We start from the raw sequence: 72,089 nt of genomic DNA on the forward strand, positions 1-72,089 counted from the left end.
TGTTTGATATTGTATTGATGTGGATTTTAAGGCACTCTGCTCCATTATATGAAAACATGATGGTAACCAGGGTAACCAAATGTCATGGGCTTGTTGTATTAAACATTGCTTCTACTTTATACCAAGACTACCAGTATCATTCACCACCAAATCTGTGAGCCTAGGTAAGTTACTTTAGTTTATTGAATTTGATTTTTTCACCAGTAATGGATTGATGTATCTCTTGTCATGTTGCGAGGCTTAGAGATAGCATACAAAGCAGTTGGAAACAGAACAGGACCAAGAGGGCAAATGTGCAATAAAGGATTGGCTGCTGTTGCTCTGTTTTTCAGATGGGGAAGTTTGTCTGAGTGCAAGTTGACCTTCTCTCCTAGGATTGATTCTCCTCTTCTTCCTTAGCCTGTAGCCATCCAGATAACTCCACATTCCCAGGTTCCCCTGCAGCTGGATGTGGCCTCGTGACTGGGTTCTTGTCGATGAAACATAGCATGAGAGTTGTGGGCAACTTTCAACTGACTTAATCAAAATAAAATTACCTGCCCAGGTCAATCTCTAGTCTTTATGCAGGTTTGAAAATGGATCAGGAGAGAACCTAACTCTGATCATGAAAAATAAGCCCATTGTTCTATAGGAGGATGGGGCAACATGAAGGCAGAAAGATTAAGGTCCTGGGTGACATTAGGGAGCAAGCCTTCTCCATCTGCGTAACCGAGGAGGTAAAAAATTAATGATTCTCAATCCACTCACTTCATGTTTTTGTGAAATTATAATTATTTTCTCATCAAAATTTGTAAAAATTACTTTAAAAATAATTTCTTGAAAGTTTATAAACATTAGTGATGATCTTTCTGTACTTTATTCCTTTTATTCCTTTTTTTGGACAATAATAATACAACAGTGACAAACATAGTAGATGTAATTTCTGAATATTTATTATATGTGAGAAACTGTACGTGTTACATGTGTTAACTTGTTTAATCTTCATAATAACATTGTGTGGTAGATACTGTTAATCATCCTCATTTTACATATGAGGAAATTAAGTCACAGAGAGTTTGAATCAATTTCCTGTGGTCATTCAGCTTTGAAAAGAATGGAGTTAGGAATCAGAGTGCCTAGGTTCGAAATCTTAGCTCTTCTGTTTTTAAACTCCTTTATTTAGAAGCTGAGTCATCGGGAATTTGCTCAACCTCTCTGTCAAAGAAGCCATTTCAATTTAAATGACTCTGGTATGAAACCATTTTATGCATTGGGTTTACATGATCTGAAGACAAGACAAAACACCTATATGGCATCAAGACATATAAATATTAATCCTGATATGAAGGTATAATTTCTCTGCGTTACTCCAGAGACCAGAGTAGACTACATAGTTAACTGAGAGGAAAGGGGGTTAATGATGAGACACTCTGATGAATCGTGTTCCCAGAAATGACATGCCTTGTCACAAAGCTGTGAGTTACTCTTCACTGTATTTATTTTAAAATAATATGAATATCCTGATTTCATAAACATTAATTTTTAATTGTTGTCTGATCTAACATGCATGGAGCAGGTGTTATTAGTTCGTAAATGTACATCATTCCCAGTTCTATACTAGATGGAAGGAACTCCATCTTTGCTGGTTCAGTTGTATTTTTCTTCCCTGAACTAAAAGAATATATAGTTAAATATTTAGAATACACTATAGTTTTTTCCTGAAAGATGGATTTAGTTATGGTTTCATCTTTGCTTTTATTATTACTATCTGTTTTCTATTTAAAGATATATTTGTTTAATCATATACTATGTATATATGTGTGTGTGATACTAATGTATAATTCTGTAATTATATATATATTATTCAATTAGATCATTCAGAATTTCTTAATTAAAACACTAATAGGCCAGATTTCTGTCTATCCTTGAATTTTTATTTATTTGAAAAACTATATGTTTGTTTGCAGTATTACCCAATTCATCACACTACATATTAATTCAGAGGCATTCTTCTAGCTTTTCATGTGCCTTGAATATGGTAGATATCAAAAGAACTTAAATTTATGATAGATATCAGAAGAGCTGGCACATGCAATAAAATAATTTTTCACAGTCTCGGCCTAAAACCCAAGGTTTATTTTTGTTTATTTCTTTTACTGATAAATATATAACATGTTGCATGTACCATATCCATGTCCCCAAATCAGATTGCTCTCAGCTCTACATAAATATGGTATAATGGAAGAATAAGTGTTGAAAACATACACACTTGCTATTGCTATCATTTGGTAATATATGACAATTGTTTTGTTTTGTCTCTGAATAATACGTAGTCACAAAGCACACAAAATGACATTTAAGGACTTTATAATATTTTTAAACCCACAGAAAGTCAGTCACACAAGAAGATAACTTTCATTATCTTATTGAAAATTTAATATCTGCTGAAATTTTATAAATTTATTTATAAATGAGCATTTCTGTCATAGTCAAAAGATAAACTGGAGACAATAACATAATTCACACATCTGTTTTCCAAAGAGTCCCCCTTCCTGTTTGAAAAACGTACTAACTTCCCATGAGAAATCTTGTTAAATTATAACCAAAAAGTATAAAGAAACAACAATAAATCAGTCAGGTCATCTGAACTTTGCCCTGATCTCCACATATGTTATTGACCACTCAAACCACAGAAGTCTATTTTCCAATTAAGATCTGAAAGCAAATGAGGAAAGGGTAAGGATCAAAGGGTACTGAAGATGAATTCCACATTTCTCTAGATCTCTGGAAATGTAATTGTGCTCAAAATTTAAAAGTTAGATGGATAGGAACACTTGCTACAAGGGCAGCATCTACATCAGCAACAGTAGCACATTATTATAACTGATTTTTTTTTTCCTCCAAGAAAAGAACTGAGTTTGTTACTCTTCTCTCCACCCACCTTTCTCCAGCCATACAGGATTATTTTAGCAAAGTAAATGAGCTTAATTTCATTATTGAAAAAGATATACAGCAGATGTCTATGTTTTCTTATATTTTGAGTAGCCATACTCCTTTACCTAAAGTACTTGTTCATACACACAAAAAAGTCATTTATTTTATTCTAATGTCTTTTGTCAGGTTGAATTGGATCAATTAAAAATTAATGGCCAAAAAATTCAATCTGCATTTAGGATTTTGAAATATAAATGCCTGTGAGTCATAACTACATAGCTGTTCATTGTATAGCTTTATGAACTTAGAATTTCTTCACTAATTTTGATATAATTATGTCATGGCATTATTTTGCCATCATAAATAAATGATGTAGTTTAAATATAAATTATGGTCTTTTAATAAAAAGAGAACTGATAACTTTTGGGTAATAATTTTTCCTTTAAAAATTTTAAAATGTATGTTTAAATTTTTAATAAATGGCTCTGGCTGTTTATTCGTGTTTCCTGCCTCAGCATCTGTCAAAATCCTTTCATTGAAACTTAATAAATTTGTTATAAGTCTTATTGAGTGAGATTTTAGCTCTGTTCATCACACTAAGTCAGAGGGAAGTAAAAAATGAATTTTTTGGTGAGAAGTTTTATTTTCAGAGAGATAATCCATAAATTGATTCAAAATACTCGATTTTGTATATAAACTATTCATGTCAATGGTGATGTGCAAAATATTTGTCTACTTACAATCTGTTTCTATTTAATATTTTGTATTTTCAGATCAATGGAATAGGTTCCCCACATAGAGCATTGCTTTGGAAAAACATCCCTAAGATACATATCAATCAAATGAGTCCTAAAGTTTAATGACATTCAAAAGCCAAGAGACACTTCTCAGTCTGGCCACGATAAGGCAATCTTTGGTTTCTCGTTAGTCAGTAAGAAGTAGCTTGCAAAAGGGATGAATTCCCCATTCCTATTTAGCGGTCCTGGAAATTGTCCCTGATGGCTGTTCAACAAAACCAGAGCAGGGAATCTTTCTATCTCAATTCTGCAGAATATAATATATGCTATTAAAACCATTCTATTAAACAGGTAAAACTCTTGGGGGTATTTATAAGCATGTATACTTTGATTTCCTTATCATTCTTTAAAATTGATTTAGTGGGGTTGGCTCTTTCGTTGACCCTACATATGAACTCAGAAAATTTCACCTGATTTTTTGGCCGTATTTATGCAAAATCATATCTCAGACCAGTAGTAACCAAATTAAGCTCCACAAAGTCGTCAAATCTCTGATCTTTCCATTCTTCCTTGACTCAGGCTTAATGCAGATGTGAAGCCTGCCTTGCTCACTGCAGTCTATGACTCATCAAGGTGTGGAGGAAGGGGGTGGGTGTTGCTAGGGCCTGAATATTTATGTCCTCCCCGCCCCAAATTCATATGTAGAAATGCTGATGCCCAGTGTGATAGTATTAGGAGGTGGAGACTTCGGAGATGATTTGGTCATGAAGGTAGAGCCCTCAGGAATGGGATTAACGTTCTTAGAAAAGCGACCCCCCAATGCTCCGCAGCCTCTTTCATCATATGGGAACACGACCAGAAGTCTCTGGCTATGAGCCCAGCAGAGGGTCCTTAAGAGAAGATGACCCTGCTGTCCCTTGATCTCCAGAGCTGCGAGGAATAAGTTTCTGTTTTTTATAAGCTACCTAGTCTGTGGTATTTTGTTATGACATTTCAAACAGACTAATACAGGATGGGTAAGGGAGACAAAAGCTATCGATACCACCGTTCTCCGTGAAAAGCTAGCATCACCACGCTGCTCTTGCGATATTTAAAAATGACTTTCCCTTGTGAAGCCTTTCATGGCTTTTTTGGAGACTCCCTCAAGGTTTGGGATCTCTAAACTTGCAAATGCGTAGGTTAAATGAATCTCTATCTCAGCTCATCCCAAGGATTCCCTTTGATACCTGCTTAGTTTTATTTGCCAATCCAGAGTCCTTCTTGGAGAAGACCTAAGGTGGTTCTAAAGGAGTCCTGTCTCTCATGAGGGCACGTTTTTTTAAGCATGAGAAACACTGCTGCATCCTCTTCTCCAACAAGTTACTCAGTGAAGCAGCCATCTTCCCTTTGTTTCACCAGCGGAGTAACTGGCCCATCAGTTGCTTGCCCTTTGATTGCTCATATGTTTAGATTTCAGTTGAGTATGTCGCACAGCTCCTGGGGTAGTCTCTGTGAGGACCACCTTACAAAGCTTGAGGTTATCGAGAAAGATGGGGACTCCATGTGGTGATAAGACTAAACTGTCTCCAAAGATGGAAGACTTTCTGTTCAAAAGCCTCTAAATCAGGAGGTTTAAAGTCTTATAATAAGTTTTAAAAAATTTTTTTAACTGTCTTTTCCAATGCTTATGTGATCTAGCATCCATATTTGAATGTGAGATCTCCTGTTTGTGATCCTTTAGTAAATGCTTCCTTTTGCTCAGAATGCTATGCACAGATGGTGGAGGTGATGATAAAATTCTTTCACTTGCTCCTTGTTGTACGCTGACTTGTGTTCACCTGTAGATATGTTGAAGTCTTAACCCTGGTACCTATAACGTGTTCTTATTTGGAAATAGCGTCATTGCAGATGTAATTGAGTTAAGATAACGTCATACTAGAATAGGTGGGACCTTAATCCAATATGACCTTGTTCCTTACAGGAGTAGAGACACGGAGACAGAGGCACAGAGAGCGGAGATCACCGTGTGAAGACACAGGTACACAGAGAGGCAGAGATTGGAGTTACGCAGCTACAAGCCAAGGAATGGTGAGGACTGTCAGTAGCAACAAGCACTAGGAGAGAGAGCATGGCTGTGCTGGCCTTTTCATTTCAGACTTCTAACCTCAAGATCTGTGAGTATTGTGAGACCCCAGTTTGTGGTAGTATGCCACAAGAGTAATAGGACACTACATTTCCCCGTGACTAAATATTTCATGTATACAAGAGTAATAGGACACTACATTTCCTCTTGACTGAATATTTCATGTATACATACACGTATGATCCCACCACCTCAGTCTCAGCTATATGCCCGGTTACATTAAATGTGTGTCATTTTTTATATATCATTTATACCTTGATAAAGGTATTGAAAAAAACACATTTAATATATGTTATCCTAGTGCTTTTAGAGTAGCCATGTATTGGCCAGTCATGAGGAATGAGACTTGACAGAAAAACATGTCCATCACCTTGATCTCTAGCTCTAAACCTAGATGTTCTAGTTCGTTGAGAATTTAGATAACCCTTTGGATAGGAAGTGAATTATTTTATTTTTCTCTTTGGTGTGAGATGTGTACATGGTATATATATATACATGGCATCATTTCTGAGAAGTAAATGGGAAAATGGGCTCACGTAAATGTGTTTCTGTTAGGGAATGGAATGTGAAGTCGTCAGCTATTTTTGCCCACCCAAGACTTCTTCTCCTTTCTTTTGTGTAAAAACATTCTAATTTTGCTTTAGAGAACTACTTTGTCATTTTTTCACTATTTATATGTTGTTTGTTGGGCTCACTCTATTTTGAATTTTGAGGATAGGCAAATTTTGAGGATTAGGCCTGGCTAATCAGAAAACCATATCTCTGCACCATAGAAATGGGTTAATATACATACATATACATATATATATACATATATATATATATATATATATGTATGTATGTGTGTGTGTGTGTGTGTGTGTATATACACACACACATATGGCAGCTTGGATACCCTAAGACAGTATTGCTGGTATTAACTGGAAGTGGTATTCTCTCAGTGCTTGGGTTGCTGAGCTGTTAGCATGCATATGATGCATACAATGGTGACAAGCTTTGCATAACCACAAAGGGGAGTCAGTGTAGAAAAAGGTAGCACTGAGATAGAGACAATGTCTTTCTAACAGTGTTCAAACCTGATTCAATAATGCTTGGAACCTCACTTTTCTGCGTTATAGAGCCAAAACCCTTGTGTTTTGTTTTGCCTTTCCTTCTGTAACTGTGGGTGAACTTATCTTCTTATCTGTGTAGACCACCACATGTTTACCCATCATGTGAGGGAAACAGTGTCTTGATCGTTGCTTGATAGACACTCCTGAGTTAAACTCTATGAATGTATTGACTTTCAATTCCAGTGTCCTGAAAATTATAGTTTGTTATCAAGTAATTTCTTGAGATTAACCAAAAAAACCTCTATAAATTTTATGTATATTAGAATTCAAGGTTTTTAATATTAAATTTTAGTAGAATTGCGTTCTAAGTGAAGTCACAAATACAATGTTCATGATGTTCTCATATATATTCCTTAATAATCTTGAAACTTCGAAACATCTGAAATGTCACCTCCATATATTTAAAGTATATTTCACATAATCCTTCTAACAGTTTGAATTTGTTTTATACAATGTACTAATTTCATTTTGTTCATCTACTGAGATATTGTCAGATTATCTTGAAACATGAATTTATTGTAACAAATCAAAGACATCCCATATTTATTTATTTTAATGAAGAATGACCAAAACAATTTTATTTTATATTTACAGATATTTTAACTGTTTTTAGTATACATGACAATATTCATTTAAACGAATAATTATTCAAAGAATAAGTTTGAAATAAACTATTAACCTCAAAAACAATGGACTGGTTTATAAATAAACCAGATGTCAGAAAAATCATTCTTTATCTAGAACCACAGTTGCAAACACATGCACACTCATTTATTTGAAGACAAATACATGGGATATTTCTTCTCTCTTTATCACTTGGAATTTTTTTTTTTAAATCTTAAGCAAATTAAGTTTTGTGTTTCACTTAAAAAAAGGACATAGGTCTTCCCTGGTGGCGCAGTGGTTGAGAGTACGCCTGTCGATGCAGGGGACACGGGTTCGTGCCCCGGTCCGGGAGGATCCCACATGCCGCGGAGCGGCTGGGCCCGTGAGCCATGGCCGCTGCGCCTGCGAGCCTGTGCTCCGCAACGGGAGAGGCCACAACAGTGAGAGGCCCGCATACCAGAAAAAAAAAAAAAAAAGACATAAAGTTAATTATACATATTATAATCAAAGAACATATAACTTTATACACTAAAAATATAGACTTTTTTACATAGTGTATTTGGTCTTTGAAAATGTTGCCTACTACAGAGTGAAAACATATTGACAATAGAAGCACAGTATTATGAGTATTTGAATTGCAGATGTATACAATTTATTTAGAACTTTTAATTTTATCCTTTTAGTTTTTCTCACTCTCACTGAAAACATTAGGTAGGACCTACCTGCACATCTTCTAATTGTTTTTTAAGGCATATTTATGTCTGTTTAATTGTACACACCAAAGTCTAATTTATTTTCGGCCTTAGATATCTGTTAGCAAAAAGTCAATAAAATTTGTACAGTCAAATAATAATGGTTATCGTCTAGAATGAAAAAGTTAGCCATAATAAAAATTATACCATAGTTTTGTTTTTTAAGATATAGATTCTTCTAATGCTTCTAAGATATTTAGAGAATATTCTTGCAAAATGAAATAAGCATAGCAGATCAATATTTAAGGTAAATAGGCTTAAATCACTTGGTGTAATTGGGTTTTAAGAACAGTAAAAATAATCAGATTTAGAATGCTTAGGTGCTTGGCTATTTAAAAGTCTGACCCTAGTACAGCTAAGCATTTTACTTTAAAACCAATAAATAGGAAGAATTGTAATTCATTGCTTTTATGTGGCTTGGTACACTTTATTCAAATAATTGATTTCAGTAAATGAAAGAAAAATTGGCTCAATTAATTCATGAAATTAGGACTAGTTTGGGGCATTTGAACCAAGAAGAGTTTAAGAAACTAACAGGGCTTCCCTGGTGGCGCAGTGGTTGAGAGTCTGCCTGCCGGCGCAGGGGACACGGGTTCGCGCCCCGGTCCGGGAAGATCCCACGTGCCGCGGAGCGGCTGGGCCCGTGAGCCGTGGCCGCTGAGCCTGCGCGTCTGGAGCCTGTGCTCCGCAACGGGAGAAGCCACAACAGTGAGAGAGGCCCGCGTACCGCAAAAAAAAAAAAAAAAAAAAAAAAAAAAAAGAAGAAGAAAGAAAATGGAATGGAAGAAAAGCCAGAGAGACGGAAGCAGCTGTAACAATGGCCCATTAGGTATCAAGAAGTATCTATGGTGAAACTCTTCAGCCTGATGCATGATTCTAGCTGTCATACTACAGATTACTATAAGAAAAAAATAGTCATCCTGAAGAATCTGAATGCTGCTTTTCAACTGAAAACGCCTTTAAAGTTGACATTGAGAACTTTTTTAAGCATAATTTTTCATCAGCAAAGCACCATGCTTTAATTTTGTAGTCATCTTATGCACAGATAAAATAAAGAATTCCATGCTCAATTACTCATTTTCATAGCCAAATGCCCAATTTTGCAAGAAATAGCCTCTAGCAGGTGAAAAGAATATTTTTACAAGAAAAGAATTTATGAGAAGTCTAAGTTCTTTAGGAATATATGTTAGAGATACATAGACAATGGCCATTTGAATATAAGCTAGATGATTAATGCCAAGTCGTTGTCATCAAATAATTTCTATCCCTCAACAGAAAGTTCAGGAAGTGACATTTTATACTATCATGTGGAAATGTCACAGAAATTCCAGCATATGTCAGAAGGTAAATTTGAAGACCTCAGTTTCAGCTGTCACATGAAGGACAGTGCTATCAGCTGAATGTTCATGGTCCCCCAAATTCTTATGTTGAAATCCTAACCCCCAGTGTTATGGTATTGGGAGGTGGGAACTTTTTTATCTGATTAAGTCACAAATGGGACTAGTGTCCTTTTTTAACAGACCCCAGAGAACCCCCTTTCCTCCACATGAAACACTATGAGAAGATGGCCTCTGTGAACTAAGGAGCAGGATCTCACCAGACACCACATTTGCTGGCTCCTTGATCTTGGACTTCCCAGTCTCCAGAACTGTGAGAAATTAATTTTTGTTGTTTATAAACCACCCAATCGATGGTGGTCTGTTATAGCAGCCCTCATGGACTAAGACAGACAGTGACCTCAGTCTATGGCTTTCCACCGATAAGCCCTAAATCCCTTAGATGACTTGAATGTTATGAATAGTATTCACAAATCTATATGGCCTGTAAGAGTTATCAAGTTTCATATTAAAATTTAAATTATATAAATAATGCATAGTTTTGTAACAAAAAATGAACATATGTATGCAGGGCTGGTATGTGATAATTCAATTTTCTCAGTCTTATTTAGTGTTTAGAATAACATGCTAGACTGTTTTCAGGTCTTCTAGAGCAATGAAAAGATAAACTCCCCCTCAAAAAAATTCAAAAGATCCCCACAAAGCACACAGGGTTATGCTTTTTATAGCATCAAGATGGTCTTTGTAAGCCTCAGTGTCCTTAGTATAAGCAATGAAAAACTTAAGTGTGTGGGCAAAATTTTGTAGGACCAGGCTGTAAATCATGGTATATACATCGGGACAGTAGCTACCAGAGGAGACTCCATTTTGTTAGCCAGATGCTTCTTCCCAGGTATATATCTTAATTTATTCACCATGTATCACACTTTATCACATTCAGCATTACAATATTCAGTTCATTTTTTAAAATCAATAAATGACAGCTTATGACCTCAAAATATCAGTCATTTTTATTTTTTCTTATTCATGATTTCTCTACCTTGAACACTTCTTTGTTAGACAATTTATTTTGCCGTTTTAAAGCAAAATTCTAATATTATGTATCATGAAAATCAAGGTATTTCTCATAATTTTACAAAAGCCACAATGTCTTCAGTGCACTGAGACTCCTTTTTATTGGTTCTCAGCATATCAGTATTTTTTTCTGGAACAACCTAAAGAAATATTCTTCACACCAAAAATATTCCCTTTTGATTTTCCTCATTGAATAATAAAAATGGAACAGATGCTATGTGCTATGTCAAGTACATTTGGAGTACCCCAATACATTTTATTTTCTTTTTATTCATAATTATTATAATTAAAAAGAAACTTCCATATATATATAGAGAGAGAGATTTACTATATACCAAAAATAGTATAGAAAGAGATGAAAGAAAATATGAAACAAATATATTGAGCTCTAATATTCCAAAGTGATTTTAACCTACTTCCTCTTATTTGCCTTCATAAATACCCTATGTATTAGGCATTATCATCCACATTTTATGGTTTGAAGAATGACACTGAAATAATAGTAACTAATTCAGAAATTCACAAGTGGTAAGCAACAGAGGTGGGATTCAGACTCTTGTCAAATTCGTCATCTTTCTACTCTAGAAAGTCAGATGACTGGGAATATCACACTAAATGAATGAGCAGAGAGCTCCAGGACCCATCAGAGGGGAATAATAATTCCACCTAGAAGATCAGAGAATTGTCTTTGGAAGAGTCAATATCTCATCTAAATTGTGAAGGATGAGTACAAGTTTGATAATCAGAATAATCCAAGAGGAAGGCTTTGTAGGTTAAGGCAATGGCATGGGAATAAATATGGAGACACAACATGTCAGTATGTGGAGGAAAGTCCTATGTGGTAGAATGTAATTTGGGCTGAGGTACAGGTAATGAGAGGTAGGTGAGGTAGGGCCATTTCATGGAACCATATGGTAGGGATAGGGTTTGAGGGTTGGGAAAGAGAGTTCAAAATTACTGTCTAAACAATCATGGAAGGATTTTAGGTAGAGTTGGTATAAATTGCCTCACAGAGATATCCTTTCATTGGGTCTTTTTTATGGTGGTGGGAGAGACCTGACATTTTGCCCCATGGGTAACAAGCGTTTGATTTTTGAAAGGTTGACATGGGTAGATCGTTTCAGGTAATCTATTAACTCTGAAGATTAACTGTGTTCACCCACCCACACGCACACCCCAGCCCCTACCCTATTCAGCTTTCAGAGTCAGCAGCTGTAGTGATTGTGTTTGCTCTATAAATCCAAACTTTCTACCCAATGGGCTATTCAAGGGGATACGCTTGGGTAGCAGATTATAAATAAACCCATTTAGCTGAACATCTAAATCCATATTCTTTAAGAAATTATATGAGTATTAAGGTTGGCTTTCGTATTTTCATCCATCTCTCTTCTTTGTCTCAACTTCTGGTTGGTTCCAAACCCTGGAAAGGAAGAAGGTTGTTTGCTATTTCCGTTCAAATAAAATCTTGAATTCCTTATCTTAGGAAGTTGACCCTAGCAGGAGAATAGAACATAGTTTGAAATACAAATAAAATTAGCAATAGTGAGATCATATGGGAGGCTATGGCACCAAGTAGCTGGGAGGATAAAAATAAATTAAAAGTTATGAAACACATTAAGAAATTAAGTCAACAAACATTTATATAAGCAATCACATTGGAAAGGGGAAGGACAACTGCATTGGATTAAACAATATGGCTTTATAACCCAAAAACCTTAACCAGTTTGGACCTGTATCATTGATATAGGCCCTAATGAAAAAAATGTAAAGCAAGTTGTTATTTTGTTATGTTTCACATTCCTTATATGCAAAGAGAATCAGAGAAGAAGGGAAGGGGTACCCACCTGTACTAATGTTGCAATTTAAGTTTGAACATCAAACAATATCACGCAGGCACTATCTATCACAGATAAGTATAAATATTTTTCTAAATAATTGGAACAATTTGCCCAAGCCCTTTTTTAGTGGTAATTCAGAACTTATCCCTTATATGCTTTATGTGATTGTATAGGAAAATACAAAGGAGAAGGAAAATACACAGGAGAATAGCATCAATCAACTAACGTAATTCTCCTTTGTATTTTAAATTAATTAAATTAATTAATGTCTCACAGTTTTTATATGTTACTCTCCTAAGATTATATGTACCCATCTTTACAAAGACATTTGGTGAGGTTCATTGCTTCTGTCATGTGGGTAGTACATCATGAAACTGTGGTTAAACTAAGATGTTCCAAACAGAAATGGAATTAAATTTTATTTGGTATGTAACACTGGAGACTTTCTATATGTTATTGCATCCGATCACAAAATGAGACATTATTAAAGATAATGAAATAGGCTAGGAGTTATTAAATGAATGGCCAAAGTTCACAAACTGCTTTCAATGTGGACACAAATTACTGATGTTGAAAATACTAGTAAGATGAGTGATTGCATCAAATCAGACATCTAACTTTGATTCCTTTATTTCTTTCATCTGTCAATACGGCATAACACTGCATTCCCTCTAGAATGTCAGCAAATTGTGCCAGCAAGATTTCTATCCAGTTGCCTCAACCAGAATTATGGAACTACTATAATCAGCCTAGATTTTCAGGGCAATCTTTAATGATATTTCATAATCATGAAAAGCACGCTAGAAATCATTTATTTTTCTTATATCAACAATAGCCCTTCTTCTTTGAAATCATAAAGTTTAGAGATGAAAAGGACGTTACTGATTCTCTAAGCCTGCTGTAAATCAAATATTTGACTCCTCACACAATATTCCTGTCCTCACCACCAACGCTGAAATCACAACCTGAAGTAATCCGTTCCATACTTCCCAGTTCTTGCTGAAACTCCTGCTGCAAATTTCATTCATATCCGGCGATACCTATGTCTGCCAACCACATGCATGCGTACCGTCTATCGGCCAGAAAGCCCAGACAGGGCAATTCGGGACCAAGAGTACAACCCAGGAAGAAGCTTCTGAGTGCCTGGGGGTTGTCAAGTCCCACGCGGAGGGACCAGGACACTGACACAGGGAGGCACGTGCGGTGTGTATATCTGAAAGGCAAATCCATTCAGAAGACTGGATTAAGAAGAAAAGGAAGGCAAAAAGAAGTAGATATCATCTGACACTGAGACAGAAGCCAGTACAGTTAGGTACAAGCAGGGCTGACTATATAATTTGTGGGACCCAGTGCAAAGTGAAAATGCAGGGCCTTTTGTTCAAGAAGTTGGGAAAAGAGTGTTGTAAAGGTACTAAAATATAAAGCTTTTCCTTCCTTCCATGGTCTGTCCCTTGACTTATCATAGTGGTTTAATTTGGTATTTAATATCATTCTAAGTGCCTTTTAAATGATTGATATTAGCAAAATTTTTCTGTTATTCTTTTTAGTGTACAATGTTAGTTCTAAATACAAATATAAGTGCATTCATCTCACTTGTGGAAACACCAAAATGACACAGTTTGTATCTTATAAGCTCATTCTTAGAGGATACCTCTGGCTGGTCCAAGTTATACCTGGGGAGGATAGAGGAAGGAAAAGCAGTTTTTTGGCTACGCATATAGACATCCTGAGGGGCACTGCCTTGGAGATGGGAATACCAGGATATGCAGACCCTCACAGCTGCCCCTGACACCCAGTCAGTGATTAGAGGGCCCTGGAAGCCCTAGCTAGGACCTGATACTGCCAGCTTTCCCCTTCTAAGAGTCACCAGCCAGACTGATACCCAACCCCTGCTGGGGCGGAAACTGAGGAATTTGAAGCAGTCGTCCCCCTTCCTAGAGCCCCAACATACCGCAGAAGGGCTAACCCCTCCCACCCTTAACAGGTGGCCTCTGGCTGTGGACTGGATGCACCTGGAGTTGCCAGCCATAGGTGGCAAAGACTCTAACCCGTTTCCCCCTAAAGACGCCCAAAGAACAGGTGCCCGACTCTGGACTCTGACCACAGCCCCCTGAGTTGCACTCATAGCCAGGCCCCCACTGAAGAATGAAGAGCCAAGGTAGAATGCGGACTCTCCCCTTTCCCTGCCCCCCACCCCCCACAGCAGAAAAGAAGACCTCTTGTCCCAGGTGCGGTGCCAGAAAGCAGGGGAGTGGGCAACTGAAAATCTACACAGCTTGGCTGGGAGGCAGGACTGTATTTGATCTGAGACTCCATGCCTCCCATACCCCCTCCAGCCGTATTTAATTGTGCCCCTGGAACTCACTTCCAAAGCACAAAGTCAAAGACAATCAGACTGTTAAGACAGTGACAACAGGGTGTTAAGCCGAGCTCGGGACCCTTCTGAGCTGGGGCCCCGTGTGACTGCAGAATTCGCATGCCCACAAAGCCAGCCCTGGGTGTAGGTCAGGTAATGTTTGATGGACGCACGTGTGTGAAAAAGTCATCCAGTCAAATTTCTGGCAAGTGTCCGGGTTCTGGCTGAGAGACCAGACACCAGGAAACATGCATCCATAGCAAGATCTACTTCCTCTTCCACTGCCTCTAAATAGGACATTAATATCCCAGCCAAATCATCCGCCATATTTCTACTTCCCTCATTTTGTCTAGAATAGGTTTTGGTACCACAGTTCCGTTGCCAGAGCTGGCCCCACAAATGTGTATAAATATGATCACCTTCCGTGGTTTAAATACTGTGAAGTTAGGAGGCCAGGCAGAACATTAAACATTATGTGGCAAGACCACATAATCTAAGCAGACTTTCAGAAATTCAAATGAACATTCCCAAATTAGCTACATTTCTCCCATTTGTTTTGTATCATTGGGCTAATAGAGCACATATTCCAAAGCATATTAAAACTATGGTGAGAGACACTATGGAAATATATAGGTAGATACAAGAGTTTATGTTTTGAAGACTATTAATAGCTCATTAAAGTGATACTTTATCAAAAACAAAATAATTATATCAATGTTCAACTAGTTCAACAAATTATTTCTTGAGTGCAGTTGGGTGGATGAAGTACTATGGAGGAATAGGAGGGCAAAAAATGTGCAATTACCATGCTCCAGAAGTTTGATATATTTCCCTTCTGCCTTTATTTGGTGGAAATACAAAAAGTTTATACATTTTGTAAAATCTCTTTCAAAAATGACTAAAAGGAGTATTGGTAGAGAAACTTGATATAGTTGAATGCCATATTTTTATAATTTCTGATATTTTTTATTCCTACTGGTATATACCTACTTCAAAAGTCTGCTCGATATTGATTTTCTAGAAGTGGACATAGGACCTTGGGAAAACTACACAGTATAATGTGACTCAGCTGAATATATTTGTATGTACGTGACATCAATTTTTAGTCAATACTGAGTACCAATCTAAAGCGGAAAGACAAGTTAGAAAAATAATAAGAACTTGGAAATCATGGTTGGAGAGTTGGAGCATCTTCAGCGTATTTCCTTGGGGCTAGTCCTCGGGTACTTTGTGGGTGTTACTAATTCTCTCCTCTTTTCCCATCTCCACCCAGACCCTTTTCCACACTGACTCCGTCCAGGGTTACTGACAGTCCCTTTCAATTTGGACCTGACCGAACACTCCCAGTTACTGGGGAAACTACTCACAGCTCGGCCGATTTAGCTAGTGGCCATTTATCAGAACACTTTGCTTAGCAAATTGATTTTTTATAACGTTTTCAGAGGGCATATTTAACTACTTTGAAACAGACTATCTGCAAGCTTGTGAATACAAAACTGGTACACTGTGTAAGTTAATTTAAATTATTTTTCATTCCTTATTCACAGTAGCACCTTCAATAGACCACATTTAATTTCTTTTCTATATTTTTAAACCAACAATTTAGAGAATTTATGAAAATGTAGGTGACCATAGTGTACTTTATTATGATTATGTGTATTATCTGTATAAATTAATAAAATAGAAAATGCCTCAAATTTAATTATTTGCCTTAACGAAGTGATCAAATGTCAAATGAAGCTAATAAACACAGGGCTCTGGGCTTCCCTGGTGGCACAGCGGGTAAGAATCCACCTGCCAATGCAGGGGACACGGGTTCAAGCCCTGGTCGGGGAAGATCCCACATACCGTGGAGCAACTAAGCCCGTGCACCACAACTACTGAGCCTGCGCTCTAGAGCCCAAGAGCCACATCTACTGAAGCCCGTGCACTCTAGAGCCCGTGCTCTGCAACAAGAGAAGCCACCGCAGTGAGAAGACCGCACACCGCAATGAAAAGTAGCCCCTGCTCACGGCAACTAGAGAAGGCCCGCACACAGCAAGGAAGACCCAACAGAGTCAAAACTAATAAATAAATAAATAAAAATAATAAATTAAATAAATAAATTTTTAAAACAAACAAAAAAACACAGGGCTCTGAGATCACAGAGCCATATAGAAATCTGAATTGCATGTTCATACAAAAAGTTATTTTAACATGAATAGCATATTCCCTCAGCGTCTTCAAAATATTTTAAAAACCAGTTGCTGTCAGAACTCTGCATTTGAAAAATAGAATAGGGAGGATGGGAGGGAGACGCAAGAGGGAAGAGATATGGGGTATATGTATAGGTATAGCTGATTCACTTTGTTATAAAGCAGAAACTAACACACCACTGTAAAGCGATTACACTCCAATAAAGATGTTAAGGGAAAAAAAAGGAGAGTGGATACACATTCAAGGGAAGAAAATAAACTACAGTGCAGTAACTTATTTTTAACATCCAGAGACAGATGGCAGATGGCTTTGATTTCATCTGGACATTAATAACACTTTGGGGAAGTTAGCTTCTCCCCACCTAAATTGCGTGCCAAAGGTCACTGCCACCCTCAAACACCTCTTCCGTCCATGTTGATTTTTATCTAGGAATGATTTCAGTGACTTTCCCACAGGCAAGTTACACCTTTCACTGTGATGAGTATTATTTTAGATGTCTCAAAGACTTAAGCTAAATTGTCTTTTTCTGTTTATCATTGTAATGGTTTTTCTGGTGTAATATCATTCACATTATCTTTTAATTTCTTAGCGCCATAGGGTACAAGCTGTCTGTGATTGCGTCTGTCATGAATTCCTCAGACAGAAAGGATTGTGACCTGGGATGAGTGCCACAAAGAAGCTTTAGTTCTGCCATCACTCTATTTCACAGAAATGAGGGCAAGGGTTTAACTTTTTTGGATGCCATTTGAATTGGAAAATGTAAATTGACACTTTCAGCATCATAACAATGAAAGGAAATATAGAATATTGAAAGGAGCTTAGATGATGACAATAGGTCTTAGAGAAATATACAATGAAATAAAATATCATTCCAAATGAACACTAAGCCCTTGTGAGAAGTGATTTGATATGGAAAAGAAACCACTCTGAATGTGATGCAGTCTCTTCCTCTGCAATTCTGTAATGGAAAACAGTGGGATCATCAATTTGTTTTTATTTTATTTTTAATCTCGAAAAATATTGATTTTCCCTTTAAAGCTTAAAAAAGTAGTCTCACATCATCCTCCTTTAGAAAATTCTTCAACAGCTTTTCAGAACTACACAATTTATTTTTTTCTAAATAACATGTTCTAGTTTCAAACCATTAATATCTTAATCTTACTACATTTAGATCTAAGCAATAGTTTTTATAAACCATTATAACTATATATATATATAAAACTATGTATATAACTATACTATATATAACTCTACATATAACTATATATATAGCTATATATATATATATAAAACACTTTTCTACCCAAAATGGAGCATTCTGTACTAGCCTCCAATAATGGATTTTCCATTGCCAACTTGCTAGTAAATATTTGGGTTTTCACGTGTTCATTCTAACATGTGTAATGTTCAAACAATTAAGAGATTGCTAATTAGATGTCATTTTATGTTAGCTTTAAAGAAGCAGATAATTGACAACACAAGTCATTCCTTAATAGCAATAATAATCCATTCAGGAGATAGCAGATATATTGCAATTAAAAATCACAAGCAGTAGATATTTTACATACTAACTGATAATCAGATTAAAGATAATTATGATGGCATCCAAGTAATACATATTTGAGAGTTGGAATAGTTGAAGAGGCATTCAAAGATGAGGTTATACAATTGACCCTTGAACAATACAGGTTTGAACTGCAAGGGTCCAACTGTCTGTGGATTTTTTTCAATGGTAAATGCTACACTACTACATGACCTGCAGTTGGTTGAATCTAAGAATTCAGAACCTCAGATATAGAGGAAGTGTGGATAGGAAGGGTCGACTTTAAGTTATACATGGATTTTCAACTTTGCGGAAGTTTGGTGCCCCTAACCCTCAAGTTGTTGAAGGGTCAACTTTAATTTGAAATTTTAAGGAAAACAAGCAGAATTTAATGGGCATTCCAAGTGGGATTTACTTTATAACCACCTGTCAGTAATACAAATGCAAATGATAGTTAATGAATAAATAAACATACCCAGTTCAGTGAAATCAATGATATTATAAAGCTCAAGTTCAGGATTGCAGTAGTTGAGAGAGGGGAGCAAGACGCTAGTGATTGCAGAGAAGCAGGAAGAATTGGAGATTATGTGTCCTATCCAAATGAAACAATGTATACATAGTTTAAACAGCCTTGTGGGGATATGGACCCATGTTGACAAATTTGTGATATTATAATAGAGCTAAAATACAGATGGTTATAGGAAATCCTTTAGAATTTAATTTCAGGAAGTTAATTTAAAAAAAAACCAAAAACCTGGTGCAAGCAATGCAAAACACTTCACTGGGCAAAATCCTGCCTATGGACCATCAGTGTGTAATCTCACTTGTATATGATAAGTGAAAGAGTCATTTGGGCATGTACCAAGTAACGGCCACTCAGTTAAGGGAACTGCCATAATAAGGGAAATGCAAAGATATCATCTTTCCCCTATCAGATTTGCAGAAATCAAAAAGTTTTATACCACATTGAACAGATAAAAATGTGAAAAACAAAAATTATAGGAGAGGGTAAATTTGGTAGTATCTATCAAAATCCAAAACATAGATAACTTTTCAACCAGTGATTTTTCTTCTTAAATCTTGCAGATTTAAAATGTGACATGATAAATATGAATTTTTCCCATCACTGTTTGTAATAGCAAAATTCTAACTGGCCTAAATATTCATTAATAGAGCACTGGCTAAAGTAATTACAGTACATCTATAAAGCAAAATACCATGCTGTTAGGGAAAATAATGAGAAAGGTCTGCATGCATTATCATCTGGAGTATTCTCTAAGATCTATGATTAACTGAAAATGCAAGGAGAGGCAAAGTGTCTCTATTGTTTCCATTTGTTTTAAAAAGAAAAATGATACACATTTGACTTTACATTCAAAATACTCTGGAAAAATACAAGAATTTTTTAATAACACTGACTTCCTCTAGCAAAGGAGCCTGAGACACTGGGGGTAGAGGAGAAAATGTTTCACATGTACTTTGTATTCTTTACATTTTGAATCATATGAATGAGTTATTTTTAAAGTTAAGTATATTTTTTACAAGTAAACTGTCATGATAAAGCTTGGTTAATTATTAAGCACTATGCAAATGTAGGAGTTTATTTCATATTTTATTGCCATTAGACACTACCTAGCTGTGAAACTTTTTTTAATGATTAGGCAATAGAAATTTTAAATTACATTTAGTTTATTACAAACGCTCATTGCAAGAAATGTGGGAAGGCATAAGGCTAATAAGTTTAATATACAAAGAACTCTCCGCAAATTGCCAAAAACAATTCCAACATATGAAGACAATTTATAAAGGAGGAAATGCAAATGGCTGATAAACATATGAAAAGATATTCAATACCACTAGTAAACAAAATAGTGAAAATCATAGCAATGATATAATCCCTTTCACTCTTTAAAATGACAAGAGTTATAAAGATTAAGAACGTTGAGCGAGGGCTTCCCTGGTGGCGCAGTGGTTGAGAATCCGCCTGCCGATGCAGGGGACACAGGTTCGTGCCCCGGTTTGGGAAGATCCCACATGCCGCGGAGCAGCTGGGCCCGTGAGCCATGGCCACTGAGCCTGCGCGTCCGGAGCCTGTGCTCCGCAACGGGAGAGACCACAACAGTGAGAGGTCCGCGTACCACCACCAAAAAAAAAAAGAACGTTGAGCGATACAATATGTAGTGAAACAGGTAGCCTTATGAATTACTGGTAGAAGATTAAATTACTACCACATATTAGGAGACTGGACTAAGTTGGACAAAGGGAAGATTATTTTTCTTTCTTTACTTTTTCCTTTTTGGAAAAGTAATATATTCACACGATTGACATAATTCAAAATTCACAATATACAAAGGATAGATAGTAAAAAGTTTGCCTCACACTATTTTTCTCTTGTCACCCTCCCAATTCCTCCTACTGAAGGCAACTAATGCCATCATTGCTTTTTAAATTTTTTTAGAGACATATGTATGTATATGCACATGTATGTTCATATGCCTCTAAAAAAGGCATATGGAGGCATATGTGTGTATACGTGCATATGTATTTATTTACATGTTATATAGTCATGTATATAACAAATTAACTCCTTTTCTTATACCTGTGGTAGCTTACTGCATATATTGTCATATATATATATATATTTTTTTTTTTTTTCTTTTAACGTATCAACATCATTCTTTTTTTGGTGGTGCTGTAGGGGGTGGCTGCATATTACAATGTGTGAAAGTACCATAATTTATTTGTCATTGTTTTTTGTGACTATTTGGGCTCTTTACAATCTGCTACTATTTTGAACAACATTGCACTGAATGAGCATACACATATTTAATTTCAAAAAGAAAAAATAAAGGAGAAAGCATAATTTCACAACATTAGAAAAAAGACTGGGGACATAAACTCAGATAAATTTGAAAAACAAGAATTATAACTTTGCTCAATTTATATTAATGGATTTTAATACTTTAAAGATTGGTATATTGACTATGTAAAATGCTGACTGGCTCAACATAATTTAGAAAAATCTAAACAGACAATTACCATAAGAATATTTAAGAATTGGTATTTGAAAAATTCCTCACTACCTTCATTCGCTACTTCAACTTTCAAATCTATCCTCTGACAAAATCAAAGAAACACACCCAACAGATTTCATTAGTGAATAATTACAAGTTTTTCAATGAATGGATAATTCTGAATCTACTTAATCTATTCCAAGAAAGAGCAGAGAAAGCAATGCTCCCAAACTATTGTTGTGAAGTCAGCAGAATTGTAACTGCAAAACCTATATTTAAGAGTATGGCTAAAGATACTGAGAGCAAAGTCATAGATATTAATCTGTATCTTTATCTAGATATTACCTAGATAATCATATTCAAAAATATTATAGGAAATTATCTAGATATTTATCATAGATATTATCTAGATATTTATCATATTAAAAATATTATATGAAATTATGTGTAAATACTGTGCATACAAGTAAATATACTAAAATACACCCAGGAAGTGTCTAACGTTCATGATAATAGGCACCTACATGAAGGGAACTAAGAGAAAAAAAAAGGGGCTGTTTGCAACGTTTTTTAAATTTAATTTATTTTTTTAACATCTTTACTGGAGTATAATTGCATTACAATTGTTTGTTAGTTTCTGCTTTATAACAAAGTGAATCAGCTATACATACACATAAAATCCCCATATCTCCTCCCTCTTGCGTCTGTCTCCCACCCTCCCTATCCCAGCCCTCTAGGTGGTCACAAAGCACTGAGCTGATCTCCCTGTGCTATGTGGCTGCTTCCCACTAGCTATCTATTTTATAAACAACTAACTCAACTTCTAGATGCGAAATCAGCAAAAAATATGCACATATGGTCATAATAAGCACATTGCAAGAATAATCATAGCAGCATCATATTTAACAATAAAAAAACAGGAGTGATGTCAGAAACATGGCAGAGTGAAAAACTACCTCTGTTCCTCCCCTTCAATCTACAACTAGTAAAACATCCACAATTCAACAAAAGTGCTCTGCCCAACAAAACAGGATGCTGGAGAATTTGACACATCTGTACATCTAAAGGTGGGTGCGCTGGAATACAGAGGAGGCAGAACTGAGGAAACAGCTGAGACGGGGCCTGCAATCCCAGCCTTCTGACCTCAGTAGCAGAGCCCACAGCTTCAGAGAACCCAGTAGCATCAAGCAGGGAAGGCAGCACACAGGGCTCTGGCCACATAGAGCTGCACTGTGTCTGCAAATATAGGTGACTGGGCAGCAATAGCAGTGGGGCCTGGGACCTGCCCCTCTGGCTACTGAGGTTCCCACAATTCTGGTTCCCACCCCATCCCCCCATCTGCAGAGGTAGAGTCCAAAAACCTTACAGCAATGGCATGGCTTTCCTCACCCACAAGCTCCCCTCTCCCCATGAGAGGGAGGATCCTGGATGCAAGGAAAGAGCCCACCATGCTGGTGATAACAGTGGCTCTGACAGAAGGAAGACAGCAGGGACCCCCATGGCATAAGAAACCACAATGAAGGCACAGAGCAACATCTCTTACAGAGAAGGTGGAGGTTGGAAAATGTCACTCAAATATAACCAGAGGCAGCTCAGGTAAAAGAAATCAAAAACTCATGTGATGGTACTAACTACTGGAAAACAGAAGAAAGGGCTCAAACTCCTAACCTGTTATTTAATTTCAAATGTGCCAGCGGAGAAACAATTCATCAAGAAACATGAAAAATCTCAGTAACACTATACCACAAAAAGAAAATTACAGTTTTCCAGAAACCAAATGTAAAGTCATGGAATGCAGTCTGACTGATGAAGAATTCAAAATAGCTGTCATGAAGAAACTCAGTGAGATATAAGAAAACTCAGAAAGGCAGTTTCACGAGTTCAGGAATAAAATTCATGAACAAAAGGTATACTTTACCAAAGAGATTGAAGTTCTAAAAAATAATCAGACAAATTCTGGAGCTAAGAACACAATGCACAGGATGAAGAGTGCATTAGAAAGCATTGGAAACAGACCATATGGAAGAGAGAATTAGTGAGCTTGAAGATAGAAATCAAGACATGAGAGAAATAAGCTATTAAAAAAAACCGAGGAAATACTGTGAGAATAATCTGACTCTTTTAGGGAGGGCAGCATTAGGATAATGGGTATCCCAAAAGGAGAAGAGAGGGAGAAGGGAGCAGAGAGATTATTTAAAGAAATAATAGTTGAGAACTAACCAAATGTGGGAAGGAACTTGATATACGTATTCATGAAGCTAAGATAACACCTAATTACCTCAATGCAAAAACACATTCTCTGACACCATAATACTAAAATTGTCAAAAGTCAATGACAAAGAATACAGGGAAAAAAGGATGGTAACCTACAAAGGAACCCCCACTAGGCTATCAGCAGATTTCTCAGTAGAAACCCTACCAACCAAGAGGGAGTGGAATGACATTCTCAAAATACTGAAAGATAAAAACTGTCACCCAAGAATACTCTTTCCAGAAAAGTTATCATTCAGATATGAAGGAGAAATAAAGACTTTCCCAGATAAACGAAAACTGAGGGAGTTCATCAACACTAAGTTCATCTTACAAGAGACATTGAAAAGAACTCTTCTACCAAAAGGAAAATGGCAAAAATACACAAAACTTTGAGCAAGACAGTCAATAAACAGAACCATAAAATTGCAACTCTTCAGAATAGGTTTTTAAACACATTATTATAGTATAAAGGTTAAAGAGAGAAAAATAGAAAGCAGAAAAGTAACTATAGCTGTATCAGTTTGGTAATAAACTCATAACATAAAAAGGGATAATTTAAGACAACAAAAACTTAGAAGGGGAAGAGGAAAAGGATGGGACTTGTATAGGTAAATGAAGATAAGATGTTATTAGCAGAAAAAAACCTATTTTATCTATGAGTTTCTTTATACAAACCTCAGAATAACAACAAAATATAAACATAGGGCAGAAGCACAAAATATAAAAAAGAGGAAACTGAGAAAAAGGTCATAGAAAATGACAAACCAAAATGACAGACAGAAACACAAGGAAAAAGAAACAATGGAGATACAGAGCAACAAGAAAATGAAAGATAAAATGGCAATACAAACTCCTCATCTGTCAATAGTCACCTTAAATGTAAGTGGATTAAATTCACCAATCAAAAGACTCAGAATGGCTAGATAGATGAAACAAACAAAACCCAACAATATGCAGCTTCCAAGAGATACATCATAATAGTAGGGGACTTTAACACCCCACTTATATCAATGTATAGATCAGACAGAAAATAAACAAGGAAACACTGACCTTAAATTAAACATTAGACAGGCTTGATAGATCTGTAATGAACATTTGATCCAAAAGCAACAGAATACACATTCTTCTCAAGTACACATGGAACTTTCTTGAAAGTAGACTATAAGCTAGGATATGAAATGTCTCACATTACATTACAGTGTTGTGTTAAATTCAAGAAGAGTGAAATCATGTCAAGCATCTTTTCCAATCACAATGGAATGAAACCAGAAATCAACTACAAGAAGAAGACTGGAAAAATCACAAATATGTGGAAACTGAGCAACATGCTCCTGAACATGTTGGGCCAACAAAGAAGTCAGAGGAGAAATCAAAATTTACCTTAGGACAAATGGAAATGAAAATATGACATACCAAAATCTATGGTATACAGCAAAAGTGGTTCTAAGAGAGAAGTTTATAGTAATACAGGCCTACCTCCAGAAACAAGAAAAATCTCAAATATACAATTGAACCTTACAGCTAAAAAAACTAGACAGAAAAGAACAAATGAAGCCCAGGGGTAGTAGAAGAAGGAAATGATAAAAGTCAGAGCAGAAGGAAATACATAAAGAACTCATACAACTCAACAACAAAAAAACAAACAACCCTGTTAAAAAAGGGGCAGGGGGACTGAACAGACATTTTTCCAATGCAGATGTACAGATGGCCAACAAGCAAATTAAACGATGTTTACCATCACTAATTATTAGGCATATGCAAATCAAAACCACACTGAGATATCACCTCACACCTGTCAGAACGTCTGTCATCAAAAAGGCAAGAAATAACAAGTGTTGGCAAGCATATGGACAAAAGGGAACCCTCAGACACTGTTGGTGGGAATGTGAAATGGTGCTACCACTGTTGGAAGACAGTATGGAGATTCCTCAAAAATTAAGAATAACACTACCATATGATCCAGCTATCCCACTTCTAGGATGCTGGTAATGTTGTATTGCTTGATCTAGGTTCTGATTACACGCAAATATATATATTTTGTCAAAATTCATCTGTAAGCTGTACTTATGTTTCATATTTTATTCTGTATGCAGGTTATACTTCAATATGAAATATACCTTTACTAAATTGATCGGAGGAAAATATGCAAATTAGTAAATGTTAAATGTGAGTAATGCACCATTTTACATTCCCACCAGCAATATATGAAGATACCAATTTCTCCACATCCTTGCCAATACTTGTTATTGTCTGTCTTTTTGATTACAGTCAACCTAGTTGGTGTGAAGTGGTACCTCAAAGAGGTTTTAATTTGCATTTCCCTGATGGTTAATGATATGGAACACCTTTCATGAGCTTATTGGCCATTTGTATATCTTCACTGTAGAACTGTCCATTCAGAAACTTTACCCAATTTCTTTAAAGTTATAAACTTTTAGAGCAGTTTATTTAGGTTTTTAAAAGAGATGATCAGAAAGTACAGAGTTCCCATATACTCCCTCAGCTGTGTCCTCCCCCCCTCCCCCCCCACAGTATCCCCGTTATTAACATCTTGCATTAGTGTGGTACATTTGTTATAGTTGGTGAGCCAATGTTGATACTTATTATTAACTGAAGTCCATAGTTTACATTAGGTTTCGCTTTTGGTGTTGTACATTCTATGGGTTTCGATAAAATTATAATGACATGTATTCACTTTGGAAAAGAGTTTGGCAGTTATTCAAAAGGTTAAACATAGAGTTACCATATGACCCAGCCATTCCACTCCCAAGTATATACCCAAGAGAACTGAAAATGTATGTCCACACAAAAATTTGTTCACAAGTGTTCGTAGCAGCATTGTTGATAATAGCCAAAATGTGGAGACAACGCAGATGTCCATCAGCAGATAAAATGGGTAAATAAAATGTGGTATATCCATACAATGTAATATTATTAAGCAGTAAAAAGAACTGAAGAAGTGAAACATTGCTGCAACATGGGTGAACCTTGAAAACATTACGCCAAGTGAAAGAAGCCAGTCATGAAAGACTACATATGATTCCATTTATATTAAGTATCTAAAATAATAGGTAAACCCATAGAGACAGAAAGTAAATTAGTGGTTGCCTAAGTTCAGGGGGTTTGTACAGAAATTGGGAATGACTGCTAATGGGTTATGAGGTTTCTTTTGGGGTGATGGAAATGTTCTAAAATTGATTGTGGTGATGGATGCATTACTCTGTGAATATACTAAAAACCATTGAATTCTATAGTTTAAATTGGTAAATGGTATAGTATGTGAATTATGTCTCAGTAAAGCTATTTAAAAAGTAACAAAAACTGTGAGTAGTGTAAAAACAGGTGTGTATAATATTTTCTAATACTGTCTAATTTAATACTAAATAAATTACTTTTACTTTCAACTGTGAAGCATTGACTTCCACAGGTATTTCCCTCTTACTGTAATCTTGTAGAAAACAGAATAAAATACATGGAACAGACATTAGATGATAGGCACTGAATTTCTCTGACGCTTGGAATAAGGGACATATTTAAAGTAAGCCCTGCACTTTTTCTAGATTACTGAATAGAATGAGTTCCTGGCCAGACCAGGGACTGAGATTCCAAAAAGATTCCAGTGGTCTTACTGACTTAAGCAGAATTGGTATTTGAGGTTGAGGAGGGAGAGGGGGCTAGAAATCATGATGCTGAATAAAGAGAGATGGGAGCTGAGGGAGCGAGAGAGAAACAGAGAGAGACCCACAGATCTTCACTGAACCCCCTTAAGTTTTTGGCTGAGTACTGAACAGCATATACAAGAAAGGAGTATACTCAAAGTAAGATAAAGCATCATTAGAAAGCAATGAGCTAGAAAATTCCCAGGGTTCACACAGAGCAGAAATAGTTCATGTTTCTACCAATCAGAGTGGATAGATTTCACAATATATTGATCATTGAATATAATCTTTAGAAGAGTTTCACTTTACCAGTGGGCCAATATTAGGAGTAGAATAAAGGCTACTCTGCACTCACCATAACAAAGCTTAAATACAAATCTTAGGGTAAGCAAACAGATATTCAAATAATTTAACTGTGAGTCAGAAAAAAGATCATCACTCTCTAAAGAAATATTATGATGTACAACACATAACAAATTAAATTTTCAAAGGTCATTATTCAGTCAGAAATTTCAATCAAAGAGACAGGGAAATGTGACCCATAATCAAGAGGAATATCTGTCAATCAAAATATATCCAGGAATGACAGACATGATGGAACTAGAAGACTATGACTTCGAAGCGGTTATTATAAATCTTAGAATATACTCAAGGATGTAAAGGAAAATCTGAACTTCACCAGGTGCGAAGTTGGTGATATAAAACTGAAAAATATAGTGATAAAAGAATTCCATCTCTTAAATGAGAAATATGCTGCAGAGAATTATCAGAAAATTGAGAGCTATAGAAAAAATCAATAAAATTGAAAAAGGAATAAAACTTATGTAAACTAAATCACAGAGAAAATATCAAAAAGATTATTAACAAAATAGTGATCTGTATAACAGTATTGTTTACTCTAACCTACGAGTACTTTTTCTTCCAGAAGTGCAAAAGGTGAAGATTATATGAGAAAATAATGACTGAAAGTTTTCCAAATTTCTTTAAATTACAAACACTTAGATACAAGTTTACCAAACCCCACACATAAGAAACATAAAGAACACTACTACAAGACACATTATTATCAAACTGTTGAAAATCAGTAATAAGAAAAACTTTTAAAAGCTTTCACATTTAAAACACACATTACATACAGAAGAACAAATATAATAGTGGATTTGTTGACAAGAGAAAGCGATGAACAAAATAACATTTTTAAAGTGCTGAAAAAAAGTAAATTAAAAAATTTATACCTAGTAGAATTGCCCTTCAAACATTAAGGAAAAAAATAAAGATATTTTTTCAAACCAACAGAAGCTGTGAGAATTGTTTTCACCTATACATTATAAGAAACATGAATGGAGGGCTACATTTTTTCTTTTTAGCAAAAAGAAAATTATAGTAGATAGAAATATGAACCTTGTCATCTGTACAGTCTTTACCACTTGAAGTAGAAGTATTAAAAGGTAATAATTAGTAATTAAAGTATGTTAAAAACATATATAAATGAATATATAATTATGAAACCACATATTATATTGAATTATGACACCACATATTAAATATTTAAAAGGTCTGAATGGCCATGTTTATGTACTGAAATAATACTTAAACAGAATAAATACTAAGATGCATAAAACTAAAGAATAAATTAACCAGTTGGAAAAGAGATTGGAGAATTTTTTAAGAAAACAATAAGGAATAAAACAAAATATTAAAAGATATAAGAGCTAAATATAATTATGTCAATTTCAGGACTGAAAAAAATGCCAAGAATGAATGAAAACACAGTGGAAAAAACAAAATGCAGATAAATAGACCAGAATTTTTAAATAGCAAAAGACCTCATATTGCAAATATTCATTGAGAATCAAACAGCAGAACTGAAGAGATGTCCATACAAAGACATGATATGGTGACATTTAAATTAACAAAGGAAAAAATGCTAGAACTTCCAGAGAGAAGAACAAGCTCTCTAAAAATATATGACAATCAAATTGACCTCAGATGTCTTGACCGAAATAACAGATACAATATGAAGTTAAAATAAACTTTAAAATATTAATGGAAAAGGACATTAAACATAAAATGTAATATACAGTCAGATTTTCATTAATATTCAGGATATATTTTAAAATAGTGTTCAATATATATGGTCTTTAAAGTGTGCCACATAAATAACTAGTGGTATTGGGTTGGCCAAAAGGTTCATTCATTTTTTTCTGTAAGATGGTTGTCTTAACTTCTTAGTTGTCTTTAACTTCATTCGAAATAATTTTGTTAGATTGTATGTGATGGCTGTCATATCAGCGTGCATTTGAAAAAAGACTTATCAAAATTGGTGAATTTTTGTGTAGCCATTTTAATATTGAAGATGGAAGAAAAAAAGCAACATTTTCGGCATATTGTGCTTTATTATTTTAAGAAGGGTAAAACTGTAACCAAAACGCGTTGTGCAGTGTATGGAGAAGGTGCTGTGACTGATCAAATGTGTCAAAAGTGGTTTGAGAAGTTTCGTGCTGGCGATTTCTTTCTGGAAGATGCTCCACAGTCAGGTAGACCAGTTTAAGTTGATAGTGATCAAATTGAGACGTTAATTGAGAATGATCAACGTTACCACATGGGAGATAGCCGACATACTCAAAATATCCAAATCAAGCATTGAAAATCATTTGCACCAGTTTGGTTATGTGAATGGCTTTGTTGTTTGGGTTCCACATAAGTTCAGAGAAGAAAACCTTAACTTTATTTCCACATGCATTTCTACTTAAACGTAATGAAAATGTTCCGTTCACAGTTTTTAAAACAAACTGTGATGGCCAATGAAAAGTGGATACTGTACAATAATGTGGAACGGAAGAGATCATGGGGTGAGTGAAATGAACCACCACCAACCACACCAAAGGCCGGTCTTCATCCAAAGAAGGTGATGTTGTGCATATGGTGGGATTGGAAGGGAGTCCTCTATTATGAGCGCCTTCCGGAAAACCAAACGATTCATTCCAACAAGTAATGTTCCCGGTTAGACCAACTGAAAGCAGCACTCGACGAAAAGTGTCCAGAATTAGTCAACAGAAAATGCGTAATCTTCCATCAAGATAACACAAGACTGCATGTTTCTTTGATGACCAGGCAAAAACTGTTACAGCTTGGCTGGGAAGTTCTGATTCCTCTGCCGTATTCGCCAGACATTGCACCTTCTGATTTCTACTTATTTCGGTTTTTGCAAAATTGTCTTAATGGAAAACATTTCAATTCCCTGGGAGACTGTTAAAGACACCTGGAACCGTTCCTTGTTCAAAAAGATAAAAAGTTTTGGGAAGACGGAATTATGAAGTTGCCTGAAAAATGGCAAAAGGTAGTGGAACAAAATGGTGAATACATTGTTCAAGAAAGTTCTTGGTGAAAATGAAAAATGTGTCTTTTATTTTTACTTAAAAATCAAAGGTACTTTTTGGCCAACCCAAAACTCTTATGGGCAAATCAGTAGCTGCCTAGGGCTAAAGAAATGGGGTGGGCATTGACCTGAGAAGTAGTACAGAAGAGGACTATTTTTGAGGTGAGGTAAATACTCTTTTGGGTGTATACTTTGGCCAAATCACACTTTAGAGATGACAGACACTCCACGTTTTTCCCATTATAAATAGTAAGAAAAACAAAGTGATGAAAATGGAAACTGTAGATTGAAAGAGACTTAATCTTATAATTATTTTTAATGATCAAGACTAATCTATATCTTCACTTGAGTTAAGAAAATACAAAGAGATCAGGTCATGTTAACTATAAAAGTCAGTATAGTGAGTAATTTTGGAGGGAGGTTGGAACCTGTGTTTGGGAGAGGGTACACTGAAACACTTCTGAAGTAGGCTGGTGAAGTTCTAGTTATTGACCTGGGTGCTTATTACAAAGGAATTCAACTTGTAATAATTAATCAGGCTATACACTTGCTTATCTGTTTTTTAAATTATACAATAAAAATATTTTTCAAAAGAGGTTAAGACCAATAGAGCAAATCAAAAGTTTAAAAATATACAAAAACTGAAGGTAAAAAATAGAGACAAAGATAAGTTTAAAAAATAATCTGCGTTTTTGGAATGATTCATAATAAAGACAAGTTACAGATTAATCTAGTAAGATTAATAAGAAAAAATGCAAAAGTAAACAGAACTTGATAAAGGACATGATCCAAACAGAAAACATTTTAAAATTATATAATATTAGAAACAAACGTATTAATATCTTCAAAACAAAATTAAAATTACTGATAACATTAAAATATCAAAAAGACCCAAGAATAGAGAACTTGTATAGCTAAATACCACACAGATAGTTTTACAATAAGTTCCACCAAACTTTTTGGAGGTAATTTATTCTGATCTTATTTAAGTTAGGCTGAAGGATTTTTAAAAAGTATCATCAGCCCTTCTCATTATGTAAGGCTGGTGAAATATTGCCTCCAAAGCAAGAACAAGCAGGTTGGTCATGTCTCTTCCACCCCAGTAAAAGTGAGCTCATTGTAAGGTGTTTTTTTTTGTTTTTTGTTTTTTTTTTTAACATATACAGATTGGCTGAGACCTGCTTGGAACAATGTTGTTATTTTAAAGACATAATATCTAGAGAGAAACTACTACCAGCTATGACTTGGAGGGTTATATCCTAAACTCCAGAGAGAAAGTGACAGGAAGAAGAGAAAATGGGTAACATTTATTCAGGGTCAAATATGTACCAGGAATTTTATATACATTATTGCATTCTCCCATTTCCATAATTTTTATCATCAATGATAATGTTACTAACCCATTTTACAGGGAGGAAACTGAGGTTTGGAGAAGTTAAATATCCTACGTATTACTACATAGGTCATAAATTGAATAGACGGAGCTTGAGCCCACGTATAATCTGTTCTTTTTAGCTCCTTATCTGGTTGATATTGTTATTAGGTTTGAAACCTGAAAATGTCATTCATTCTTGTGTTAAATGTATTAATCTAGCAAGAATTAATAAAGAACCCACTATTATAGCTGAGAATGGAATTTTCTACTTTAAAACAAACACTTCATTCAGGAAAATCAAGTATGTTTTTCAAAGACACAAGCATTGCCACTTTAAGGGCTTTTATATGTGTCTAAAGGAGTAAAGCATCTCATTCCTAAGCAATCCATTAGTATTTGCGATTAATTAGCGTGAAGAATAATGAGGGGACTGAGGCCAGAGTACCCTTTGCCTTCACTGACTGCTTGAGTTCCTGGATTAATAAAATCCAATTATGTTCTTATGGAATTGGCACAAAGTTTATTTGTATCTCCTTTTTAATAAGTTTGCTAATGATATAAGAACATAAAGAAAACAACTTGTAAATGAATACCAAGTTCAATTAATTCCCCAGGCCTGACCAAATATCCCTGTCTACAAGTTAGTTCAGAATCCTTACTTATCTGTAAAGCACACATCAAGTTAATGGCCCCTGTTTTCCTGACTTGTGTGTTAAAATGGGAGCAAAAAAGCATTATAGCCTTCTAAATAGAAGTGAAAGATCATAGCACTCTGGAATTAGAGAAAAGCCAATCAGAGGGAAATCCCTACTGTTTCAGAGACTGAACTTTAACTAAGATAGTAGAATGGAGTAGTTTCCTTGAGGCTGACTTTAAGATGTCTCTCAAGTGACTCTAATCGTGCCTTCTGGAATCCTATATGGCAAATCAGTCCCTATTCCTGCTGTGCCTTGCGTGTCCTTGTTGTCAGATTTGCATACCCCCCAGTCCTGCCCCACTTAGATCCTGTTCCATGCAAATTCTAGACTCAAGTTTGACTATTTGCAGACCACTTAGGGCTGTAGACTCTTCACACATATGCCTGGAATCATCTGAGTTGGGGTGAGCCTTGGTCATCGCTATGCTCAGTAAGTTAGTTTTTCATCAGCCCATCATTATATTTTCTTGGCTGCTCTTATTTGGCTTCTGTAGCTTTATCTCACTTAACCTCCATTTCCAATGTTTTAACAGAAATCCTTCCTTAACCCCAAGCCATTTGGTTGAGGCTTAAACGGAGTTATTAGTACCTTACACTATGTCTAAGAACTGTAAGGAAGTATGCTAGAGATTATAGGCACTCTGAACCTATCAGAGTCTTAAACATAGTGGGTGAATAATATACATTTGTTTATTTAAATTTAATGGATGAATAGAGTACAGTGGTAAAATTGTTTTTGACAACCATGACCTGCAGTTCCCCACATTAAGTTTAGCTTTCCACTTGATATCTCCACTTGAATAAACATCCACAACCAAGCTCCTGGTTAAGACCAAAAACCTAACTATTTCCACAGTTTTCCAGCTCTGGTAATGGTCGCTTCTCCACGGTGCTTGCTCAGATCAAAACTTTTGAAGGCAGACCTTCCTCCCCCCTCCATCCTTCATCCAGTCTGTCAGCCACCCCTGTCAATTTTCCCTTAAAATAAATCCAGATTTGGGCAATCTCTCACCACCATCACCACCATAGCTCTGGTGCAAGCCTCCCAGCCACCTTCCTCCCTCGTATAAATTACTGCAGTAGCCTCTCTACTTGTTCCTCTGCCTGTCTACACTTTATTCTTCATAAAACAGGCAGAATGAGCCTGTTGAAACGTACATCTGATTGTGCCACAGAAGCTTTGGTTTCCTTTGTTCTCACTCAGAGTAAAAGTCAAAGTCCTCACATTGGTTTATAAAGTGTGCACATGGGGTTTTTTTCCCCATCCACCCTAATCTCATCTTCTAGTCACTCCTCTTTTTGAATAACTTGACTGGTTTTGTTTTGGGGTCTTTGCATTTTCTGCTTTCTTGATTTAGAATATTAACTGAAATTCTAATTGATCTGTAGAGATAGTGCCCTTACCTCCTTTAGGTTTTTAGCTAAATGTCCCCTCTTCACTGTGTCTTTCTCTTACGATCCTATTTAAAATATTATCCCCTCCAAACTCCCCACTCCCTTTCTCTGCTTTATATTGTTTGCTACAGAATTTGTCACAATCTAATAAGTGCATTATGTATTTCATATATATATGTATATATATATATATATATACATATATATACATATATATATATTTTTTCTGTCTCCTTCTACTAAAATATTAGGTCTGAGAGTCCAGGGATTTTTGCATTTTATTTCCAGCTATATCCCCTGCACTTACATAGTTTCTGCCACATACTAGTTGTTCAGTAATTATCCGTGAAGTGAGTGACTGGATATGACTGTGGAGGACAGGATTACCTTACAGTTCTTCACATCCTTCCTGGATTAGACATCCATACCTTTCTCCCTGTAACTTTGTAGTGCTCTCCCACTTTAGGGGTGACGTAAAGGGGCTTCCCATTCCTTAACTAAGAGCTTTTCCATGTAATTTGCCTTTTAAAGCTGTTGAACAGTCATGCACGCATCTCCTGCACCTGTCACCACATGAGAACATTCCCCAGGCTAGCCAGCTAAAACCCAACCAAGATCAAAAGAGCTGCCCATCTGAGCCCAGCATACATCAGCTACCCCTAGGAAACCCCTAGATACAAAGCTCAGTAAATGCATATTGTTTAAAACAATAAGCCACTGGGTTTAGAGGTATTTGTTACACAGTAATAGTAACAAACAATGGGCCATAGAACAAATTTTCTCAAACTCCAACAATGATACAGTGCCTTCGCAATGAATTAACATGCTATATGAAATGAAGCCATAAAAATTAAATAATATTTTATATATTTACCTGGTTACTGGGAAGCTCAAACTATGTTGTATATACTCACTAGCAATTTATTTTACACCAATTTCAGAGTATAGTCACTCTCTTCTCCCATATGCTGTTCATTTATTACTTGGTTCTTGTTTTAAATCTTTTTTAAATTGCATTTTTCCCATTTTACATTAATCCATTTCAAATATTTTTTTTTTTACAAATAAGAGCTGTGTGAATTAAAAATAATAGCAATTATTATAATAGCATACTCAGTAGAATTTATATGTTGATGCTGCAACATAAGGCTTATTAATCTTTAATCAATCTTCTGGAGTCCACATTCTAGTTGATATAATATTAAGAGGGTACATTCTATCATCTATTTTCTGTGTCTTAATAGCTTAGTGTTGAGCTGAGCAGTAAAAGGCATAGGACCTCTGAAATGACACTAAATATTTTACTTACACTTAAGTCATTAATTTTCTAACTGGCTTCTATATCGTGGTTGTTAAATTAGTTCCTATAATGATTAATATAATAAAACATAGTGTCACCTCCTGAACAATAAATTCTGACGTGAATAATAAATTATAACAGAAAGATCTAAATCACTTTAAGTCCTGTTCTTTTATCTAAAATGAGTTGCAAATTTTCTCAGAAACACTAGTTTCAAATAGGCAGGCCCGACTGCGAGCCCCGGGTGCGGAGACGGCTCCCTGCCCCGGCGCGGTGGAATCAGTGCCCTCGGTAGGGATGGGGTGAGCCCGCCAGGAACGAGCCGGGGCCCACCGGGGACGCGCCTGGCCCTCGGTCGGTCGTAGAGGCCGCAGTCTCCCCCAAAGCCCCTGGAAAGCTGTTCCCCGAGCGCGAGGGTGTGTCCCAGCCTCCGCGCCCTCGCTGCGGACGCGGCTGGAGGCACACCGAGGCCCCGCCTTCCCAGCACAGATGGAAACGCCCCCCTGGCCCTGCGGCCTCGGGTGTGCAGGAGGGGCGGGCCCAGCAGGTCCGCCGACTTGGAAAGCAGGAGAGGACCCTCCCCTCAAGACCGTGCTGCTGATTAAAATGAAAACGTCTGAGGTCAAAAATAAATAAATAAAAAATTAGAATTAAAAAAAAAGAAATGAATTAAATAATAGGCAGTCAAATATTTCTAAAATGTTATATTAGCCTTTAATTTTTCACAACTACTCACAGCAATAATTTTTTCTTCAAACACAGATATCTCCTACAAACACACAAACACACAACCATAAACTAACTTACTTGAAAAGTAGTTTGTGAAATTTTCTGAAACCAAAAGATTGAGACAAAAATAGAGAATTGAGTAATAACTTATTATGTTGATTTTTTCCATTTAGTAATAGAAGTTATTTATTTATTAAAGGATTTTTGAAATTAAATTTACTGTATTTGAGCTTAGCATTTTGAATTCAGTCAAAGGGTTTTAAAATGAAAGTAAAGTGTAAAATTCACTTTGTTTCTAAAGCTTGATCATGTTTAGTCAGATTATTTCAATTTATACTAATTCATTTTCAGCACAGAGATTAAATTTACTTGAAAATGTGCTAGTAGAAATGAGGCTGATAAGGTCAGAGCTAAGGAATTGAACTGGAAATTGAATTAACAACCAACTTATGGTGGCCAGAAATACAACTAAGATGTATAAATGAAGCAAGTAAATCTGTCCTGTTTTCAAACTGGTAGGAAAGAAATGACTGCAGACGATTCAAAATAGCAGTAATACTACAACTTTGAAAGACCCTCTTTGTGATTCCAAGTGAGTTCTCTTTGTATCAGGGTCTCAACGAATGGTCCATGATCTAAAATGTGTGCCATAGAATTTCACTGTTCTGCACCAGTTTCCGGGGTTTATGGAAGGAAAGTGCCAGTGGAAAGCTGGGAACAAAAAGGGAAAACAAGATCTTATGAGATACAGAAGTCCAATTAGATGGACAAGAAAGAGCATTCTGGTAGGAGGAGACAGACTGTGATAGAATTGACAGGAGTTGGCCCACATCCTTCATCACTGTTTCTTTTTAATTGTTTTGTCAGTGAATATTTAATGAACATCATTACTGCGCTCAGTTCTACAAAGTTGCATAACTGGTCCACTCTAAGTGTGCATCTGTTAGAGGAAGACAAATAGAACGTAATATACACTGATTCTCGATATCAGCAGTACTAATAGTATTAGATCCCTTCCATGGTGAAGTGGAAACTCCTAAAGGTCTTTTTACATCCATGGCCAAGATGAGCTTAGGAACTGGTTAGAACAGAGTGAATCTAGTAATGGTCTTATTTACTAGCATGGGTAAATTGCTAAATGCTCTAACCTTGTATTATCTTGTTTATAAAATAGGTAACAGCATTAAGTATATCACTGAGCTACTGGTGACACTGAGTAGTAACACTGTGCATTGAGAGGGATTAGCAGACTGCATGGAGAATTGTAAATGGGCAGTATTTGTTAGGATTACTATTTAATAAGAATTACTAGTATAATTAGGTACAATTGAACAAAGCTAAGGAAAGAGGAGTTAGTGTGCAATAGAAAATATTGTACATAAGCTATACACAAAATCTGGAGGGTAAGAGGTAAAAACTCAAGAGTTTACTATAATTCATGTGAATCTCTTTAATGCTGAAATGCAAAACTAATATTCTTCATAACCTGATCACAAAAACATCAGTAAGCACTTTACCATGGATTTGCATCCTTCATTTCTTTCTTTAACTCTCTATTGCATGAACTATGCAAGTTACCCCAACCTCTTTTCTCTCAGGAATAAATTCATTCCCTATTGAACTTTCCTTCACATGACACAGCATACTACCTTTTGGAAATATGAGGTTCCAGAAGTGTCACACAAATATAGAGCTCTAATGCTTTCTGCTCACTCAAAACCTGTGGTTAAAAAAAATAATAATCCTAAATAGAGATGGACTGATAGGATGGTGGAAGATATTGCTGCTGCTAAGTTTAATAAAATATGATTGACATGCTTAGATTTATTATGGAAAGGATCACATTTTTATAATAATCCAAAATGACACAGAGCAAAATTTGCTGCCAGTGGGTGGAATGAGAAACAATGCTGTGTGTTCTGTGGCCGGACGTTAACAACCCAGCGTTGGAATAGACGATGCTTGTTTGTTACAGAGGCCTCAAGCTTTCCTTCCTGAGTAAGGCTTCCAGGACCTGCCCCTGTGATCTAACCACTTTAACACACTGCTGTGCACCCTGCTTTCTCCCCGACTCAGGCCGTTACAGCGTTTGCTAGGAGGACATTTTTTTCTTATGCGTAAAACCTTTCAATTCAACAAGCTGATTTTTAGAAGAATGCAGGTTGAAATTCCCGAAGATTGGAAAACATCTCAATAGAAGTTAGTTCCGAGTGGAAAGGCAATGTTTTCTCATTCCCCGTGTTAGTGTTCATGCTTACCTAAGCCTTATTCTCTGTTTAAATCCTCATTCCCTAAGGAAATGGGAATTTAAGAGGAAAAAAGTGAAGCCTTTCTAACTACATACACTTACTTGCACTTTACCCCTTTCACTAGTACAAACAGATCATCCTCCCATCCTTCTCTTATGATATTGGAAATCTGAAAAGCCATTGTATTAATTTTCACCTTATTATTTGGAGAACTAAATTTGCTAAAATTTGTTGTTGTGCTGAGAAATGTTATTGTATTTGCTGCCATTAAACACAAAGAAATGTTGTTGTTGGTTTTTTGCGGTACGCGAGCCTCTCACTGTTGTGGCCTCTCCCGTTGCGGAGCACAGGCTCCGGACGCGCAGGCTCAGCGGCCACGGCTCACGGGCCCAGCCGCTCTGCGGCATGTGGGATCTTCCCGGACCGGGGCACGAACCCGCGTCCCCTGCATCGGCAGGCGGACTCTCAACAACTGCGCCACCAGGGAAGCCCTGGTGTATGAAACATTTCAAGAAATAGATATATCGTCTGCTCAATTGTATTAATAATTTGAGACGACTAATAATTAATATATTAAATCCTTAAGAACATAGACTCTAAGGACACATACTTGATTTATTAGCTGTATGAACTTGAGCAAGAGACTTAATGTTTCCGATCCTTGTTTTCTTCTCTTCAAAAGACATTGATAATGAATAAAAAATTTGAGTAGACAGTTCCTCAAATAAGAATAAGATGTACAAATGGTCATTAAGCACATGAAAATATGCTTGATTTCATTAGTCATCAGAGAAATGCAAATAAAATTCGCAATGAGATACCACTTAATATCCATTAGGACAACTTTAATCAAAAACATAATAGCAAGTTTTGGTGAGTATGTGGAAAAATTGGTACTTTTACATACTGCTGGTGGAAATGTGAAATGAGGCAGCCACTTTAGCAAACAGTGTACATGTTCCTCAAAAGGCTAAACAGAGAGTCATTGTACAACTCGGTAATTCTACTTCTAGGTATGTACCCAAGAGAAATGAGACATATGTCCATACAAAAACTTGTAGACTGGTGTTCATAGAAGCATTATTTATTACAACCCCAAAGTGGAAACAGCCTTTATTGCCATCAACTGATGAATAGATAAAGTGTGGTATATCCATACAATGGAATGTTATGAAGCAATAAAAATAAATGAAGTACCGATACCTGAACCTTGAAAACGTGCAAATGAAGTAAGCCAGTCATAAAAGACCGCATATTGCATGATTCCATTTATGTGAAATGTTCAAAATAGGCTGAACTATAGAGACAGAGTAGATTAGTGGTGGCCTAGGGCTGGAGGGTGGAGTTATAAAAGAAAAAAAAGAAAAAAAAAGAATGCTAAAAGGTATGGGGTTTGTGGGGGAGGAAAGATGATAAAAATGTTCTTAAATTGCTTATGTTGATGCTTGCACAACTCTATGAATATACTGAAAACCACTGAATTATACACTTTAAATAATGAATTATATGGTAAATGAATTACGTCTCAATAAAGATGTCATTAAAAAAGACATTCATAATTTTAACTAGCCCCATTTTTTTTTTGTGTGTGTGTGTGTAGGTAAACAAGGGCATGTAAGATGCAGAACCATGTCTAATAAATATGTAACAAACGATACAGTATTTTTCACTTGTTTACTAACTTTCCAGCGTAAAGCAAATTGCCCAAGATAATTTACAGCTAGTAAGAGATGAATCAAAGATTATATTTACTTCTGTTAGATTCACTTCAGATTTTCCAATCTTAAAAATTGATGAGTGAAGCTCCATGTATGTTTCAATTATAAAAATTTTACTATGAGAGATGTTAAAACAGATATAACTATATGCCCAACTTGCCCATTAAAAGAAAAATATTTGCAAATCACCTTTGAACGCTAATTTGAAAATCTTTATCTTCTTAGATTACAAAAAAACACAAAACTTGTTATAAAAGCAAACCTACATTCTAAATGAATGTCTAGAACACTATATGAATCTTTTCCATTGAAACTATCAGTCATAAGCCATCAGTTTCCCTGTGACTTTGCTTTTAATATATTTGACCCGATATCTTCTCCTTTTTACATAAATTGAGATATACAAACACATGTATTTTCACCTTTAATATTTTTTATAATTTCCTTAGAATGTATCTTAACTCTGTGTTTTAAATCCTCTTTGACAAAAGTAGAGGGGGTTAATGAATCCGTTCTACTAATTTTTATATTTGTTGGAGATAAAGCTGATTCAGATGGCATATGTGAAGGTATTAAACAGAAATCTAAAGCAATATGTTTGGATTGCTATGATTTACAATTTGTGTTTGTTTTTTTTTCCAGTTCACTTTGTTTAACTGCCCAAAATATTATGGTGTAAAATGTTGAAATAATGCATCTTAAGCATCCACTGATAACACTTTTTTAAACAGCAAGATATCCTACTGTTCAAAAACAAATTCACCACACACAACAGCACAGAACAACCTGTGTTAACACTAAACTCACACAGTTCTACATATAATTCATTCATTTGTGTATGTGTAATTCTGAGTTAAGGCAACAAGAAATCTAACCAATTTGACAATAGCCCAATAGCTAAGAATTACTAAGAAGTTTATGTTTTCCCTACAGTTTACTAAGAATTCAGTCTACATTTTATAAAGATGGAAGTTATGTACTTTTTGGTGTTTTAAACATATCTTTTCAATTCCACAAAATACCCTACTGGGGTCTCATAACTCTCAGTATTTGGCCAAGCACATATAAATTATATAGAACAAGAGACTTTGTTTTCAACCCCTGACATTCTTCTAGATAACTTCACAGTAGTAAGTCCTATCACGTCCAGGATGTTCCTCCTATCTGAATATCTTAAAGACCCAGCGTCCAGATGGCTTAACAAGTGAAAAAGCACTTTTGAAGGAGACAGAAAACCTGAGTTCAAGTACCATTTTTGTTTTTCTCCTCTATATTATGGGGCTATCTATGATGCCTTCCTTAAGAGGCTGTTTTGTGGTTGGAGTGAGATGAGGTTTATGAAAGAGCTCTACAAATGTAATGAGTTACAATTATCATTTTCGTTAAGACAGTGTTAGGCAAAGAGGAGTGGAAATAGCATAACAGATTAGCTTTTGAAAAGGACTCAGCACCCATGCAGTCTGCACTTATTTTCTTCTTTTTATTTTCAGAGTTCAGAGACACTGTAATATTTCCTCTAATTGCAACATATGTGGTATCATTTTCTTCCAAAATATCCTGAAAAATTAGCTTTTACCATCAATTTTTGTAAACAGTTTTTAAAATTGTTTAGTCTTCATTGAGTGACATTGGTGAGTTTTGAAATTCTATAATGTAATGGAGGCCAAAATTATTAATACAAATGACCCTGAAAATCATGAACTAATTAACTCCTCACATGCAGAGCCTCTGTCTAATTTTGCTATGGTGTTACACAGTGGCTAGGACACTGTACATTCAGTCAACACCATTCAGTAACAACTCAGATACAGATGGGAGTGTGCAAGAACACACATTTCAATGAGCAAGCTTTTCTTCCTCTTAATCTGAAAGTAAAATCTAATCCTAGAATTAAAGAGAATGGAGTAATGGAAAGACCTTTAACTTAATTACTAGCAAAAAGTATAGCAACCATGAGGGAAAATTTAAATGAATATTAACTGTAAAAAATCACAATAATAATTTATTATGTAGTAAAAAGTAAAAACATGATGACAGTTATGTGTAAGGAGGGGAGTATGTTTTTTGAAGTTCTTCTTTAGTATAGCAAGAGGGCAAAGTGACTGATGACATTATGTTTTGCTAAAGGCCTATGCACGTTATAATTTCTCAGATAACCGACAGGTATAGAGTGCATTCTAAATTTTGGGTAGGGAGAAAATGAATGTTAAAAATGTTTAATCAACAAAAAGCAAGGCAAAAAGGAGAGAAAAAAAGTTTAGAAAAAGCACAATACATGATGATAATCAAAAATATATGAGAAATCATATTAACTGTAAACAGATTACATTCTCTGACTAAAGTACAAAGATTATCACAAAGCAAAATCCAACAATATGCTGTTTTCAAGAGATATAGAACATGCACACACACACACACACACACACACACACACACATATTTTTAGGTGAAATGAAGTTACAACTTAACCCAGGAAATGATAAACAAAATAATATTTGAATTTAGTGTCAGATAAAAAATATTTATAGAATAGAACCTTATTGTAAATAGAGGGTCACTTGATGATGATAAAGAGTTTAAATTCACCAAGTATATATTACAATTTAAAAATGCATATGCATCTGATGATACAGTCTCTCATTATTTTAAAATAAAATAACAAAATATATTTTTATATTGGGGCTTCTCTGGTGGCGCAGTGGTTGAGAAGTCCACCTGCCGATGCAGGGGACGCGGGTTCGTGCCCCAGTCCGGGAAGTTCCCACATGCTGCGGAGCGGCTGGGCCCGTGAGCCATGGCCGCTGAGCCTGCACGTCCGGAACCTGTGCTCCGCCGCAACGGGAGAGGCCACAACAGTGAGAGGCCCGCGTACCGAAAAAAAAAAGAAAATTATAGAATAGAGCCTTATTATAAATAAAGAGGGTCACTTTATGATGATAAAGAGTTTAAATTCACCAAGTATATGTTACAATTTAAAAATGCATATGCATCTGGTGATACAGTCTCTCATTATTTTAAAATAAAATAACAAAATATATTTTTATATTGACAAAATATGTCCATAATGAGATATTTTTCATGTTTCTCTCTATAACTGACAGAACAAGAAACTAATATAACTATAAATATATAATTGACAAAGAACAAGAAACCCAGGAAAAATATAGATTTCAGTAGCATAACTAACAAATAACTGTACATAGTCAAACACACACTCACACACTGCATCCAATCGCTATAGACATTAGGCTGTTATTAAGATTATAAGATAATAGAAATAGATTTGGAATACTTAGGGTTTTAGAAAATAATTTACATAAAATAAATGCTATCTATTATTGTTACGGTTTCGAAACACTTCTATAAACCGTTCCCTACCTACTTCTCTAAATTTTCCTCTTGCCAATTCATCTCAGTTTAAATACTCATGCAGATTTTTATAAAGTTTTTAGTTCCCTGCATCACATTTAATTTCATGCTCCTCTGACTTTGTCCTTTCAGATCCCTCTGCCTGGAATTTTCTAGATTATTCCTACTCTTGTGCATACTGTATTGTGATTGAACTTTATGGAAATAGTCCCCCCCCTTTTTTTTTTAATGAGCATGCTCTATGCCACTGCAAGTGACCTGATAGAAATGTTCTTCTGATAACTCCTACTCTGCTTAAATTGTAATAGTTCCTAAAATCGTCACTCACTTGAATGAAACAACTAACTTTTAAAAAATTTCCCTTATCCCTGTGTTGAATTTCTATCCTTAGTACTCACCTTGCTCCCAAATTTAGAAACCTTTGCTAATTCACACACACACACACACACACACACACACACACACACACACACACTCACAATATAATTTCTATGGCCTAGATTCTTCCTTCCTCTCATATCCAAGCTGAGCCTTCTCTTTTAACCTATGATTAGTTTAATCATATATTAATAATTTACCCTTCTATCTTTCCTCCTAGGGCTCAACAAGTTAGCTTCCTTCCAGAGTGCTAACAACTCCACAAATTATGCCTCCCACTGAAGTTAGCTCTGATTATTTGGAAGACTGACCAAACTAAATACATTCTGCCTTTTTATAAACATAGTAAAGAATCCACGTACAGTTTCTTGCCAAATATGTGAAACTGTGTTTAGTGTATATTTACAACATGAATAAATTATATGACTTAGGTTGTAAATTCATGGAAAAAATAACAAAATCAACCATGCTTTAAATATTCCTTTAAACGTTATCTGCTATACATTCAATCATTCATTAATGTTGGTGGATCTTTTGTGCTTTTTATTTAATCATGGCCTCTGTCTTCATTCTTTTCTCAAGAAAGGATAACGTCTCTGCTGCTTATATTATTATTATTGTTACACTACTTACCTTATACTCTTGTTATACATTATTTTAATTCTATGATTTTAAGACAAAATGCAGGTGAAATTGGAGAAGGAGAAATTTCCATGAGTTTTAAAGGTATTGCAAAGGCATCTCTGAGCCTGTAAGATAAAAGAAACAGATTCATTTTGATCCATGGATGATAATTACTTCTCTTCAGTTTAATAAGAGTATTAAAATACTTGGGAACATTTTATTATTATTCTTAAGTAGGAAATTGTACTTTTTGAAATGCCAGATTTTAAATATTTAATTTAGGAATAATGCCAGCTCCTATGTTTCTGTTAACATTAGGACAGAGAAAATCAATAGCTCCTAACAGGGTGATATGTCACGTGAGAAAGATTACCTTTACTGTGAAACTGTGCCCATGTATTAACTATTTTTTCTTATTATTCTGGATCAATACCATAATTAAGTTCATAAACCTATGACAGTTGGTATGATTTAAATTTAGTTTCCCTCAGAGGTAAGTTTGGAGAACTAAATATTGAACTGACTTCATACCATATGAAACTACCATATGAAACATCAATGGCTCCACTTATTCATGTATTCACTCTTAAACCCCTCTTTGCCTTGACTTCTGCATCATAGTAAAGATTAACTATACCCACCACCCACTTGCTCAAACTAAAACCCAGGGGACATCTTTAATTTTTCACTTTCCTTCACACACCACATTTAATCCACTAGTAAGTTGCTGTTTCTACCTCCTAGCACTTACTGTATTTCATAGTTCCTTTCTGTGTTCAAGGCTACAAGGTTAACACAGGTTCCTATCATCTCCCACCCTATTACAACAGACTCTCGGCTGCTCTCAATGAGCCTCTCTTACCCTCATGTAATAGTTACCTTTATAAATAAATAAGTCACCAAATGCTTTCACCTACTGTCCTCTAATGGCTTCTTAATGCACTTAAGATATAATCAAAGACTCCTTATCAAAGCCAACCAAGGACTGAATATGACATCTTGCCCATCCATTTGACCTCATTCTGTCAACCTCTTATCAGCAACGATTAGGCCAGTCACAATGGTGTACTTTCTGTTTCTTGAACATGTACAGCTCATTCTCATTTTTGCCCTTTCTATTCCTTCTAAAGAGAATGATTTTCTCCCAGATATTCTCTTTGCTGGTTCCTTCTCAAAAGTCAACACTTCAGAGAATTCTTTTCTGTTACTTCATCTATAGTCACCTCCCAACACCCACAGGGCAGTCAATTTATTTACTATATCACCTTGTTTCACTTCATACAATTATATTTGAGTATCTGAAATTATTATCCTCCTTGTTCATTGTCAAGTTCTCTTCCACTAGAAATCTTGCTTGTTTCATGCACCATTTTGTTAGGAAGGTTAGGATAATGTCTTGCATCATGACAGAAGAACATCAAACACCTCTTTCATGAATGAAGTCTAATATTTTTTATAAAATTTAAAATTTAACTTGATCTTTTAATAGAAAGTATAGATACTACATGAAAAACTGTGATTCTGAAAAATTCTGAAAATCTGAAATCTCAGTTTATACATCCCAGAATGAAAATCTATAAAACATTTGACTTTCTCAGGAGTAATAGACACTAGACATGACTGCTGCCTTGAATCTTTGATTCCAGTTTTTCTTTGTGGTGAACAAAATCACCATACAACACAGAGCATATCACTTTACTAGATCGGAATACTGTTCATAAACTCAAAACCTCTGAAAAGTGGCAGAGAGCCTAATTATGTAGAACATGGGGAAAACAGATGCTCCCTCCCATACAATGGATTGCATAAACTGTCACAATTCATTGCAGCTGAGAGCACTTGAATGACAAGACTTGGCTCTTTTGGAAGCCTGGCACGTGGTGACAAACAGGATTGTAGGATGCCTCTCTTAGTGTTGCAATATGAGGGATTACAGTCCACAAGTTCTGGTTCCCAGTTGTTCCCACTACTTACACTGAGTTCTTATGACACTAGAATTGCTCAGTGTTGCAGAGGAACACCCAAAAATGCCAAAAGGGATCCTATATTTTCTAGCAAGTACTGTGAAAATAAAAAACCTGAGAGAGCACATAGAACAAAACTTACTTCACATGATCAAATGAACTTTAAAGAGACTCATCAGTTTTTTTAAGCTCTATTGATGTATAATTAATACACAAAACATTGCACACATTTAATGTACACATCTTCATGAGTTTGGACATATATAAACACCCATGATACCATCACCACAATCAAGGTACTAAACATATACATTACCTTCAAAAACTTCTGTGTGTTTGTGTGTGTGTGTGTGTGTGTGTGTGTGTGTGTGTGGTGGTAAGAAAAATTAACATGAGATCTATCTTCTAAATATATGTTATTTTTTCCAGCTTTATAGAAAGTTATTGACATGTGACATGTAAGTTTCAGTGTACAATGTGATGACTTGATGCATGTATACATTGCACAACGATTACCAAATAAGTCTATTTAACACCTTCATTCCCTTACATAATTACCTTTTTTTGTAGTGATATATTTAAGATTTACTGTCATAATAAATTTCAAGTATGTAATACAGTACTATCAATTATAGCCATTATGCTGTACTTTATAACCCCCAAACCTATTCATCTTATAGCTGGAAGTTTGTACCCTTTGACCAATATCTCCTAATTTTCCTCATCCTTAGCCTCTGGCAACTGCCACTCTAGTGTCTATTTCTATGAGCTCAGTTGTTTAGATTCCATGTGTAAGTAAGAACATACTTATTTACTTATATACTCATGTAATTATATATATAACATATATATATATACACACACATATTTACATATATACATATATATATACACACTTATATAGTAGTTGTCTTTCTCTGTCTGAATTATTTCACTTACTAGAATATCCATAATGTCTATCCATGTTGTTGCAAAAAGCAGAATTTCCTTCTTTGTTATGACTGAATAATAGTCATAAAATATATGTAATACATATGTAACATTCATATATATACACATACATACACGCATATATACACACACATACATACATATATATACATTTTCTTTATAAACTTGTCATTTCATGGACTTGGGTTGTTTCCATGCCTTGGCTATTGTAAATAATGCTGCAGTAAATATGGAAGTCCAGGGAGCTCTTGAAGATAGTGATTGAATTTCCTCTGGATATATACCTGGAAGTGGGATTGCTGGATCATTTTGTGGTTCTGTTTTTAATCTTGTTGAAGAATGTCCATACTGTTTTCCATAGTGGCTGTACTAATTTGCATTCCCACCAACATTGTGCAAGTCTCTAAACACATTTGAAAGAGTACCACGCTGTATTGTTAACTGTAGGTATTATGTGGAATAGCGAATCTCTAGAATTGAATCATCTTGCATAACTGAAATGTTATGTCCATTGAGCAATAATTGCCCATTTCCCCCCTCCCCAGCCCCTTGCCACCACCATTCTATTCTCTGCTTCTATGAGTCTATTTTAGATTCCTCCTATAAGTGCAATAATGATGTATTTTGTCCTTTTGTGACTAGCTTATTTAACTTAGTATAATGTAATTCCCTCTAGGACCATCCATGTTAACACAAATGGCAGGATTTTCTTTGTTTAAGGAAGAATAATATTTTGTTGTATGTGTATACTACAGTTTCTTTATCCATTCATCTGCTGATAATATCTGTTTTGTTTCCATACCTTGGCTATTGTGAATATTGCTGCAGTGAGCATGGAGGTACAGATATCTCTTTGAGATGCTGATTTCAATTCTTTTGGGTATGTATCTAGAAGTGGGATTGCTGAATCATATGGTAGTTCTTATTTTAACTTTTTGAGTGACCTTTGTATTGTTTTCCATAGTGGCTACACCTTTCTACATCCATTCTACATTCCTATCAGCAGTATATAGGGTTCGCTTTCTTTCACCATGTCAATATTTGTTATCTGTCTTTTTTTTATAATAATATACTAACAGGTTCAAGGTGATATTTTATTGTGGTTTTGACCTGTGTTTTCATGATGCTTAGTGACGTTGAGCACCATTTTATGTACCTGGTGTCCATTTGTATATATTCTTTGAAGAACAGTCTATTCAAGTTCTTTGCCCATCAAATCAGTTTTGAGTCAAGCCAGAACTAGCCTCAGTTACTCTCATTCCTCTCTTTATAATGTTCTCCTTTCTTATGTCAGACTTGATTTCTTTAAAAGAAACTTAATTTTTAAAATTTGGTCACAAAGTTCTGAAAATAGATTACATGATGCATAGATAATTGACTCATATATTACACCATTGCTATAATACAAAGACTCTAAAATGCCTTCTCATGTCTGAACGTGTGTGTAGTAAAATAAGCTAACCATAATGTAAACTCATAGAATATAAGTTCCATCATTGCTGATACATTAATTGCCACTACCAAAGATTCTTTTTTCTCTTTCTCCCTATCTGCCCACTCTTCCATCTTTGGTGGGAGTAGGTGTTTGCACAGCAAGATAAAATAAAAGAAGTTATATTTTTGTAAAAGCAGTGGAAGTCCAGATAAGAGATTAGATACTGGTGGTGGTGGTGGTGAAGAGTTAGGTATTAACCAGAAATTTGGGGTTTTGATGGGAATTGGTGAGACAAGATGTAGGTCTAAAGAGTAATTAATTCTACTATGTGGGAGTCAAGGGAATGAGGGAGGAAAAGGGCTTACCAGAGGGGATCATTTGCATAGCCCCCGGAGGGACAGTGTTGTCTAGTGATCTATACAACTGAAGAATAGTTCCATCCACAGTTTTAAAATTGGAAATTACAGAATGTAACTCAAACTGGCTTATGCAAAGAAAAATATAGTGATTCATTACATGAGACAAATCTAGAGTTAATCTAAGGTCAGGGAAGGTAAACTCCAAGGCCATTGATTGTATTTTCTCTACCTAGTTTCTTCATCTGCAAAATGGCAAGAATATTAGCATTCACCTCATAGGGTGGTTGTGAAAGCTAAGTGACTTGGCGTATGTAATGTACTAATAAAGATGCCTACCATGAAGTAAGTGTTAGCTATAATTCTTTTTTATTAACAGATATTTTTCAAAACCTATAGAGTAGTTTGTTCATGTTCTGGTTTTCTTTCAGGAGGGAATTTTCTAGTGAAAAAAACAACATTTCAATTAAACTAAGATATAAAGATTTTAGCATAATTAAAAAAGAACATTTTGGGGCTTCCCTGGTGGCGCAGTGGTTGCGAGTCCGCCTGCCGATGCAGGGGACACGGGTTCGAGCCCCGGTCCGGGAGGATCCCACGTGCCGCGGGGCGGCTGGGCCCGTGAGCCATGGCCGCTGAGCCTGCGCCTCCGGAGCAAAAAAAAAAAAAAAGAACATTTTGAAGAAAAAAATTAATAAAATATTTAATAATTATGCCAACTTTGTGGGATAAGATTCTACTTCCTTGACCAAAATGTGAAGGGGAATTATAGCTCAACATTTTAATTTTTAAATCTGAAACACATTATTAAATCCATTTAAAATATGCTTCCCTGTTTTAATGTTCACCATCGTTGGTATTTACAAATATGTGAGCAAGGAATGTGGATGAAGCAAATGGGCAGGACATATTTTCTACAACTCTTATGGGGTAACACGTCACATGTGTTCAACAACAACAACGACAAAATATGCCAGCAACGTCAGGCAGGTGATACAGCACAGGCTCAAAGCACAGCCTTTAATACTCAGTCAGGTATAAGATCCCTTAACTCTCAATCGTCCCTGCTCCAAAGACAGCACCTGCCCTAATTTAATAGTCAGACTTCCCTCCTTCTTTTTCACTTTAAGTCGTCTCTCTCTTCCAGACCAAGTTGGACTCTCCATATGTACATTGATTCCAATCGCCTCCCAGTCTCAAAACAACATCATTGACCTTTTTTCTCTCTTTCCATTTGTCATGACCCTTTAAATTCTCCCTTTCCATGTGCCTTTTCATCTGCTAATCATGATATAACCTTTCTTATATTAAAAATGATTTCCTGGGCTTCCCTGGTGGCGCAGTGGTTGAGAGTCCGCCTGCCGATGCAGGGGACGCGGGTTCGTGCCCCGGTCTGGGAAGATCTCACGTGCCGGGGAGCGGCTGGGCCCGTGAGCCATGGCCGCTGAGCCTGTGCGTCCGGAGCCTGTGCTCCGCGACGGGAGAGGCCACAGCAGTGAGAGGCCTGCGTACCACAAAATAAATAAATAAATAAAAAATAAAATAAAATAAAATAAAAATGATCTCCTACCCCCCTGCCTATACTGTGGTTATGTCATTGTCTCTATATCTTGTCAAATCTAAATACCTCAAAAGATGGTTCGTGCTCACTACCTCTTCAGCTTATGTTTTGTTCCTCTTTCCCTCACTGCAACCTGACTTGCATGTCCTCCATCACATCAGCAAATGTACTCTGACTTTGGACAATTGGCCTAACATCTCCAGCTTTAGTTTTGCCATTTTCAAAGCGAAATATCAGCACTTACTTTTGAAGGGTATTATGAGGATTTAATGAAATAACGTAAATGAATTTTTATGTACAATGCCTGGCACATAAGTAACGTTCCAATAAATCTTTATAAATTAATAATGGTGATGTATTTACTGAATAAATTTAAAGTTATTCCTGTGAAATTTCACTAATATAATGTAAGTGGAAAACTATATATAGGAAATGGATAAGGCATGAAAGTGAACATATTTTCAGAAAATAACTATCTGCTTCATGGTGGTGGTAGTGGGGAGATCCTTTTATTTAGGTAGATTGACACTTTAGGACTCTTTTTGAAGAGTGGCCAGAATGGCGGAGTAGGAGGACCCTAAGCTCACCTCTTCTCACGAGCACACCCAAATCACAATCTGCAGAAAAACCAACCTTGAGAAAGTCTGAAACCTACCAGAAAAGATCTTCTACAACAAAAGACCTAAAGGAGGAATCACATAAAGGAGACCCGTGGGTGGGGTGGACTTTTTGGTATAATCAAATCTCATACCCTCCGGGTTGGCAGCCCGCAAACTGGAGAATAATTGTGTTACAGAGCTTCTCCCCCAGGAGTGAGAGTTCTGAGCCCCATGTCAGCACCCCCAGCCTGGGGATCCGGCACCAGGAGGAAGAACATCCAGAGCATTTCACTTTGAAGTCCAGCAGGGCTTGATTGCAGGAACTTCACAGGATTGGTGGAAGTAAAGACTTCGCTCATAAAGGGCACACGCAAAATCTCATGTGCACTGGAACCAAAGGCAAGAGGCAAAAGCAGTAATTTGATAGAAGACTGGACCAAACCTACCTGCTGGTCTTGGAGGGTTTCCTGGGGAGGTGGGGGTGGTAGACATATCTGAGAGTACTCATCTGCATGAACTCTCCTGCAGGCTGACATCTTGCTTTGGTCATTAGCACCAAGACCTTGCTCCACCTAACAGCTTGTAGGCTCTAGTGCCAGGATGGCTCAGGCCAGACAACTAGCTGGGTGGGAACACATCTGCAAGCATCAGCAGACAGGTTGCCTAAAGACTTCCTGAGCCCACAGCTGCCTCTGGACCCGCCCTTTGACATGGCCCTGCCCACCAGAGGACAAGCACTGACCCCTCCCACCAAGAAGCCTGCACAAGCCTCTAGACTAGCCTCACCCATGAGGGGGCAGACACCAGAAGCAAGAAAACTACAGTCCCGCAGGCTGCAGACGGTATCCACAAATACAGGCCAGACACTACCCTGGGACCCGCTGGCTCTTGGATGACGAGAGGGGAGTGCACTCCTGGGATGCATATTACAGCTCCTACACAGGGGCCACTTCTCCGGGGCCAAGAGACAGAACTAACCTTTCACATACACAAAAATACAAATAGCAATTCAGACAAAATGGGTGATGGAAATATGTTTCAGATGAAGGAACAAGACAAAACACCAGAAAAAGAACTAAGTGACGTGGAATTAGGCAATCTGCCCAAGCAGGAGTTCAGAGTAATGATCATAAAGATGATCAAAGAACTTGGGGTGAGAATGGATGCACAGAGCAAGAAATGAGAAGTTTGTTTGTTGTTTTTTAACAGAGAATTAGAAAATATAAAGAACAACCAAACATAATTGAAGACTGCAATAACTGAAATGAAAAATACTCTAGAGGGAATCCATAGGAGACTAAATGAGGCAGAAAAACAGATCAGTGAGCTGGAGGACAGAGTAGTGGAAATCACTTCCATCAAACAGAAAAAAAGAATGAAAAGAAATAAGGACAGTTTAAGAGACATCAGGTGTACTAATATTCACATTATAGGGGTCCCAGAAGGAGAAGAGACAGAGAAAGGGCCTGAGAAAATAGTTGAAGAGATAATGGCTGAAAACTTCCCTAACCTGGAAAGAAAATAGTCACCCAAGTCCAGGAAGTGTAGAGTCCCGTACAGAAGAACACACCGAGACACATGGTAATGAACCTCTTCAAATTTTCACCTGCAGCAGAGACTAATACCTGTGCATCAAAGATTCATCTCCACCTACTTTTTTCATGGACATGTTCCTGAGAAGCGTCTACCCAGACTGGGGCTATGTTTATAGTATGCTTAGAGGATGTCTTTGAGCCAATTTTCTCCCCAAACATTGTGAGCTAATGTGATGTGTGAGCTTTTTTCTGGACTGGAGTGATTACGAATTAGTTGTGCTTCTCTTCACCTTCTCCTTCCCTTTCCATCGCTACCTAGAAACTACCTGCTGGAAGTAGCAGAACCCCATCGTGCAAGTGCCTGGGTCCTTGAATGATGTAGAGTGTCGTCTGGCACCCCCCAACATCTTGCAGTTGTGTAAAGGGGAGATAAAGTCTTATTGTATTAAATCTATGGAGATCTTTGGATATGTCTGACTTACCATAACATACTTCTGACCTTTTTGTGAAAACATCCACAAATTCATGAATTTGAGTCTAAGGAGCCCCTCTTTAGGCAGTAGAGTTGATATTGATATTTCTATCTCAATTGGCCAAAATAACACAGAACCAATACCTCTTTGATTAATTACTGAATCCCTCTTCAAATGTATAAGCCAACAAAATCCATGCGATCTTAGATATTTGGGCAGTTAAGTGGAGCCATCCTGATTTCTCTCGATTTTTTTTCCTAGGAAATACTGAACTTGTATTTTGTCTAAACAAGGGCAGTGTTAAGCAGCAGAAACTGAGTGTTGCTTTTAGAAGAACAAATGTGGTTTTTGAAGCAGAAAATTGAAATAGTAGAACTATGGTAGTTTATTGAGAAATCATCTGAATTGACAAGGAGTTCAGTGAGCACAAAGCAGCAGGCCTTGCAGTGGTTTCTCAGCTTCTGCTCTGCCCAGTGTATCCCTACTGCTTATAGAAAGATGAGGTGAGTGCCTTCTATAAATAATGAGAAAAATGCAAATGCATATCATTTTCAAAAGAAGCAAATGCAAAATATAAGCTATGAGAATGTGCTTTTTGTAGATTTATTGAGTTTATGTTTGGGTATACAATCAGGTATATACAATTTTTTTCTGAAGTTGGGAGAGTGGCATAGAACTCATAGTTCCATTTGTCATGTTATTTTTCCTCTTTTTCATGTAGAAAAGTTGTTAATTTTATTAAACTTTGTCAGTTTTCTTTGGGTGTCCCAGATTTACTGGACAGTTATTATTCTGAAAAACAATGAAGGGCTCTATGCTTGCTTTATAGTTCTGGGTTTTCTACAAACTACTTTCTAGAATGGAAAGAAACAAATAGATGAGAACAAAATAAAACTCATTTTGTCCATAATTCTTTTGTTCACAGACTCTCTGCTCCTAGGAATAGAGGCTCCCCTATGTTCCATCTGGTTAATGCATTCATGTGTCCTTTTCACTACCATTTTGAGTGTATATCTCTATACTCATCATGTGACAATTACTCTGTTTGCTAATTTTGAATTTCGCATGGTTGGCAAAATTTTTACAGTAACTGTGTATATGGCTGCTTTTCATATCTCAAAGACAAAAAGTTAAGAATATGTCTGCAAACCAAATAGAATGTTTCATTTATTTAGACACAGTCTTAATGGGTGATATTTTGAAAGAGCTAATACATTTATACAAATAAAATATTACCGGGCAAGGAATAGAAGGTTCACTTTGCTACAGTTTGCATTATTATAGGACTTACCATTGGTGAAGATACCAAAAACAAACTAAGGCAAAATAACATAAAGTATACTAGAAGAAAATAAAGTGATGAAGCAAACAGCCATCACATTGATCAGATATGGAAACTGATGTACATCTAGTGGTGTATTTCTATAAAATTTTTAAAAAATAATTATTTTTTTACTTTTAAATATTTTTACTTAGTTCAGTTACATTTCACAACCAATGCTATTATCTTCTTTTATTATTATTATCATTATCATTATTACCAGCATATGTTTATTTATAAAGACACAAGAAGTAGTCCCTGGGAAATTGCAGTTCTGTTTTATTGACACGGAAAGCAATGCTATATTTAAAACCCAATTTTTAATGCTAAATAGAAAGTGAAAATTTAAGTTTGATTTGCTTTTATTAAACTTAATTGAATATTTCAGAAAACCTCATTAACTCATCTGTTATTTTGTTTGGCCTAAAAGTAAGCTCTATATCTTGTGGTCATTAATTTCTCAAGCACTTTGAGTGAATCATTGGCTGATTGATTTATGTATTGAAGTCTACAATGTAGTTTTTGATCTAGACTTCTGTTTAGAGAAAATACAGAAGAAAGAACAAGTCAACACCTTCAAAACTCAATGAGGCAATTACAGAATATGAGACATTCTATAAGACAATTGGTATGATCCCTGAAAGAAGTCAGTCAGTTTTAAAAGGGGGAACTGTTATATAGTAAGAAACCAAAAAAATATTTTTGAGTATCCTGATTAGATAATGCTGGAAAAGAAAAGAAAAACTTTACCAAAGATACTTGGGACATGATTACAAAAGATATTTGGGAATATTTACATATCAGTTCTACAATAGAGGACATTAGGGAATTATTGCTTGTTTTATGTTATTTTGTTTACGTAAAATAATATTTTTATTTTTCAAAGACATATGGTGAATTATTCAGGAAAGCAGTGCTATGTCCACAACTTACTTTGAAGTGTCTCAGCAAAATACACACACACACACACACACAGACACACACACACACAATGGAAGAAATCATAGCAAGGTATGAAATATTTTATTGCTGAAACTAGAAAGTGGAAATGTAGGTATATTATTCTACTAACCTTCTTTTCCGTATTTTAAAAAGTTTTCATAAAAGCTTGAAAAAGTGTAAAGCCACTGCTTAGGAGTTGAAACTGGAGAGTTGAAAAAGCAAAAGACTCAGTTAAGTCAGGTAGCATATACCCAATTTACACTCAGAGTGTTTGCAGCAGCCTTTTTTAAAGTTTTAAGATCAGTTCAGAAGCTCTACGCTAGTAAAATCATACCTGGACCTTCCAGGCTGCCTCCTTGCACAATGTCCAATGATGAGCTAATCCATGCAACTGCCATTAACCTTTCTAAAGGTCAAGAGCTCCCCAGACCCTTATATTTTTAATGGTTGTTCCCATTTTGGGGTTTAGATAGAACTATCAGAAGACATAGCTTTATGAACTTTTTAGAACATGAACATAGTAACTCTTAAGTCTCCCTTAATTGGGGATATGTTATTTACATCCTCATCAGTTTCATCTCCGTCTGTGGATCTCTAGATGCATTCTACAACAGAAGTAAAATACTTAATGTAGGGAAATATAAATGTGATGGAAGGTTTCTTTTCTTTTTTTCTTTGCAAAGTTATTGTTTATATCCTCTCTGAAGAGATTCGTATCTCCGTGTTGTTAGGTAAGTTCTATATAGTGTAAGTGTTAGAAAGAAGATTGAAGATCAGGCAAGGTATTGAAAATTAATCAACAATGAAGATGTAGAATCTAAAATAACAGTGAACCAAAGAGAAAATCATTATTAAGTCTCTTATGACAGTAATTATAAAGAAATAAAATATACATTTAAATAAAATATATTAAAAGTACAACTTAATTGGTTAATGGTCAGGGATGGATATTACTAGTAATTTTTTATGCTTATGATAACATCAGAAATACAAAATTATGTAATATATGAAGTAATAAATGGAAAAGTAAGTAAAACCCCTCCCCCAATAGCCATAACAACCAAAATAATCATGCCACTCAGTTATGGATAAATTCCAAGATTTAATTTGTTTTTCTTTGCAATATTTCAAAGCCTGACTATGATCAAATAGCTAATTGATTTTTAAGACAATTTTTCTTCACTTTTTACATTATGTCATCAATACTAAATGATTCAATTAATATTTTAAAATCTTTTCCTCGTGAAAAATATATAGGAAGGAGAGTGTGAGCTTAACCCATTTTTATTAGAGGATTTTGTTGGAAAAACATCACTTGTTTTCAGTCACATTTTCATAATGGAAATTGGTTCCTGTCCCTAATCTGACTTAATGGAAAGGAAGATCAAGTTCTTGACGTATCTGATAGGATATCAACACAATTTTCTGGAACACTTGCCACTTGATGATAACACTGTCAGAACTGAACTAATGAGAAAGAGATGCTTTGATTAGATGCCTTGTTGAATGTTAATATGAAGTTAGGAAAATAGTTTATATTCTGACATGAAGTTCCTAGTAGGATAAAATGGATTCATAAAGGGTCAGGAAGTCGAGCCAAAACAAAATACCATTTCTGATATGTTGGCCAAATAAATACCTTCAGGCTGACCTTGAAAATTCATGTAACTTGCTGGTATCAATACATAGTGTCCATTTAGAGTCCAAACTCTAATGCTCAGAAGGATAAGTTTTAGTAATGCTGGTTCCATATTCTAAGAACAAGAGTTGCAAGTTAGTGTGGAGTTAGTTAAGGAATTAAGATGAAAAATCTAGCAAAGATGTTACATAAGAAATACATAATGCGATACTGTGATATATGTTTAGCTTGGATACACAAATATGTGTTAGGCATCTCCAAATATTTGAAACTCTATCATGTAGAAGAGAGACCTGGCCTATTCACTGTTTAGTTAAATTTGCAAACAGTACCAGTGTTGCAAATGCAGCTGTCCAACCATGGAAAGAATAGTGCCTGCTAAAGAAGAGATTCTATGTTAGGACAGCCTCCACTAAATGGGTCTATGATATCTTTGAATTTGGTTTTCTATGATTTGCTGAAGTTAATAATCATGTTTTCTGTAAGTTACAACAATATTAACATAAATTATTAAAGTACATCAGAAGAAGTAAGTGAGTTGACTGTTAGCTTCAAGAGACTATTATATATTTACCAGAAATTTTGCATTTGGTTCCATTCAGAAATTTCTCTTTGACCGATTACAACCATTTTATCTTTTAAAAAGTAATCCAGTTTCCTACCAGTTACAAGATGATAAAGTAAGAGATAATAATACGACCATTTTTAAATTTCATAATCATTCAGGGAAAACAATAAGATTGTATCTACGGAAAAGATGAGGCAATTTTCTAGTTAATTTAATTTGTAAACCACTTTTACTTGACATTTCGGGTAACCTAGGAAAAAACTTTTATTTTCAATTTTACTTGTAGAAACACAAAGTCACTTGAATATTGCACTCCTGCTTTGCAACTGAAGCTTTAATCAACTTGGATAATTTGATAATATTGTGCCTACAAAGGGGCATTGTTGCGTGCACGCCTGTAAATGTTTTATGCTTGTTACTCTTGATAATGTCTGAAATCTGAAGGACTGTGCAGTAATCTCCACATAATATCTTCATGTACATCTACTGCAGCAATTTCATTTACATATTCCAAAAACACTAATTATTTTCATAGAATGTACTTAATTAACTCTATCCCACTGCAGAAATCTCGTCTAGAGGAGATGATGAAACAGTTAATTGCAATCTGGGGGAGTATGTGCCTTAAACAGGTGCAACCTCCTGCATCTGTTTTGTGACTCTGTTTATGAATAAGCATAAATTTTAGGCTACCATGTTTAGTCTTGTTCTATACACCAATGATAATTTATGGGTGTTTCCATCCAAGGCTTTGGTTACTGGTTTAAGGTTATTATTAGAAAATAAGTAAAATTAAATCACGTTACATAACCTATAAGGGGTATTTATAAGTATTTTAATTTAAGCAAATTTCCTATCAGTGTCTGCTTTTAACTTAGAGTGAAAATAACCAAACTGGTCTACTTTAAAGTCATAGCTGGTGAATCGTTATTGCTCAGTACATTTGGCAAATGCCTCTAAATTCCTTGCAGTAGAGAACATTAGAAGAAATTGAAATCATTCTTCTAAAGGCAGTTGGAAGTATTTTGAATGCTTTTCAATGTCTATAAACCTTATCAATTTTATAGTATATTTAATATTTTGACCTTATAAAGTGTGTCTTCTAGAGCAGGGCATATCAGCAACATTATGTACTTTTGTGCATAAGTGAAAAAAAGAAAGAAAATTCTACATAATGTATTTTGTAAGGTTATAAATAAATAGCTTACCTACTGGCCCTCCAATGGTTTCAGAAATTATAGTATTTCTTGGTTCCTCTCTATGAAATTTTAAAAATAAGCAAATAACCAAAGCCAAGGCAAAACAAATGAAAACAAAAGCAAAGCAAACCAACACACAGACACAATTATAAAATAAGTACAACAAAGTCCAATAAAATCTTGGTATTTTCTCTGAAGATAAAATATTTTTGAAATTTCAGATTATTTCCAAAATATTTGTATTGATACCACTGCTTTGTAACTCCATGGCCTGTATTAGCTTACATGAGAGATAGAATTCTAAAATAGCTCCCAAGTTTCCCTGCCCTTTGGTGTCCATGCCACACAAATCTCTAATAAGGAGGATAAATAGGAGGGATTTTATTTCCATGATTAGGTTATGTTATGTGAAGCAGCTGACTTTAAAGAAGATTATCAAGGTGGGTCTAACTTAATCACAAGCCCCGTAAAGAGCAGGAAGTTTTCTCTGGCGGGTAGAAGCAGTAAAGAAAGTCAGAGATTCAATTCCTGAGAAGGATTCAATATACCTTTGCTGGCTGGAGGCGTAGGGGTCACGTGAGAAGGAATGCGGGTGCCCTCTAGGAGCTGAGAGCAATCCCTGGCCAACAGCCATGAATTAAATGGAGGGCTCAGTCCTATAACTGTAAAGAACTGAATTGGCTTAACATCAAGAATGAGGTTGGGAGCAGATTTTCCTCCAGAGCATCTATACGAGAATTCAGCCTGGCCAACACCTTGATCTGAACCTGAGATGCTGAGCATTGAACCCAGTGGAGCCCATTATACTTTTTTGTTTGTTTGTTTAAAGAAGATGTTGGGGGTAGGAGTTTATTTATTTATTTATTTTTGATGTGTTAGGTCTTCGTTTCTGTGCGAGGGCTTTCTCTAGCTGTGGCAAGCGGGGGACACTCTCCATCGCGGTGCACGGGCCTCTCACTGTCACGGTCTCTCCCGTTGCGGAGCACAGGCTCCAGACGCGCAGGCTCAGTGGTTGTGGCTCACGGGCCTAGTTGCTCCGCGGTATGTGGGATCCTTCCAGACCAGGGCTCGAACCCGTGTCCCTTGTGTTAGCAGGCAGATTCTCAACCACTGCGCCACCAGGGAAGCCCCCATGATACTTTTGACCTACAGAACTGTGAGCTCCAATATATATATTTTTTAAAAAGGCCGAAGTTTGTGCCAGCATGCAAAAAATAATAGCTATAAAAATCACAGTAAAAAAAAAAAAAAGCTAATACAGCTAATATTACAATACTTCAGAGTATCTGATGCTACAGGCCAAGGGCCAAGGTATTAGTTTTCCAATTTATTTTAACAGCATTATTCACTTTTGAGATGAAAACTGATATGTACTCTCAATACCTATAATAAACAAATGTGCACCACTGTAATAGAATTGAGACAAGCCTGTCTGGATTAAGGCAGGTTCTGTTCAATATTAATTTAACAAAATATTAATTTCACTAATATTAATCAAAAGTCATACTTTATTCCATATTCTTAATACTTACCTGGTATTTATACAGCATTCCCAACAGTTCAGATGATAAATGTGAATAGAAAACAACATGATAAAGAATAATTAGCATTTAGGGGGGCCACTCTTGTTGAGATAGTTAGGGAAGGCCTGGGTGGGAAAGTAATATTTAAGCTGTAATCTAAATGTCAAGATGAAGCATACTGGGTAAAGTGGTGATAGAGCATTTCAGGTAATCTTCCACTTATCACTGTGAGATGCCTACTACAAGTTCTCATTCCTTAAAATAAGTTGGAAAACCATTGGCTTAAGACAAGAAGTCATTATAGGCAATAATTATAAACTATGGGTTTTTTCCCAGAACCTAACAAAATTAAGGTCACAAAATGATTAATCATTGACTATTAAGTTAACCTCATGAACCCATGAATGCTGTCACTCTCTCAGTGTCATTGGCTCAGCTGGAAAGGAGTGTAAAGGACAGTTTACAACCAGAAGCATAGTTACTTCCAGCATTGAATATGCCATGGCTCCGTATGGAGCAAGTAGGGCTATTCTGAGGAACTATAAATTGTGTGATACAGAACAAATGCCAGCTATGATAGGACTAATCTTACACACAAAAAGGAGTAATATCTTGTGGAACACACCATAAACATGTATTTTTCTATGCCTCCTATTCCACTTGAGAAAAAGTAGATCATGCTTATCATTGTGAGATTTAGTGTAATTTCCTCAGTTTTGAGGAGACTTGGGAACCAGGCCCGTTTCCTATTCACTTAGCCACTTCAATCGAGGTAGGACCCATTTCATTCTAGAAGGGAAATCTTTTTCCCTTTAGCATATTCCATAACATATGCTAACAGGGAGGAAAAGAAGGATCAAGTGTAATTCCCCCTTTGACTTTGCTTTGCAGAGTTTACTCTCTGTGGCTCTTTGTACAAATACATGTCACATAATGTTTTATTATAATTACTGGTTTATACAACTGAAGCCCTCCTGCACATGATTGTGCATGTTGCCAAGGCAAAGAGAATGTCAGTTGGATATGTTCCAGGATCCAGGATAGCAATTTAACAATACATGTTTGTTAAATGAAGAAACCTAATTTGCTCTGTAATGTTATTAGCTGATGAGAGTTCCTTATGTTAATGCTCTCCGAGCACTGGGGGTTGACATAAAGTTGGCCCTTAATACAAGTGTGTAGACTGAATGAAGATAATGTAGACAAATATGAATCTTTTGGGGTTTTTTCCCTATCGAGTAGGTATAATAAATATAAATATTTCTTTCTATGTGTGTAAGTAGGGAAGAATGATATGAGGAATTATGAGTAAGCCAGAAATGAGAACAGGAAATACTCATCATTGGGTATTTGACTCACAAAAATACTATACACACACAATTATGTATACATGTCTGTACATAAATAAACATATGTCTCTGTGTATATTTGTAGCAAGGAGTACAATATTTTGTTTTTAGTCCCAAAGGATATACACTGCGCTGCATTTAATTTAGTTCACAATGGAGCCTATTTTAATTAATCTCTGATTAGAGCTGGGTGGAGCAATTCAGGGATAGAGAACTATTTCAAGTTTATTTAGAGCAATGTGCATGAAGAAATACTGGAAGGTGGTCAGGGATTTTTTTGTTTTGTTTTACTTTTAGGCAAAACAGGGCAGATCTCAGATGCCCTCATTGGGAAAGAAAAAAGAGGAAGCTAAATGCTTTCTAAAGATCAGATGTAAATCATAAACTGAAATGTTTGCTGTCAAAGCACTGATTCTCTGTAAAAATAAGGCATTGTGCATTTCTTTCTTGTTTTTCATCTTCATTTGAAGTGGCTCTGATTTCTACTATTTGCCAAATGTTAGCCTCTCAAAACTGTAGTGCTTGATAGCCTCTCAAAGGGAATTTCTTATAGAATAATCCACTGACATTAATGCCGAGGGAAAAGTAATGCCCATGTCAAAACTATAGAGCAGAATACAATTAAGTGAGACAGCCTGTATATTATAAAATGAGAAATAGATTCTTTCATTATTTTAAACCTTCTCTATCTCAAGGCAGGATTTATTAGCCACTCTTTTATTTTCTGTGAGATCTACAAACAGTCATGGATCAATAAGAAAACAGACATGGGCTTCTGTGTCATCGATTTTGCCCACATGTTAGTATTCTAAAATTCCCATTGCTAATAAATTGTTCTTTGTTTTAAATTAAGAACAGAGAAATCAGGGCCCCTCATGTAATTTGTATACATTTGGATTTTTCTTATAGAAGTATTTTTTTAGAATCTCAAAAATGTTATACACACATACTAGAAAATGTAGAACATATAGAAAAGTGTGACATATAGAAAAGCCAGACAGCAGTTGAATAAGCATCAATACACAGACGTGGGCAAGAAATATTCTATTTCTTTAGGTATTGGAAAGCAACATCTAGCTCCACAACTGAGCACACCGATGGAAAACTTCACCTTTCTCCTGGATCACACCACAGTTTGGGGACCTTTCATAAGATGAGATTGGGGGTAGTCCTGGCAAGTTGAAATTTGTCCATTCAACTTACCACTGAGACGGCCATTAGCCCGTGGCAAGGATCAGTTTACATCCAGCTCTTAGTTGCTAGTTCTCTGCAATCAGTGAACAAGGTGCTTGTCTCTATGGCTGCTTCCGGTCCTGTCTTATTGAGACTAGGTCTTCTTCCCAGAGTCTCATCCATCATTGAAGGGCAGTCAGCTAACCAGTGTTGCTGACACACCTGCTCTCTCTTCTCCATGAATTCTGATGCTTCAAATCTCCAGATGTTCTCTTCCCGTTGGGAAATCTTTTCTTTTCCTTTCTTCAAGCCTCTGCTCGAGCTCCTCAGAAAACCCTCTTCATTTTTATTCTTCTACAATAAACCTCAATGGTCCATTGACCTCCGAATCCACACTTACAAAAATATTGTTGATTGTTTTCTTTCCAGACTAAGGAAAGAAGCCTTGACTTGTAATAATGATTACAAATTTGACAGCAACAAAAATGTGGGATCTTCCCGGACCGGGGCTCGAAGCCATGTCCCCTGCATCGGCAGGCAGATTCTTAACCATTGAGCCACCAGGGAAGTCCCCTAGATATGTGTATTTTCTTGAAGAAAGAAATTAGCAACATTGGATCAGAATTCAATTCTTGCAGTGCTTGATAATAACAGCATAGAGACAGCAGCCCCTTCTAGTTGGAGCACGTTTTGTGAGCTCCCTTGTTTACCACAGTCTCCACTGGTTATTTCCACTGACTTACTTTATCTTCCTGTCCCATAAAGTTATTTATATCTGTGATTCCTGTTATTCTCAGGTTTCTGTAAAAGAAGTATCCTTCATGACAATAATGTATAATGTACAATAACGTCTCAAACCAATCTGTATATAAAGCTGTGGTTTTCAGTGTGGCTTGGGGAATTTGCCTTGCTAGGGAACATCTGACAATGTCTGGAGACGTTATCGTTTGTACACTGTGAGGGGATTGGCGGATGATTATATTAGAATCTAGCAGGTAGAAGCCAGAGATGCTGCTGGATATTCTACAAAGTATGAGAAAGCCCCCACAAGGAATATTCCAGCTCAGACAACAGTTAGGCTGATATTGAAAATCCTGGATGTGGATGATACATTTAGTGATTAACTCTTAAATAATAAAGTAGATTCCTATAAAGGAGATCAAAGGATAATGGCAGATTTTATATAATTGGTGGCCATTGTCAAATTTCTCTCAAGAAAGACTTTTCCAACAGATGCTGTTTTAATTTCTTATTTATTTAATAAGAATATTCATAAATAAATAAATACAAGATAGATTGTGATAGAATTTGAGAAAAATAATCCTGGATACATAATGTTTCCTTGATGTACTTCTGAGGACAAGAATCTCTTTGAAGTATAAACTTTTCCTGTATCTTCTTTACAGTGTTGAGGACACACCTCAAGTTCAGTAAATATTGAATCATGATAATGGGGCATTTTGAGCTGCCTGCTAGAAAAACATTGTAATACGCAGTTCAGTGTTAATTAGCATTCATGGGCATTAACAATGCCTGGGGGCTACACGGAAGCCGAGAAGTTATGACATATTTTTTAAAGTAATTTCAAAATAAGTAAAAGACTTCTCTTTCCTTTAGTTTTTATTTACTTTCCTCTTAAAAAATATTGTAATTTTTTTTCCCCTTAATGATGAGGTTCTGAATGTTCTGAAACTAGATTCAGGAATTAACCAGAGATAACATTTCAAGAATATCTAGTTTCTACAAAGAAGGAAATTGAGGGCGAGAGAGAGAGCATTTTCAGCTTGACCCAAACTCTGATGTGGACTCAGATGCCTCAGATGAAATAAAATGGACTGAGGTGTATGCCAGTGTAGGGGCCACTGGATGCAGCAACAGCCCAGTACAGGGAGTCAGAGAGCGAACAGCGTGAGGAGGGTGTGGGGAGGTCGGGAGAGCAGTGACATTACGTGGTATTCCGAAGCCAAAAGAGGTTAAGGAGGATGGGTCTCAGGGAAGCGAGTAGGGTTAAGGCATCCGTGAAATTGTGGCACAATGGTGGTGGTGGTGGCCTGGTGTCATGTGTAATGGGCTGAAGTGGGGTGAGATGGGTACTATGCCTGGGGCGTTGTAATAGCTCTCTGGCTGAGAATTGCAGTTCCGTCAGAGTTGGGGGCATACGTATTTGAGTGAGTAGCAGTAGTAGCAGCAATCCAGCGTAATGTGTCATGGTGGATGTGCAATGTGGGAGCTTGGGCAGGTACAGAGGACTCACCCCTGGTGAAGGAAATGATAGATGCTCAGAAGGTCACAGTGATGGTAGATCGTTTACATATAGGGGGATAATCACATAAGTAAATATAATAAGGAAAATAGAGGCCAGTTTTCTGGCTGTCATGGAAGGAATTTGCAAATATGCAAAGGGAGAACATTACAATGAATCCTGTATGGAAGATTGAAATAGAAAGCATCAGTGTTCAAAGTTTGTAGTATATGTAGAACGATATTAAAATTCGTATGCTTGTGTGTGAGTGCGTGTTTACTGCGAGAGCTTTAGGGCAACAACACCTCAGTAGCTGTGAACGAACGTCTCACCCAGAAATCAGTTTCTAAATTTGATGTTCCACTGAAATTTGAGAAACTATTTGAAGATATGGTAAATTCCAGGGCTGGGGTACAAAATATACAAGATGATCCATGAATACCATGTCATGCCTAAGAGTAAGGAAATGCTGAAGGAAGGATGGGTACAGGTGAAAAAGACACCTGACCAACTTGAAGACTTATTCACTGGCCAAACAGGAGACAATCTTAGATACTATTAAATAATAATAATAACTGATTATAAACCAATGAATAAAATAGGAATCCACATGTTCATGATGATAAAAATATATAAATGAATAAATGAAAAGACATGGAGAGAGAAAGTTTTTTCTTAGAGTAAAATGCCACTTAATAAAAGTGGAAAAATGATTGAGTTATGATCAGATTTTGACAATTATGAAAGTAATCACTCATTCAGCCAGGTAATTTCAATGAATGCTAAAATAAGCGAGTGGAAATTTGATGAGACATTGGATATTTATATAGTCATAAAACACCTCCCCACAAAACAGTTGTTAATTATAATAGTAAAAAATGTAATTTTTTAAAGGAGAGACACTGAAAGGGTTTTTCATTTAAATAATCAAAGTTAACGTGGGAAAAACCGAATGGAACTTGGGATAAATCAAAATTATATGCCACATGGCAAAATACAGTGTTGCTAGCTCGAATATCATCGTGCAGAAACATTAGAAAAGCTAGTTTAGGGATGTTCTACAAAATAATTGGTCTACAATTCTTAAGACAATATCAGTCCTGAAAAATCAAAGGAAGATTAAGGTGTTCCAAACTGAAATAGAGCAAAAGGATATGACAACTAAATGTGACACATTTTGGAATAGATTATTTTGCTATAATGGAGATTATTGAGATAATGGGTAAACTTGAAATAATTCTGTGAATTATCCGATAGTTTTAGTTTCATTATATTGATGGTACATTGTAGTTATATAAGAAATATTCTTGATATATGGCATCATGTTGGCTACCTATATTCAAATAGTTCATGGCAAATAATTACCTTGCAACTTTTTTGTACGTTTGAAATTATTTCAATATATACAAAAAATAATATTTAGTTTTAAAATAAATTTTAAATTTCTTCAGTGTATTATGCTAAGCAAAGAAATGTGGCTGTCAGAAATAATGCCTTTTATGATTATCTTCTTTCACTTAGTAATGTGCATTTAAGGTTCCTCACTGTCTTTTCATGGTTTGACAGCTCATTTCTTTTTAGTCTTGAATAATATTTTGTTGTCTGAATGTACCACAGTCTATTTATCCATTCATTTACTGAAGGACATCTTGGTTACTTCCAAGTTTGGGCAATAGTTAGTAAAGCTGCTATGAACCTCCATGTGCAGATTTTTTGTGGACATAAATTTTTAACTACTTTGGGTAAATACCAAGGAGCACAATTACAGGGTAATATACTAAGATATGTTTGTAAGAAACTGCCATTCTGTTTTCCAAGTTGGCTGTACCAGTTTGCTTTTTCACCAGCTCCACATCTTGTCAGAATTTGCTGTTGTCAGTTTTCTGGATTTTAGCTATTCTAATGTGTGTGTTATGGTATCTCGTTGTATTTCTTGTTTTAAAGAACATAATCGATACTCAACATACCATAAGTGATGTACAATGTTTTCTAAGGTAAAACAAAATCAGAGTCAAAAGTGATTAATCATAAATGTAAAAACATAGTGTCATAAAGAGATACTAGTTATAGACAATTAAACACAAATGTATATGTTGTCATCATGCTGAAAAAATGGGATGGATCCCCACCCCAAATTTGTTTCAGATATTGAGACTAATTGTTAAGTAATTAAAAAGGGCAACTCTCATTGAACTCCATTCTATGTGATGGTGACAAAGCCTTCTATAAAGTAGATGAACTCAACTGCGTTGACTCACTTCATCCTAAGGAGCTCCCAAGTAACCAGTGGGTTTGGAAGAAGGCTGACCCACTCCAGGACCAAGGTATCTGGCAAGGGAGTAGGGATACGAGAAGCCTCTCCCTTTTACAAGTGGGATATACCAGAGGGTTTATCTTTCACTCCATCTTATAGCAAGTAAATCTTGGTAGTCTTACTGAATTTGTGGGGTGCTGCTTTCATGATCAAAGGAATAATAGGCAGCGGGGTAAAGAGTGTCACAGGTTCAGGGCCTATGAGATCCAGGAGAACCTGCTTATGTGGTTAGCAATTGCTGCATTAATGGTGTATATAGCACAGGGCTGAGGAGGGCAGTTTCTTGTATCAGAAGTCAGTGGGCAACTTATGGCCCTCATGGATTGTCTAGAGATTCCAGGAATCATGAGAGGAAGTTGCTAAAGCACCTACAGATAGCAGTCTCTGGGGCCATTAATGGAATGCTTGTTGTGTTACAGTTTGGACAGATTCTAGAGACTTTTGTTGGAAGGAGACCCATTCAAAATGGGCCACTTTGCAAGTAACAGTGCAAATAGGCTAAAGTCAAATTCATAAATGAGAAATATGTTGCCTGTCAAGACAGAAAGAGTTTAAAAGAAATTGTGGATGCTGAAAGAGTCAATAGAGTGTCAATGCTGTTTCTTGGCAGTGTTGGGGTACAGCTCAGTTTACCAAATAATTTCCAGAAATTTAACTGAGGTGGTGGGGTCTTGCATTATGCATAGGGCAGTTGTTTATCCTCTTTCTGTGAGCTCCTTTGTCAGTATTTGTTGGTTTATGATTGAATGGGGGTCAGTAATTTCAATAATACTGTCTAAGGCGGTCTTAATGGTTAATACCACAGCATTAATATTGCTAAAATGTATCAATTGACAAACTTCATGGTCCTAATTAATGCTGGGGATCAAATTACAGTTATAAATTGGGATTCCACTAAGTTTTTCAGTGGTTTGAAAATTTCTTACTGCTTTCACAAATTTCAAGTATAAAACTAAAAGTATTGTTAACCTAATCATACTCAGAAAAATAAGTATTAATTTGATTCTCTTTTGATTTACCCACATGAGATTTGGTCTCAATTCCAAGGCTGATGACACCACACATATAACCAAGAAGATACAGGAAAGTTTATACCTTACATAATGGAGGGTTTCTGGGGAGAGCAAGGCAGGTTTCCAAAGATGGGCAAAACTGACTTGAGAGAACAGGGAAGGGAGGCTGACTTGGAGCTTTAATGGTGCTTAATGGGTGGAGCTCATGAAGATTTTCACAAAGGAACACTCTTGCACTGCTGGTGAGAATGTAAATTGATACAGCCACTATGGAGAACAGTATGGAGATTCCTTAAAAAACTACAAATAGAACTACCATATGACCCCGCAATCCCACTACTAGGCATATACCCTGAGAAAACCGTAATTCAAAAAGAGCCATGTACCAAAATGTTTATTGCAGCTCTACTTACGATAGCCAGGACATGGAAACAACCTAAGTGTCCATCAACAGATGAATGGATAAAGAAGATGTGGCACATATATACAATGGAATATTACTCAGCCATGAAAAGAAATGAAACTGAGTTATTTGTAAAGAGGTGGATAGACCTGGAGTCTGTCATACAGAGTGAAGTAAGTCAGAAGGAGAAAAACAAATACCGTATGCTAACACATATATATGGAATCTAAGAAAAAAAAAATGTCATGAAGAGATTAGTGGTAGGACGGGAATAAAACACAGACCTACTAGAGCATGGACTTGAGGATATGGGGAGGGGGAAGGGTGGGCTGTGACGATGTGAGAGAGTGGAAGGGACATATACACACTACCAAATTTGAATTAGATAGCTGGTGGGAAGAAGCCGCATAGCACAGGGAGTTCACCTCTGTGCTTTGTGACCACCTAGAGGGGTGGGATGGGGAGGGTGACGCAAGAGGGAAGAGATATGGAAACATATGTATGTGTATAACTGATTCACTTTGTTGTAAAGGAGAAACTAACACACTATTGTAAAACAGTTATACTCCAATAAAGATGTTAAAAAAAAAAAAAGATTTTCACATAAGCTGGGACTTGAAGTTTGAATCTCTTGCCAGTGTCAAAGGGGGGAGCATCCAGGCTTTCTTGTCAGCTTGCCTAGATGTGGGACAGAAGGGGTAAGAAAGAGGGGTGAGGTTAAAAACTGTCAGCAGCCAAATATCAAAAAATGGAGTCTAGCTTTTTAATACAGTATAATTAATTTCCTGCTTAATATATTCTTTTAGAATATAGTTCATGATTTTTGTTATGAATTCATTGTATTGCAAGAATAATATAATAAGTTAATTGTAAGGTTATAGTAAAAAGCAGAGCTCTCTGACCCATTTGGAAGAAACTCTTATTAATTTTATAGTGAGAAAAAGCCCCCTGGGGTTTAATGTTTTTCTCAAAGGGCAAATTCAGTGAATATTTCACAAAGATTTCTGGTCAATATATTTAGGCAGGAGTCTAGATGCTTTTGTTGAGCGTAATTCTTGCCCTCGGGTTCTTATAGTCTAGTAGAGGAGACAGACCAAAAATAAAACAAAATGAGTTCCAACAGAAAGAGATATAAGGAAGTCACATACACATGATATCTGAGCAAAGAAGAGAGAATTCCATGTTAGCAAACATGGTCAGGATACGTTTCACAGGGAAGAAAACATCTAGGAAGTAACTTTCATAATGACTAGAAGATTTTGAGCCAAGATTTCTACCTTTAGTAGAGGATCCGTTACGTATAAATAGTCCTTCACCCTCAATATGAGAGAAAGCAGGGGGTAATAAAATATTTCTCGGGCACACAATTTATGTGAAAAAACCCACAAAATATTAAATCAGTCTACTCACTTTTCCGAGTGTAACAAAGTATATGTTTATTTTCTTATATTTGCATAGTAGATATGCTAAATTTAATATAATTTAAGATTTTTAAGTGGTGTATGTATGTTTCTGTGCACAAGTTTAAACACTTAAGAAAAAAATTTTTTATCTGATTCATAAACCAGCAAAATATTCATAAGGTCAAAAAGATGTTGAATGTATTTGTTTTGCCCGTAAGGGGAGTACATAGTGGGATTTCAATCTGAAATCATGAGCTACCTCTACTAATTCCTGCCAAGTTATTGAGAAAAAGTTCTCAATGTTACAATTTTACCAGCTCTCTTTCTACATTTTCCCTTTGTTAATGAATTCACTAATCAAACAATGGTAATAGCCGGTATAGAAATTAAGTCAAAGACATTTATTTATCACTTTGTATGTGCATGATAATGTACTACAAAGTGAAAACAAATGGAAGAACAAGACATGGTGGTCCCTTTTTCTTATGAAACTTCCATAGCGTACAAAAACAAAACCTCTTACAAAGGAATACCAAGAAACAAAATTAAAGTTATGTTTCATTATAAATCAAAATAGACTCAAATCAGTACTTTAGTTTTCTAACCAAAACTAACATTATTTTAGTTTTTTTAGTTTTTTAGATATATACTTAAAATTTATGAAATAATAAAATTTCCACCCACAGAAAACTTAATTGAGGGATACGTTATTTTTAATCCAAAAGAGAATTTTCAGAACAAAACTACCAATTCAGTTAGCTATAAGTCAATTACTTATTCCTCAGTAAGGATTTTTCTAAGCACTCCCTCATCTACCTTGGCACATTTTTTCCAGACTGCAAGTCTGTACTTCAGCATTCAGCCAGGAAAGGGAGTTAATGTTATCTATGGCTCCGTTAAAAAACAAAAAAAACAACAACAAAAAACAACCAAAATTTATTGGCTTAAAACAAATGTTTATTATCCCACAGTTTTTGTGGGTTTGGAATCCAGGTGTCCCTTACCGGGTGTACAGTGCTTAAGTCTCTATTGAAATTATGGTCAATTTTTTGGCTGGAATATTAGTCATCTCAGGACTCAACTGGGGATAAAAAATATGCTTCCAAGCTCCTTCACATGTTTGTTGGCAAACATCAGAAGATCTGCTTCCAAACTTATTAACTTCACGTTTCCACAGGGCTGTCTCACAGCATGGCAGCCAGTCTCCTGCAGTCAGTGATCCAAGAGAGAGTGAGATAGTGGCCAAAAAGGAAGTCACAGTCTTTTTATAGCCTAACCTCAGAAGTGGCATCCTTTTACATCTCCCATATTCTGTTCATCAGAAGCAAGTCAATAGGTCAAATGCATGTTGGAATTCCATCTTCTAAATCAGGTTTAGATGTGGAGGAGGTTGCTTGGTGA

This window comes from Kogia breviceps, chromosome 7 (assembly GCF_026419965.1).
Source record: "Kogia breviceps isolate mKogBre1 chromosome 7, mKogBre1 haplotype 1, whole genome shotgun sequence".
Taxonomy (NCBI): domain Eukaryota; kingdom Metazoa; phylum Chordata; class Mammalia; order Artiodactyla; family Physeteridae; genus Kogia; species Kogia breviceps.